The sequence below is a fragment of the Myxocyprinus asiaticus genome, chromosome 18 (genome assembly GCF_019703515.2).
Source record: "Myxocyprinus asiaticus isolate MX2 ecotype Aquarium Trade chromosome 18, UBuf_Myxa_2, whole genome shotgun sequence".
Classification (NCBI taxonomy): Eukaryota; Metazoa; Chordata; class Actinopteri; order Cypriniformes; family Catostomidae; genus Myxocyprinus; species Myxocyprinus asiaticus.
In genome coordinates, this window is record NC_059361.1 from 11,394,938 (window position 1) to 11,467,026 (window position 72,089).

Consider the following 72,089-nt stretch of genomic DNA (forward strand, 5'->3'; position numbering starts at 1 on the left):
TAGGGGCATTTAAAAAGCGATCTCTCCCAAGCTGAGCGGGCAGAGAGGCAGGGGAGGATGCAGGGCATAAGCATGATACGCATCTTCCATGAAGTCATAAGCCATTACAGCTCATTCTCGGCTAACTGGACACAACTATTCAAAGAGGCTGAGAGTGCCAGCGGCTGGCGTGATTAAGGTTTCATCCCACAAATATACAAGTGCATTTAATGATCTTACATCACTTCATTCCACATGAATTATGAATGTGATGAGTTGAAAAGAAAATATTGCTTGAGAGAATGGGGGAGAGCAGAGGAGGGGGAAACTGGGACAGAGGTTGTAGCCACTGGCAAATAAATGTGGCGATACTGGTGTTGTTCCCCTAGGTTAACAAAGACAGTGAGTGCAGCAAGAAGAACTGAGGCGAGTGGCGTCACATTCTTGAGCTAGTGGCCTAGATTTTGGAATCTCCACCGCTTTGCTTTGGTTCTTTAAAGGTTCACCTATGCCAAGCTCGCTCAAAGCGATAAACCCCCATGTCACGTTCCTCTGTTCCGCTAAAATAGTGCTGGCCAGCTAAAAACGCTCTAATATGATAGAGACACGGATGCCAGAGTGCATGTCTTAATCATGTTAAGTGTAACAGTTGACATTTCAGTCCGCCTAGGGCTGGCTTGGACACATTTTAATCAAAAATTCAATACGCTTAAGTGCCCCCTTAATATAAACAAACTAGAACTATTCTGTGCTCGGTCGCATTCATCACTTACAGTGAATGAAACACCTTCTAAGCTAAGTAGGAATGTGTTCAACAGCTCAGATACTGATACTCTGTTAACTAAAAGCCAGATTCTGATGTTGACGACTCACCAAGGAGTCTATGATGATTTGATTCCTCTAAATAAAGTCACTATTTGAACTAGAACTCAAATCAACATACACTCCACTGTCAGTCATCAACATGGGAATCTGGCTTTAATTTAAAAGATTAAAATTGTATGTTACATATTTGATTCCACTACAATGTCAACTATCAGTTTCACATCAGGATATCAAGAATGATTTCTTCTCATTACAAATAAAATAAGACTAAAACAAGGCTCATTTTTTACTGACTTGAGAAAATGATGGCCTTATGGTATTTTGTAGCATTTGTGACATGTCGCAACAAGACAGGTCATGACACATCAATTAAATAAAGGCCTACCGACTTTAATGAAAACAGTAAACCTCATTTTGCCTCACCAAAGGCTACCACAGGGCACTTGTATGAGTACAATTTCAACACTTTTAATTTGTATTCCATAAAGGGATGTGCGAAGAAGTCATTGAGAGAATTAGCCTTAGCATTTCTCTACGGTTTCCAAACAAGTCGTGACTAAGGCAGATGAAATTTAGCTCTCTTCTGCGATGTGCTGCCTTTGTAGAGCACTTTTGATCCTGCACCACTGGCCAGCCCCATCCTGTGAATCTGCCTTTAATATTTCAGCACAGAGCTGCCTCAGGACTGAGGAACAAGGAAACTCAAAGAGGAAACTACAGAGAGCATCTGTCTTTTCTAGTATTTTGTTCTCTCTCCCTCACTCTCTCTCTCTTTCTTTTTTGTCTAAGTTTTGTAGAATACACCTCAACAGACTTTCAACAGAAGTATATTTTTGTGTTCTCAAATTGGATGGGAGTTTGTTGAACATCAAAGGGCAAACACTGCCATCTTCTGTTGGATGATGGAACTTCATCCCTCTGCACCACCAGTGGCAAGTAGGTATCCGCTGCAGGCCGGAGACCTCCAAACGGGGACGAAATCTCCAAAAGAGGGCGGAGTTACTCCCAAATGGGCGAGGTTACTCCAAAAAGGGGTTGAGCGAACTCCATCAAATAATTTATTATGTTTCCAGGAGTGTTGGTTATTCATGTTTTTGAGACGTTATTGACATTACAGCTGATTTTCTAGAAAGATGAATACATAATTCTAATTATAAGTAATGGCCAGCATCATCAAATCAATGGAAATCATGTTAAAATAAAAAAATTTGAATTATACAATTCTGAATCTATGTACTGATTATTCTGAATCTATGTACTGATTATCATTGTCCCATGTCTGCCAAACATGTTGAGTGGTCCAAACATCATCTGCACCCTGAAACTGAACTTTTGGTTTGAATGCACCCCTGCTCCCTTGCTTCCTATTTTGTGAACCTCCAGTGTGCTGTCTGTCTGCACTGGTCTCAGAAAAGTTTGAAATGCACCTTATTTTCATCCTAACTCCATATAAAGCCGCTGAAAGGGTGAGCAGCTTCAAATGGGGTCCACCTCACAGAAGACCTCTCCTGGACAACACACACAAACAGCTTGGTGACAAGGACGCGCCAGCGTTTCTACCGCCTACGATGCCTGGCCAGGTTCAAGGTCTCCCATAGGGTGCTGAGGGCTTTCTACACTGGGAATGTGGAGAATCTTCTCACAGGGAGCATCACTGCCTGGTTCGGAGGCACCACGGCCCAGGATCGAAAGGCGCTGTCCAGAGTGGTGAGGACAAGTGGTGAGGACAGCGGAGAAGGCCATCAGGACTTCCTGCATCACATACACCTACAGCCAGCGATGCAGAACAAGGGTCAGGAGAATTATCAAATACTTTCACCACCCCGGATACAGCTCCAATCAGGGAAGCACTACCAGATCCTGAGGACCAACACAGAGAGACTCAGGAGGAGTTTTTATCCTCAGGCAATCCGGCTTCTGAACAGGGACACTTGAGAGAGTCTGTATATTCCAGCTTCGCACAGACACAAAACAGCTTGCACCATAATTTTAATTAACTAAATATGTTGTACATTGTATAGTTCTGTATACTGTGTACATTTGTACAACTCTAACCTAACCCATTTTGCATATTGTCTACTACATTACCTTATATTTCTTATAGTCCATATATTTTATTATTATTATTATTATTATTATTATTATTATTATCATTAATTATTTTTTATCATTATGTGGGTGTACAGTATGTCCTTAGTTCGTTGTTGGTTCTGTTTGTTGTTGCAATGTGGGACGAGGAACTAAGGAAAAACATTTCACTACATTACATCATGTGTATGTAATATGTATGTGACAAATAATAAACCTTGAACTTTGAACCTTGAAAGCAACATTTTTCAGCTTTTGGATGAATACATTTATTCTCAATGTGAAAATGCAGAGAAAATATATACTGTAGGAATGCATTTACTAATGTTAATGAATAACACCTTATTGTATAGTGTTAACAAACAAAAATATAACTAAATTTAGATTAAAATGAAATGAAATGATTCACAGATTTGTTACTGTGAAAAGTTATTCAAAATACCAAATATTCTAAAATAAATTCCACAGCACTCATCTGAGTACTTCATGTTTTTCAGCACACCAGAGCATGAACAAATGAACAAAATATTTAAAGCAGCATATCAAACGAAACTAGAGACGCTACTCTTAACAACCAAACAGGTTTCAGTGAAAAAATGTTTATCCGGTTTCTTACCAGAGGCACTTTTGTTGGCGCTGTGCCCATACAAGCAGTTCACGGAAATCGACGCCATGGTGTTTGGCCACGTGACTCCGTGCATCAGAAGTTTAACCCTTAAATGACTCCTTAGAATGTCTTGAACAGTATGCAATGGGTTTAAATGAATTTAAATGATGCATTTCGTATAGCAAATCCAAAATAGTGAATTCTCGACTGAGGCCGCGGGGTCGCACGAGGTCAACCACTGGAGTCATATGGATTACTTTTATGCCGCTTTTATTTGCTTTTTGGAGCTTCAGATTTCTGGCCACCATTCACTTGCATTGTATGGACCTGCAGAGCAAAGATATTCTTCTAAAAATCTCTGTTTGTGTTCAGCAGAAGAAGAAAAAGTCATACACATCTGGGATGGCATGAGGGTAAGTAAATGATGAGAGAATTTTCATTTTTGGGTGAACTATCCCTTTAAACTATTTTGATTAAAATATAGTTTATGGATGAATGGTTTAACTTGTTTTTTTTTTAATTATTATTATAATTTTTATATTAATACAAATAACCTTTAGTTAAAGAAACTTTATTTTTATTTAACTAGAAATGTGTAAAAATGTAATATTTCTAAGCGTAAAACATTTTTAATCACAACTGATAGGAGCTAATTTTATCATTGACTTTGCTTTGTATGTGTAATAATAATAATAACATTTATTATTATTATTATTATTATTATTATTATTATCCATTATTTATGTTATATGTGAATGAATGAATGAATGAATGAATGAACATTACATTTTATATAGCGCTTTTCTGACACTACTCTCAAAGCGCTTCACATTGAGAACAGGGGACTCTCCTCAACCACCACCAGTGTGCAGCATCCACCTGGATGATGCGACAGCAGCCATAGTGCGCCAGTACGCTCACCACACACCAGCTATTGGTGGAGAGGAGAGAATAGAATTATAGAGCCAATTCATGGATATGGATTATTAGGAGGCCATGACTGATAAGGGCCAATGGGGGGGAATTTGGCCAGGACACCGAGGTTACACCCCTAGTCTTTAAGAGAAGTTCCCTGTGAATATGTGCATGAAAGGAGGTATTACATTTGTAAAAAGTGTGCATGAAGGTTATGAATCTTATGTTGAATGTTATCTATTAATTTTTTTGTACCCAATGTGCAAGCCAGTTCATGCTTTTCAAAAACCAATGTGCCAACAACCCCAGTCACACAAATCTTATTTCAAATACAACTGATACCCATCATTATTAACTAAAATGTATCTATTTAAAAAAAATATTTCACTGTATTGTTTCTATAACATTTTAGCAGAGGGGTTTAATTGTTTTGGCACAGAGACAATAAAAAGTTGTTTTTACCTTAAAACATTTTAAGCTTTAAATCCTCTGAGAGAATCAATAAGTGAAGGTCAAAATGATGAGCATTTACATGTAACACTTTTGTGAAATTAATTACAAAATTACCGGAAATTAACTCAAGTTGTAAACCAACCCCTGCCAACCAACCTGGTCTCCCCAAACCTAATTTCTTTTTGATTCCAGAGAGATTTTTGTTTTAAAATACAGTATTGCATATAAGTCTGGCTCTACTGTGCTATACTGAATGCATGTTTTTCTTTTACAGTATTTGGTCATCTTTTTTGTTTGTGTTTCCAAACAAATGAAGCTGTGCATCTCTAGTTGAAGCTTGGACCTTCAACCCGAGATGCAGCTGACAAAAGTTAACTGGGAGAAAAATGCCATGTAGAAAAAATAATGGAGCATAATACAAATATTTTGAGTGTATCTTAGAGTTTTATCATTATTTATTTATTTATTTATTTATTTTGTGGTCGTCTTATTAGTCTTTGAGATTGAACCACTCACTCAAAACTGATTTTTTTATAAACATATAGTATAAATTCAGATACATCATAGTTAGCCAAAAACAGATGAACGGAAAACTTTCTGGCAGATATGAATTTAGATGTTAGACCAATCGACACTTTCTAAAGGATACTAAAACTACCCTCTTTTATCTCTAACTTCTTTTTTAGTATGTTTATTTAGAAATTTTCCTTCTGGGGACCGTTAGTTGATCCCCACAATGATTTCAGAGGATACTGTCTCCGCTATGACAATATATATTTGGAATTGTGAAATAGCGCCTCTATGAGGTCATTATTGAAACTGTAAATTTCTGTCGTAAAGCTACTGTTCTTCACGACAGTCATTGTCCACAAATGTCAAGAGCGTATTTACAGAGTTTACATGATTAACTGTCTGGATTATCAATATTGTGCAAAATGGGAATAGCGGATGAGGCTGACCGGACTCTGTTTGTCGGGAACTTGGATCCTCAAGTAACAGAAGAGCTGATATTCGAGCTGTTTTTACAGGCAAGTGGTATTTGTTTTAAAGATTAGCTTGCTATTGCTAATTATGGACTGGCCACTATGGATCTCGAAAACGTCTATCTATATCGATTGGCACACCAGCATGCCCTTTTAGCTAGTAGGCGTGTATTAATTGATAGCTACGATGACATCGAAACTGTTTGTAAACATTGTCTGCAATGCTATAGGCCTGTCTCTCTCTGCTTATGTCAGTAATTTGCATTAGGTAGTTTTGAGTCTATAGCAACTTTAGCTTGGTATTAAGGTGTTTGGTGTTATGAGTGTGATCATTTGGCTTGTTGCACCGTTTTTGATGTGGTGTTTATCATATTAAATTATCGGCAAGACTTCAAGCTTCTGTGCCTAATCTGATTTACATTGTCATTATTGTAATAATGCACGTTTATTCATTATCATTAACAGGTCAATAATATGCTGCTGTCTCATCTCTATTTCCCTTTCTAACAGGCTGGGCCATTGCTTAAAGTCAAAATACCTAAAGACAATGATGGAAAGTCAAAACAGTTTGCTTTTGTGAATTTCAAGCATGAAGTCTCTGTGCCCTACGCCTTGAACTTGCTGAATGGAGTCCGGCTGTTTGGAAGGCAGCTCAACATAAAGTTCAGAGCCGGTAGGATTCTTTTACACCAGTTAGTGTTGATAAAAAACTAATAAACACTGTACTCTGTCATGTCTTTTGTCACTGTCCATCATTTCAGCATACGACTAGTCAGAAGCAAACAACCCCATAATTTCATGAATTAGGAAAACTCCAACAGTGGTCTTCAAAGAATTTGTTATCAGGAAACATGCAGGAGAGGAAATTGAGTGTGGTGGCACTGTACAGAGAATCTGAAAATGTTGAGTTATGTGGTGTTTCTGGAAAACAATATGTTTGGTAAAGGTATTTAGGATAGATGCAGAATTAATAATTATATGAATTTTGTGTCCTTAACAGGCAGCAGTCATATTAATCAAGAGGGTAAAAGTCCAGCAAACTCTCAAAATCCCACTCCAGCAAGTACACCGGGTTACCGTGGTGGAAGGTAATCTTTCTTAAAGTCCCTGTGAAGTGCCTTGACGAGCTCAGTTCGATTTGGTGTTTTGACGTATTTCCTACTGAAACAGGAAGTTGTGGGTGGGACATGTTGAACGCCTTGTCCCATTTTTAAAAACAGCCAATAGGCTTTAGTTTACAGCCACACACACACACACACACACACACACACACACACACCCCTTTCCACCAGGGGGGTGTGTGCAGATGAATGAGAAGCAAGCGAGTAAAAGATGATTATATCCATGTTTCAAGAAACCTCCTGATGCACAAAAAATAAGTAAACTCCAGCAATTTCTCCCATCCCGCTCCCTCGTTGGCGCTTCCCATTCAGACGTGATGGGAGCGCTTCAGATGGCTGAAAGGTGAAAACGATATAAGCGAATATTAAACATATTTAAGCTGTTCTTATGGGAAATTCTGTTTGTAACAACACTACTGCATGGATTGTGCTCCCTTCAAAGTGCCCTGAGAAGGCATGATCAGCGCCAGTTAGAACACAGCCAGGCATGCTGATCAGATGTAGGGGGAGGGTGCTTTCTTGTTCTAGAAAACATTTGATTGGACAAGGTTTCTCAACCTCTGTGATATCATAGGTGTGTCTGAGTGTTTTTAGCCAGAGGAGAGAGACTGCAGATTTAAAATCTTATATCTTCTGAAAACGTAAACTTTCAACATGTAGAAGTACGCTAGCATATAGATTACCTTAAAGCTGATAGTTATGCACTAAAACCAGCAAAACATTCATTTTGTTGTTTCACTGGCCCTGTTTATACCTGGTATTGATGGTGCATTCACGTCTTGTTGGAATTACCATGATTATGAAAGACAAAAAGATTAAGGAAAGACAATAAAACTACTAGTTTGTAGCCTAGTCTTTCTCACTTTAATAAAAATATAAAAATGGTCCATTCAGACTTTTTCTAAATTCTTTCAGGGGATACCCCTGAACCCCCATACAGTATCATTCCTCTGTCACAAGGGCTTCTATGCCCCCATACTTGCTATCTGAATTAAACAAAATATCAAAATAATTTTGAAGGAAATATTATATGCTGCCATTATGCTTCAAAACGAACAGATGATTTTTTTTAAAATTAATATCCAACTGCACTTGATTGAAAAACTCTATAAAATATTTTAATATTTTGGTAGAAGATCCCTCAGACACCACTGCTTTGGCTGTCTCTTGGCCTCCAGTGCAGTTTTGTATAGACTATTTTGACTGGTTAGGATTTTTTTTCTTCTTCTGCCAACTTGGAAATTAAAAAAAAAATGAGCAATGTGATTGTATATCATGATAAATATCTTTATCGAACGATATGAAAAAGAATATCATGATAATATTTTTGGCCATATCACACAGCCCTAGGTTCATGTCTTCTGAGATCTCCGAATTACATGTTGTAAACTCGGAATTCTATTAAAGTACTGACCTGACAGTCGTGACGTCATGTTAAAAGAACCATTATGGCAACGGCGTCATTAGTTAAAGTTAGGTACAAGAGTAGTAAAGGCAGGTACACATTTCACATTGATATGGCATTTTATTATGCCAGTGATAGCTGGAGCACTTTCTGTTCTTAAACATTTTGCAAGAACACACAGAGGAGAATTATGGGAATAGTTCATCCAAACATTGCAGTCTCTAAGCATGATCATGATTTCAAGCTCGATCACACATCCAATGCAAGACACATGTGCAAGAGTGCTAGATGGCATTAGGAAGAATAATCGTGCTTGAAATCATGATCTGCAATGAGACTGATTTATTGTGAGTTACATTTTGGTCTGTTCTAACCCAAAACCAATTGGATCACTTCAGAAGACATAGATTAAACCTCTGTAGTCTTATGAATCACTTGTATGCTGCCTGAATGTGCTTTTCGGAGTGTCAAAGTTTTGGTCAAATATTTTGTGTTCTGCAGAAGAAAGTCATACACATCTGGGATGGCATGAGGATGAGTAAATGAGAGAATTTTCATTTTTGTTGTGATATATTTTTTGGAGTTATCAACAACACAAAGTGCATAAAATGCATTTTGGGCAATCCAATTAAAACAGGACAACACTAAAGACAGGTGTAAATAGGGTCCAAATGATTTTGAGATTTATCCACTTCAGCCACTTTCGTTGGTGGTCGAAAGTGGTTGAAAATGCATGTGACCACATTGAGCTTGAACACGCCACCTACCATCGGTTCGGAAAGTTTTAACAAAGTAAATATATGATGTACATGCACAAGAACTTCATAGAACTTCTTCAGTATGCCTGCTATCAACATGCAGGGACTCAGATGAGAAGCATGCACATCTAAAGCTTATTTAAAACAGGTACTCCACTAAAATGACTGAATTCTGTTCTAAATTACATGTTTGTGCTTAGATTGAATGAAAATGTGCACTTTATTTTACATTATTGCACTTTATTGTCATGCAGTATTGCACTGACATAATGATTAATGTATGTCATCATGAAATCAAAGACCCTTTCTCTGAAATCTAAACACAAGTGGTCAAAAGAGACGCATATTATGACCAGGTGTAAAAGTGATGTCTCTCCTGTCCACTTGTGATAGGATTGCCCAAAATGCATCTTAATACTAGGGTGTAAGCTGGACTAGATGACATTGTCTTGCCTTCACGAGGTATCCACCTATTATGCATTTTAAACAGTATTGGAGGAATTCTCGTATATGCTGGGCTCCATCCGTTCCAGTCCATCAATTAAAAATGTATTAGTTTTGAAAAGAATTCTTACATAGCCACAATATATATATGCCTACAAAACTAATTTCAAGCATTTAAGCTTAAGCCTTTAGATTAAATGGTTTTTAAGATAATGAGAAGCATCTGTCAAGTATGTTCTTTCAACTGTTAGTGTTGGGTTTTCCAAAAATTAGATGGTTATTTTCTTTTAAAGTCATACCTGATTGGTTAAGTTGAAAACACTTGAGTAGGCAGTATCACCAAGTGTATAGTGTTGTCTCATCACAGAGTTTTAACCTAGCTTTACAGATCCTGTACTTTTCTCTACTTTCTATTGTGACCTGCAGAACCCCAGAGCAGATGGGCTCTCCATCTTTCTCCCCTCCCCAGCATCTGCAAAGGTTGTTCATTTCACCTGACAGTCTGCAGAGACAGGCAATGGTGAGAACACACCTCCTATCACTTCCATGTTCCATGTCCTGAAATTCCTTGTTAAACTAAACATAAAATGTATGGGCTTTTAAAGATGCAATCCGAGTTTGATGTTCCAGTGCCACATGAAGATCTGAAAACAAACACACGAATGATGTGTAATAAAGCTCTTGGAGTAATTATACACTTTTCTATTTGTTTTTAATAGATGAACAGTATGTTGCAGTTGCACCAGCCAAACGGAGCCTTCCAGCTGAGTATGCAACAACAGCAGCAGCAGCAGTTAAGGGGTGGTGGTGGAGTTGTAGACGGTAACCATTGGCAACAGGATTGGTCTGCCCAGCGTGGTCATCGCCACTCCCACCAGGACAATAGCAGCCATCATGGCAGAGATCAACGGCACAGCAACAGTGGGAGCAACCATGACCGCCATCGACGTGATAGCCAGCGGGGTGACTTCTTTCAACACGATGACCGTAGTGGAGGACGCAACAGAAATTACACTCCCGAAAGGCGGAGAGATTCCAGAGACGGCTCTAGAGACGGACGTTGGAAACGATTTTAAAAACGAACTTATGCATTTTAGATCTCTTTATTTTTATTTTATCAATTGTTTTTATTGACTTTTGTTTTTCCTCCAAGATTTTTAAATGACATATTTTGGTTTATTATATCTTACCTAACAGACCTTAGTTTAAAAAAAAAAAATCTTTTGCAGTACAACTATGGAAAGAAGAAAAAAAAACAGTTTAACACATTGAGGTTAAGCAATTTATATCTAGAAAAGAAATGCTTTGCAGAGATACAAAACAAATAAGAAATTGGCCATTTTGTGTGCTGGCCTTTTTAAAAATGTATATATTGATCTCAGGGGGACATTGTTTATATTTTTTATTTTTTTATTTTCAAGACTTTTTAAGCAATATTTCTTTAATAATAATACCAGAATGGATAAAGTATCCCAAAAGGGAACATTTTGTAATGTTTTAGGATTTCTCATAAAGAATAGAAAACTAATTTTCAGGTGCATTTTTGTCTTGATATATATATAATTCTGTTTGTTTTAAATTTTGCCTTTTTCTCTGATGAAGACGTTTTTATAAATCAAATTCCTTACAGTCTTGAAAAATCTTGGAACAATAACTAATTTTAATACTTTTGTAAATACAGCAGCATTTTTATTGGCAAGTGCAACGCCTTGTTACCTGTTAAAATATTTTCATAAAAGTCACACTTTACTGATCTCTTGCTGTCGTGAATTAATGTGTAATTATTTTGAAATGGTTTATACTCGTATACGTTCTGTATCGTGTGTTCTTGGTAACGCAACACTTATTTTGTCAATCTTAAATCCATCACTTTTGCTAAAAGTCTCATACAGAGATTTCAGTAATCAGTAGGCGGCGCCATGCTTCATAAATGCAAATATTAGCCTTCTGGAGAAACGTGTATACATTCAAACACGAGATGTGAAGTCTTTTAAATCAGTTATCTTCAAATAATGTTGTTACAAATGTGGTGACGGAAGTTTCGCATAAATTGCAATAATAGTAGTAACACAAATAGTTATCGTTACTACTGAGTAAATACTGGACCTCCTTCAAACAGTGCAAGAAGTTTTCAGAATATTTCTGCTAATATAATATTTTTGATGACAGTGGTTACTATTAAGCCACCACAGTTTTACAGTATAACTGGAGTAACTGGTATTTAGGCGGAAACTGTTTACCATGGTAAGTTTTTCTATAGGTATGGTCATAACTTGAATAGAGACCTTAGTAGCTGTGATACAATTAGGGGTCCCGAACTACTGTAACAGTTGCCTCCAGTGGTCGCGCTAACAACAACTACACAACAACGGGAATCATTTAATGTCCGAGCTAAGGCAATCTATGCTTCCGAAAGTGCTTTTGTTATGTATGAACCCGTACATCCCCCACAAAGCTTTTCGAAACAAAAGCGGAGATGCATTTTCATCCTGCGCACTGAGACGTGTGTCTCTCCATTAATCTGCGGAGGATCAGGTTCTCTAATGAAGCTGCTGTTGTACTGGGAATCGCGTTATTTAGGAGCTCAGCCTCGGCATCGCTGTTTAATTGATTGAGCTTCTTGGCGTCTTTCATCCGAAAGCCGGTGGCTTCATGCGCCTCTTGACCGTTTAGCTACTGTCTCTTGGATATATTTTAGGCGCAAGGTGTGTGGGGACGTATTTGTACAGTGTTTGTTTCTGTGTGTTTGTATTATATAGTAGATTTGTTTCTATGTATATGTGTACATTGTAGCCTATATAGGCTATATACTTTGTGTGTGTGTGTGTGTGTGTGTGTGTGTGTCTATATATATATATATATATATATATATATACAGGGTTGGGAGGGTTACTTTTGAAATGTATTCCACTACAGATTACAGAATACATGCTGTAAAATGTCATTTGTAATGTATTCCGTTAGATTACTCAAGGTCAGTAACATATTCTAAATACTTTGGATTACTTCTTCAGCACTGGTTGATTTTTTCACTTGTTTTGACTATAAAAACTCTGCCAGTACAGTAAGACAAAATACACGTTAAAAATACATTCTCTGAAAAACCTAAATATCTTATGCAGTGTTGTTTCTAAAACAAGATAAATCAAATTGTTCTTGTTTTAAGGATTTTTAGATATTTTTACAGGAAAACAATACAAAAATTATTATCAAGAATATAATTTTTGCCCTAATATCAAAGGTCTTACTAGAAAAAAAAGAAATTATGATCCAACGTGAATTTTCTTGATAATAATAATAATAATAATAATAATAATAATAATAATATATATATAGAAATAGCATTTTAGCTTAGCGTAAAGATAACAATTTACACAAGGTTTATTTCTATTTCTTCTGCTCCAAATTTACTTCAAACGTACTTCTCTGTTTGCTCGTGTGAATGTAACACATAATAAGAAAGTGTTTCACTGCTGTTCAGATGCACTTTGGATCACAGCATTTATATGTATACATTTTTCAAACATGAAAGGACTAAATATTAAATGAAACAAATCACAATAAAATGCAAAATAATCTCTTCAGTAATCAAAATACTTTTTGAATGTAACTGTATTCTAATTACCAATGAATAAATTGTAACTGTAGTGGAATACAGTTACTTATAATTTGTATTTTAAATACGAAGAAAAGATTAGAATAGAAGAACAGGGAGCCTTGCAACAGATGGCATGGCCCCCACAGAGCTCACCGCTGAACATCGAGTCAGTCTGGGATTACATGAAGAGACAGAAGCAATTAAGACAGCCTAAATAGATAGAAGAACTTCAGCAAATTCTTCAAGAAGCTTGGAACATCCTATCTGCCAACAACCAAGAAAAATTTCCCAGGTGTACCTAGGAGAATTGGTGCTGTTTTGAAGAAAAAGTTAGTCAAACCAAATATTGATTTAGCTTTTTTTCTTTTCTTTTTTTTTTTTTTTTTTTTTTAATGTTTACTGGACTTTGTATGATGTTAATTGATCATTTTCAAAAGTTCTCAAAGTTATAACCTACCTTTATAGGGTACAATGGGGCTAAAGGCACACCTTAAGAAAAATGTGCTTTAAAAAAAAATAAAAATAAAAAATGCCTCCTGGAGGGTTATGAGGGTTGTGATATCCTGTAAATATAAGGACAATTATAAACTTCTGCAGTTACATTTGAGACAGCAATATGCTTTTTATTTATTTATTATTATTATTATTATTATTATTATTATTATTATTATTTAAAGTAACAAATTAAGATAATGCTTATTCAAAATAACCACTTAAGAAAAGAGTTAACCATTTTCTCACATTTGGCATTTCTTAACATTTCAAGTATTCTATAAACAAACTAATCTCCATTGTGATTGGATCAGTCATTGTGAGCCCACTTTGAACAATCGTCATAACAAATCTATTATCCCCACTTAAGAAAAAAAAAATGTTTATGTCTCAAAATAAATGTGATAATTTCAGGGAATCTCATTAGCTACATACATTTGAAACATTTTTAAAAATAGTAAATATTCGATCAAATTACCTTAAAATCAAACCTTAGACATTGCATGCGATGACTTCATGGATCAAGAATATTTTGCAGTGCATAGTGACAAACAGGTGATAAGGAAAGTACTGTGGTGTTGCTGTTTAGTGTTTTGCGAGAAAATAAAATCAAAGGTGCCTTTTACCCCGGAGGGCCTTTAGCCCCGTTGTACCTTACAATCTATTAATTACAGTATTTGTTGGCCAGAACAATGTTTTGATATTTTACCTTTTTATACATTTGTATGGTATTCTACTATCTATCTATCTATCTATCTATCTATCTATCTATCTATCTATACAACTCAGCAGTTATCACTAGTCACTTCACTGTACTGACTGTTTATCTAGATAATCTGTCGTATATCCCCTTGTTTTAAGCAGCAGCAGCTCCGCGCAGTTGTTCTCATTTCTTCCCTTTGATCAAGTTCTCAAACTCAAAAAAAGCTCAAAGCTTTTCCAGTGGAGATCTGTATATTTCCTTTTCATAATCCCTCGCGCTTTGAACACGGCGGCTGTTATCTCGAATCATCTGCGAGTTATATTTACTCTCTCGTACATGGGAAAATGATAATAATTTCGACAGCGGACACAAGGCTCTGAAAATCAGAAACCCGACACTGTCCTCGTATGAGGAGATCAGTGCGCCCTGAACATCAAAGCTACGGTCCATCTGTAATAAGCATCATATTGTCAAACAAAACTGCTGCTGTCTGGGACAAACTGTCTTTCTCACTTGTTCTGTAACAGTACCAAAAGAAATGTCTGTCTGTCTGTTCACCTCCATCATTTCACACGGTTAATAGTGTCTGAACTTGCTGAAACTGATATGAGAAACACTTCTGAAACACCTGGCCGACTATTTTGCCTATATTAATTCTTGAAAGATTCTTACAGAATCAATGCAGAGAAAGTATGACTTTATTATACTTTTATATGCTTTTTTAATGCAGCTCAATTTTATTTATAAAACGATTTTTTAAAAAGCACATAAATGTTTCAGAAATGTCCCTGGATTATATTAGCTGCGATCTCAACAGTGCGTTGCAGAGATTCTGCACTCAGCATTTCGAGAATTTCTGATGTGAACATGAATCGAACAGGCTGCGCACCTAAATTGTAATTATTTTAGTTTACATCATTTTTGTCAGTTTTCATAAACTGCTCACGATACTTTCCATCCTTCACATTTAAATAATTGATATGCTACTGACTAACCTTTAGCTATTTCTTTGAAGTGCGTCTGCATGTATAAAGCAGTGATTATGAAAATTAAAATGTTGATTACCATTCCGTGATAAAGATTGAACTTGCTATGTAAAGTGTTTGCAATTTATTGTTAACGCCAAACTAAAAACACATATCTGAAGACTGGTCAATCACAGCGAGCTAAACAATTCCTATACAGAACCAGTTACATTACAAACAGGGGCAGACTATTTTATTTGTCGCAGTTATCACTAGTCATTAGCTAAAACTTTAAAATAATGAATGAACAAACATTTTATAGAAAATGCAGATATATCCCAATACACATGCCTATATATGAAATGCATAGTACATTTATGAATCAAAGAATAGGCTATAATCTGAATAGGCTATAATTAAATTATTTGAATGCTACATAATGACCTGTTTTATATATATATATATATATATATATATATATATATATATATATATATATATATATATATATATATATATATTAGTGTAGCCTAATAATGGTTGTTGATGACAAATATTAATAAACGTTATTATAAAATATTATTATTTATTATTCATTATTATTTTTCTATCTAGCCACACGCTTCAAGATATAGCCTAGTTTTTTAGTACGAAGCGCTTAACGTTGGGCTTCAAATTACAGGCTATATGAATGATGCCAATTGTCCTGGCAAGTGCAATAGCTGCTTTACATAATTGTTGAAAGTTTTAAGATGCAGAAGTTTTCATATTAACAGGAGTTTTCCAATAGCAGCAAAACAAGCATATTGTAGTAATACTAGCAATAAATTAAATGCTTTTGATAACAATAACATTTATTAGCCCACTCACATTTTACTCAATTTTTGAAATAAATAAAGAACGAGCCTGCTCCATTTTCTCTGCCTATGGCATGTAGCTACTGCAAAGATATCTATTTTAGGCGATCGTTAAATTTCATAATTGTTTCATAATTGATTTTATTTTATTTATTTATTTATTTATTTATTTATTTTTTTTTGTGTGTGTGTGTGTCGGTCTTATTGTACGTGGCATCATTATTCTTAAGCTGTTAAATTATAATAAGTAGACTTCCATTACGATTTTAGTGTCATTTTAGAGAGCTTAATTTATGTGCAGCTTTGTAATTGCATTTTCTACCTTTGCAAGTCAGCAACTGTGCTTGCATTTTTTCTTTCTTTTTTTCTTCTGGATAGTCTAATCACCTTTAGAACCATTTAATTTACTTTCATATTTACTTGTACTTCATTTTATTCATCAGGCTATTTTTTTGCCTGATCAATTAATAATAATAATAATAATAATAATAATAATAATAATAATACGACTACTACTAATACAGAATTTAAAAATGTAATTTGCAAAGACATTATTTAACAATAATGTTACATTTTAAATAAACGGTACAATTTGCTTAAAACTCAGAGTTTCCATGGAATAGTAATGAAAATTGGAGAGAGAGAGAGAGAGAGAGAGAGAGAGAGAGAGAGAGAGAGAGAGAGAGAGAGAGAGAGAGAGTGAAAACCGGTTCATGATTCTTGTGTAAAGGCGGTGGTGTGTGTGTGTGTAGGTTAGTACAGTTGGTTTATATAGTTGAGACTCGGGCTATAACGAGCGCGCACTCGTTATATTAATGAACGCGCGGAAGACACCGAAGATCCATTAGCGCGCGGACACTATCAGCGCAGCACAGCTGCACGAGTACTTGTATTCAGATGTCTTTTTGAACAGTTACTCATGTAAGAAGTTATACACGACTTTTAACAAGGCGAATATTACAACTTTTCAAGAACATCACACCAAGGCTGAAGTCGCATTTTGGGACACTATGCATTGTCAAGCAGAGTTGAGACACGCGAACACCGCGCAGCTGAAAGCAGCCCGAAGACGATACAAGACTTTCATGATCGACGAGATCCTATCCAATGAAACTTGTGATTACTTCGAGAAACTTTCTCTTTACTCGGTTTGTCCCTCTTTAATCGTCAGACCCAAACCTCTACATTCATGCTCAGGTAAGCGATCCAAACACATTTTCTCTCCATTCTTGACGTTTGTAATTTGAAATGTTGAAGTCAAATTTTTAATGGACGTTCGTTGATAGCTTTTTTTGCTCTCCCTCAAAATTATATAGGCTATAGGGACTATATATGCTGCAGTGTCAAAAATGTATACAAACTGACCGTCTTTTACGCAAGTTTGGAGAATTGTGAATTCAGCCTACAAGTTTGAACTGTTGCTTAAATTGCTATCAGTTTTACACGGTACCTAAATCAGATTGTTTTTACACACTTATATGCAAAAAAAAAAAAAAAAAAAAAAAAAAACTACTTATAATACTTAAAATACTTGCCATTTTCTTTCAAATTAAACAATAAGTCTAAGCAAAATCCATAAGTGAAAATGATCCTGTTGCACCTGTTACATTGATGTACTGTAGTCCAGTGTTGGGTGTAATGCATTACCAAGTAATTCATTACTGTAATTAAATTACTTTTTCATTGAAAAAAGTAAAGGATTACTCTTATTGTTTTAGTAATTTAATTACAGTTACTTCTGATGTAATTGTGTTAAATACTGTATAGGCTATATAACAAATCTATATAAAACAATAGTGAATTTAAAATCTAAATTTAACATCTAATGTTAAAATATAACTTTTATAATTTATTGCTGACCCCTTAAATTCTTCGGCCAGTTCATGAATAATTTATTTAATTTTATATGATTTATTTGAAATAATTAAAAGAACAGTTTCATGTCTATCCCAATATATTTCATCTGGTCGAGGTTGATAAGGGTTTTAGTAAGTAATTAATAATATGTAATGCAATTACTTTTCAGACAGAGTAATTAGTACAGTAATCTAATTACACTGTAGTTGATGTAATTAGTAGTTAGTAATTAATTACTATATTTATAGTAACTTACCCAACACTGCTGTAGTCCATGCTCACTTTGCACACTGGTCATGTTTAGATTAAGTCGTAGATCAGCATGTTTCGTGGGTTAGATTTTGAGGTGGACATTGTGTAATAAGCAGGGGCAGATTATGACTAGCAAGGGCCCCAGGGCCAAATCTACTTCTAGGGCAAACGTGCAATTATAGCAATAAATAGTATAATAAACGTTTTTGTTCGACAGCCCTTTCATACAAAGAATATAGCGTAACCATATAAAGCCTAACATAAGAAATAATGTCCAAAAATTATTATTATTATTTTTTTCAATAAAATAATGAAATTTTTAGCACATGTTGTTTGAATTCAATAAATACTAATGAAATATCGGTAACAGTATAAACGTTATTATTAATTTTACTTCCAAATCAGCAAAGATTTCGCATAAAAAAGATGAGTGCATCAAAACATGAATGTAGCTATTTTGGAAATTATGTTACAAGGTTTTCAACTTCCAAAAGAGCATGGAAACTTTCACCAGAAGACAGCAGACATCTCATACACATCGTAATGATATAGAGGCTTTAGAAAGTCATGATATGATACTTGTGGCATTATAAGGTTAAAGAGTTGCTAAAAAAATGTAATTAGTAAATTTACCTTTTGATCTTCTTTTTAGAATAGTCATTGTGGTTCTGATGACTTCTTTGTTTCCTGTAGACTTGTTTAAAGAAAAATCCACAGATGAACAACTCTGAAATATAACCACACCTCCCTGATGATTTACCATTGCACAATAAGATTACGCTCTTATCTATATAAAAAACAAAAACGTTTTTTTTTTCTCTTTGCCTAAATGACCTTGGGCATTTAGTTAAGTTAATTTAAACGGTCACATTTATAATAAGTTGGGTATCTGTGGTAAAAGACACTTCTCCTCTTACTTGCCCAGAGGACTGAACTCTTGGAAGCCACAGGACATTTATCTATTTACAGCACTGCTGACACACTCTTGACTGTGCAGTCAGGTATGACATCCTGAACCAACAGGTGCAATTTCGTTCCATCATAATGAGAAGCACTGTACGAATTTCACAAGTCATCGTAAATGTTTCTGGCATGTCATTTATCTGGGTAGTGAAGTGATACATCAGACAACATGGGATGTGTACTAAATGTGTGACCCACAAAATGAAAGTTAATTTGTTTCAGTTGATTCTGTCATCAACTACAGATGCAACATATTGACATAAAAAGTAGCAGACTGGTAGCAGCATTTGCATAATTTAATTTAAGGAGTTGACCGAGCGCATTTGTGAATTCTTACAGCAATTACTACTGGACTATCAATAGGCTTTAGCAGGGACTTTCTTGTGTGATTTCCCAAAGGGTAAATCAAATCCCAAATAGGTTATTATTCCAGTTGTCATTTCAAACATCTTTCCATATTGTACACACTTTTTCTTAATATAAATACTTTGTTTACAGAAAAGTAATGTTTAAGGGAATCCATACTGTGCCTACATACTAGTGCAGGCCAACCACGAATTTTGGGGTTGGTAAATATTTACTTGATTTGATGATTGATGTGAAAAAACAAAATAAAACATTACTCCTGACAGTTGCTTGTAAGACAAGCAAGTTTTTCAGGCTCGGAAGGCCTGATCTCACAGCAAATCTTGTATAGCTTTTTTCCTTCATGTATATTTCCTTCACCTAACCAATTTTTAAATTTAATTATGACAGTATATTTTCTTTATTATATATATATATATATATACATATATATATATATATATACACACTCATCAGCCACAACATTAAAACCACCTGCCTAATATTGTGTAGGTCCCCCTCATGCTGCCAAAACAGTGCCAGCCCGAAGAATGATATTCTTCTCACCACAATTGTACAGAGCGTTTATCTGAGTTACCATAGACTTTGTCAGTTCGGCCATTCTCTGTTGACCTCTCTTATCAACAAGGCGTTTCCATTCGCAGAACTGCCCCTCACTGGATGTTTTTTGTTTTTGGAGTAAATTCTAAAGACTCTTGAGTGTGAAAATCCCAGGAGATCAGCAGTTACAGAAATACTCAAACCAGCCCATCTGGCACCAACAATCATGCCACAGTCCAAATCACTGAGATCACATTTTTTCTCCATTCTGATGGTTGATGTGAAAATTAATTGAAGCTCCTGAGGATGTTCTGTGGATGGAAATGCCTTGTTGATGAGAGAGGTCAACAGAGAATGGCCGGACTGGTTTGAACTGACAAAGTCTATGGTAACTCAGATAAACTCTCTGTACAATTGTGGTGAGAAGAATGCTATTCTGAGATGCGGGTTGGCACTGTTTTGGCGGCACAAGGGGACCTACACAATGTTAGGCAAGTGGTTTTAATGTTGTGGCTGATCGGTGTATATATATACTCTATTTTCTTTTTTTTTCTGTTCTCATTCCTTATTATTACTATTTTCCACATGGCTAGAATAACAGTAATTAATCAAAAGTATGAAATAAAAGTTAAACAAATCAAATTCTTATTATAGCTCTGCACACTCTGGACATTCACTGGACAACAAACTTCCTAAGGTTTGGGATGCATTCAACAGTAGTAAGTTCCAGTGTATGCTGTGCACTTGTTGGCTCCGTTTTACTTCACTATCCAGTCCAACTTATGTATTTAAAATAAATAAATAAATGTAGGTTTGGTAAAGAAACAAAACTAATTTACAAAAGTCTACATAACTAATTTAGATCAAAAAGTTTTTAATATCAAGAGAAACATACATTCAGTCAAGTTTGTCCAAATTTTTGACAAGTGTATGTTTATAAAACTGACCAGTAATTATACTGACTTTTAAAAAAAAAAAAACGTATTAAGCAGACGGCTCTGTCCAAAGAAGGTTGCATGGTTTACCGGTACTAACCAAGTATCGCAATACCAAAACAATTAAGATATCATCTTGTTGCTGACTTCAGTACCATATTACAGTATGCAGCCATTTCAAAGTGATATAAGATGTGACAGTTTTGCAATGAAATCAATGACAATTTGAAAATAAAATTAAAAACCTCAGGATATGACCAAGTTTGAACAGTAAACAGCAGAAGGATGTAATTTAATTAAATAATATACAGACACATGCGCTGCACGCTACAGCATGAACAAGAGGTGCCACTCTGTCATCTGCTTCACACACACACACACACACACACACACACACACACACACACACACACGTTGGTGCGGCTATCCTTATGAGGACTCTCCATAGACATAATGATTTTTATACTGTACGATCTATAGATTCTATCCCCTAACCCTACCCTTAAACCTACCCCTCACAAAAAACCTCCTTCATTTTTACATTTTCAAAAAAACATAGTTTAATATATGTTTTTTACACTATTTGAATTATGGGGACACTAGAAATGTCCTCATAAACCACATTTATAGTATAATACCCTTGTAATAACCAGTTTGTAAACTAAAAAAATGTCCTCATAAACCACACACACACACACACACACTACTGGTGCTTAATTTACATGCAGTGTGTTTAGAGTATAAACACTTAAATGAACTCCTCTGGTGCAGCTCAGAGATTTTAGCTGGAGAGTTGCAATGGGATTATCCCAGCATTAATGGGAAGCTTGATATAACTAACCTAACAAAAACAGGAAGAATTCAAAGGTCTGTCAAAATAAAAGTCCCACTTAAATGAAAGCTCTATTCAACTGGATGCGTGAAATTGAAGACAGAAAAATATAACAACTGTAAAAAAATATAATACTCAAAAAGTAGCAATAATAATCATAATAACAATTATATAATATTAAATGATTGTATTATTATTATTATTATTATTATTATTATTATTATTATCTGTAAGCAATATCACAAACACAAGTGTATTATCAGCATGTTGTGATTCAGCCAAAGCAGCCTTGTGCCACAGGAAAACAGATATTTTTACATTAATACTGTGAAGCTCTGTTGTGCAGCATTTTAACCAAAAATAATTATATATATATATTTTTTTTTGTAAAAAAATAAATAAAATAAAAAATAAAAATATATATATACACACACACACACACACACACGCGCGCGTGTGCACACACTGGCAGCCAAAAGTTTGGAATAATGTACAGATTTTGCTGTTTCGAAGGAAATTGGTAAAAAGTCATTTTTGATCAAACCTAGACAGGCCCCATTTCAAGCAGCCATCACTCCAACACCTTATCCTTGAGTAATCATGCTAAATTGCTAATTTGGTACTAGAAAATAGACACCTCACATGTCCTCAGCTGACAGCTTCATTGAATTCTACCCGCTCAACACCAGTTTCATGTACAACAATAAAGAGAAGACTCAGGGGTGCAGGCCTTTTGGGAAGAATTGCAAAGAAAAAGCCACTTTTGAAATAAAAAAACAAAAAGAAAAGGTTAGAGTGGGCAAAGAAACACAGACATTGGACAACAGATAATTGGAAAAGAGTGTTATGGATCTTAAACCCATTGAGCTTTTGTGTGATCAGCTAGACTATAAGGTGCGTTAGAAGTGCCCGACAAGACAGCCACATCTATGGCAAGTGCTACAGGAAGCGTGGAGTGAAATGTCACCTGAGTATCTGGACAAACTGACAGCTAGAATGCCAAGGATCTGCAAAGCTGTCATTGCTGTATGTGGAGGATTTTTTGATGAGAACTCTTTGAAGAAGTTTTAAGAAGTTCTGAACATTTTTTTCAAATTGTAATTGTAATTTTTCAAGTTATTAATGTCCACTGAGCAGGCTAGATACTGAGCCATTGGGAGCAGAAAAATACTGTCAAAAGACCTGCGTAACAAGATAATGGAACTTTAAAGATGGAAAAGGATATAAAAAGATATCCAAAGCCTAGAAAATGCCAGTCAGTACTGTTCAATCACTTATTAAGAAGTGGAAAATTCAGGGATCTCTTGATACCAAGCCAAGGTCAGGTAGACCAAGAAAGATTTCAGCCACAACTGCCAGAAGAATTGTTCGGGATACAAAGGAAAACCCACAGGTAACCTCAGGAGAAATACAGGCTGCTCTGTAAAAAGACGGTGTGGTTGTTTCAAGGAGCACAATACGTTGATACTTGAACAAAAATGAGCTGCATGTTCGAGTTGCGAGAAAGAAGCCTTTACTGTGCCAATGCCACAAATGACAACACCTTGACACACCTCACAGCTTCTGGCACACTGTAATTTGGAGTGATGAGACCAAAAAAGAGCTTTATGGTCACAACCATAAGCGCTATGTTTGGAGGGGTGTCAACAAGGCCTATAGTGAAAAGAATACCATCCCCGCTGTGAAGCATGGTGGTGACTCACTGATGTTTTGGTGGTGTGTGAGCTCTAAAGGCGCAGGGAATCTTGTGGCAAGATGAATGCAGCATGTTATCAGAAAATACTGGCAGACAGTTTGCATTCTTCTGCACGAAAGCTGCACATGGGATGCTCTTGGACTTTCCAGCATGACAATGACCCTAAGCACAAGGCCAAGTTGACCCTCCAGTGGTTACAGCAGAAAAAGTTGAAGGTTCTGGAGTGGCCATCACAGTCTCCTGACCTTAATATCATCGAGCCACTCTGGGGAGATCTCAAACGTGCGGTTCATACAAGACGACCAAAGACTTTGCATGACCTGGAGGCATTTCATACATTGTTGCCATGTTTTGTTTTATGATTGTGCCATTCTGTTATAACCTACTGTTGAATATGAATCCCATAAGAAATAAAAGAAATGTGTGTTGCCTGATCATTCATGTTTTCTTTAAAAATTGTATATTACCAATTCTCCAAGGGTATGCAAACTTTTGAGCACAACTGTATATATATATATAATTATTATTATTATTATTATATTTTTATTTGATTAAAGCTGTATGTATCAATTTGATTAAACACCATTTGAGCATAACATTTAATTAAAACATTTAACATGGAACCCAGAAAAAATGATAAAGAAAATGCAGAATTTGTATCGGTGAGACTTTATGCAGTTCATTTAATCAAGTAATTTTCTGTGTAATTTCATAAAAAATCTGAGGCTTTTTATATGTTGATTATAGTATCGATTTAGTATCGATACCGAGGTACCAGGGCTGGTATCAGACTGAAGTAAAAATGTTGGTATCGGAGCAACCCTAATCCAACGCAGTTTGCAAATTAGGAATATGCACACAATTTATTCATCAAATATTTCAGTGCAAATTCTCTAGTCTTGATGTCTGTTGATGGACATAATGTCCAGCCATAAGAGCGTCTCTGCTCTCTCATACCTGCTGTGCAGTTTCTGAAATCAAAAGATGCTTCCTTTTAATGGACAGGACCATATGATAATAAAATGGCTTAAAAAACAGCAGTTCACTCACTTACTTTCTTTGATTCTTCAGACAAAACCCCTAACACACACACACACACACACACACACACACACACACACACACACACTAATGTATACGTGCAATGACACAAACATATACATATGTCCGTATGAACACAGAAACTGCATGCGTGAACATGCACACACATTCACACACACACACACACTTCCTTCTGTTCTCTATCTGTACGTCCAGCTGTGAGGTAGAAGGCATGAATTTTGGCAGGCCAGGGTGAGGGGATAGAGTATCCATCCCAAATATCAGAACCCTGTGCACACTGTGCCTTTTCAAGTCAGAGGGGTGTGAGATATTCTATATGCCAGCACTTCAATGGATGGCACTGCTTAATATAGAATGTATCTGGCATTAAGGCTGGCACACACTGAAAGGCCAATGGCCTCTGGACTCTCCCACATAAGAGTGGAGTGTCTGTCTTCACATCTCTGAATGCTCATCATCACTGTCACCACTAAGGGCCGCTGTAAGACACTTCACAGTACAACAGGAGAGTCTGCGCTTCATAATTGTAAAATAATGAAGTGGCTTTGCAATATTAAACAATGATATATCTTTAAACGTAACATGTTTTCGGAGGTGCATAAACACACGTTAGTGATGGCATTTTCTCCTTTAACATCTTCCTCCTCATCCAAACATAACTGAATTCAACCGTGACTTCCAACGAAAACAAGTTTGGCTTCAATTAACAAACTCATACTATCCGGTTACAGTTACGGACAGTCTCTTTTTAATATGGGACCAACATTTCTGTCAAGACCAAACATGGTATTTTAATCCTGTAATATGTGTTACGTTTGAATGCACTGACACACACAAAATGCAAAATTCTGGTCATTCACATATACAAGAGATTTTTAAGTTTAATATGGAAATGTATTAGGGATATCTATTGTAAGATCATATTATTCCTTCAGGCAAATATGAAAGCTAAAAGATTCACAGGGTGAATCATGTCTAAAAAAGAACTGACAAAAGAACTGGCTTGCAGCAAAGGCAATTTTGAAAAATAAACACTCTCCACTTGCAGAGGCTGAGCTCTGTCTTGTGTGTTTTTTTCACCAACTTGCTGGACAGGTTTAATAGCTATTGAGAGATAAAAACTCAAACGAGTGATTAAGCACCTCTTAACCTGTCACCATTTGGCCCAACCAAAACACTGTGTACCGTATTACTGAGAGTTCAAATGTTCATCAAGTGCCAAGTGAAATCATCTCAATAGAATACAATCAGTCAATGAACAGCAAAATAAGACAAGACTGAAAGAGAGCAATCAAGGGCTTAACATTTGCTACTGTTTCTTTTTTTTTCTCTCTCTCTCTTCTTTTTGCCCATCGATTGGAAAGCAAAAGGTTCACTCCTCTGTTGTGACTAATGAAAACTTGACACTTCATTCACATCGCATGAATGACAAGTCAAGATGCTTGAACTCAAAGCAACAGTTTTCCTGACAAAGGGCATGTCAAAACAAGGAAATTCAACACCAAACTGCTTTGGACAATTTTAGATGCAATTAAATGTATTGTTTTTATTATAACATGATTGAGACACCCCTTTTCTCAAAGCACGAGCAAGGACTGTAGTAATACAGAATCATAATATTCAGGCCTTAGAAAATTATCATTGACTCATTTAAGAAAGTTTGTTACTAAAAAGCATAGAACTTGGATAAATTCAAGCAATTATGGCTTTTAAAATGATCAGCTTGTTGTCAGTGACTTGTTGTTCTACTGCAAATCTGCTGTGGGGAGAGAGTTAGAGTGTATGAGCAGTAATTTACAGTAGTGTAGATCTCGACTTATAATATGATTCATTTATATGTCTTCAAAGAGAGATTAAAAGACTGATAGATAATGATGAGACTGTTGGGATATACACCGATCAGCCACTGCCTAATATTGTATAGGTCCCCCTCGTTCCACCAAAACAGCTGCCTGATATTCTTCTCACCACAATTGTACATTACATTATCTGAGTTACCGTAGGCTTTGTCAGTTCGAACCAATCTGGCCATTCTCTGTTGACCTCTTTCATCAACAAGGCATTTCTGTCCACAGGACTGACCCTAACTGGATGTTTTTTGTTTTTGTCACCATTTGGAGTAAATTCTAGAGACTGTTGTGTGTGAAAATCCCAGGACATCAGCATTTACAGAAATACTCAAACCAGCCCATCTGGCACCAACAATCATCCATGTGATTATCTAATCAGCCAGTCGTGTGGCAGCAGTGCAGTGCATAAAATCATGCAGATACGGGTCAGGAGCTTCAGTCAATGTTCACATCAACCATCAGAATGGGGAAACAAAATGTGATCTCAGTGATTTTGACCGTGGCATGATTGTTGATGCCAGAAAGGCTGGTTTGAGTATTTCTGTAACTGCTGATCTCTTGGAATTTTCACACACAACAGTCTCTAGAATTTTACTCTAGAATGGTGCCAAAAAAAAAAAAAAACATCCCATGTATATCCAGAATATCATCTCAGAATGCTATTCTGAGATGCGGGTTGGTGCTGTTTTGGCGGCATGACGGGGACCTACACAATAATTTTGTGGCTTATCGATGTACATTGAAGAAAGAACAGTTGAAAAAGGGAGGACAAGAAGGAAAGGCAGTGAGAGAGAGATGAGCCGGTAGGGATGTTTCATGCCTGGACATGCTGCATTGATGCCAATGAGCTCATTCTGACTTGTATTCAAATATGTGCACATGCATGTTTGTGCATTTTTGTGTGTTTGTGTGTATTGAAGAAGCCTCAAGTTCATCTTTCGCTCCACTATCTTTCTATCTTGCGCTCCAAATTTCCATCTCATCCCCAAGTGTACAAATGATATCCTTAATGCTTTTAAGATCACCTATCTATTGATGTCAGTATTTCCTTCCGGTCATATTCAATAAGGAAATTGTTTTTGATAAAATACTTGGCTTTACCACAGTCATTTTTTCCCATCTGATCTACAAGCAATCAAATGATCAGATAAGACAAGCATTAACCAGGATTAAATATGCTTGCATGACATAGTTTACTTGTCCCTACTTTTGGCCCTGTGCGTTCTATCTTTCTCTCTCTCTCTCTCTCTAAATGCTCAACTTCTCACTTAACTCAGTAAATCACGGGATCAAAATAATTTTGCTTGACGACATACGTTTTTTTCTCCTGGAGGTATTATTTCCGCACTCTCAGCTCAGACAGGTCCCGTGTGGCATTTTATGGACTCTGGCGTCTCGCTGATGTCTGAAAAAAAAAAAAAAGGTCAGGAGACACACAGAGAGAGAAAAGGTGAGAGGCTTTAGAGAGGTAGACATGTTAAAACTGTTAGGGAGGGGGTACAGTTGCCCCAGTTAAAATTACAACTCGGAGTGTATTGCATCTGTGATTACCCGGCAGAGTTCAAAGGGGAAGAGTAAAACACCAGTTGCGTCATTACAGCAGACCTAAAGTTCAGGGACCTTACATCACAAAGGGCAAAACTCTTAACACTTCCACCATTAGTGAGGGCGGGGCAAGACCATTACACGGCGTTAGTTCACTTGGACATGACGGCTTCTTGCTTAAGCTATTAAAAATAAGGGTTATTGCTGTCTCAATTTAGCAGCTTGTAAAATTGATTTTACAGTGATGTATGACATTTAATAGACCTAATAAGAGTAGAGCTTATCCCAAAAATTCACAGCATCAACACTGAAGCCTCACTGAATCATAAGTGATTTCCGCCATCAAAATGAATCATGTGTAGTTGACATGAAATACTGGTGGAAAGTTGAGTTGTCCTGTGATGTGACATGATATACTCCATCTTAAACTATTTTAAACAGCATTTTGCTCATTATTTTAGAATAAAACACAATTTTTATTTTATCTGCCATTTAAAATTTTGAATGGTTTTCAATACAAAATGACCTGAAGGTCAAAAGGAGGGTGCAGCTTCTTAAGAAAATAGGAGGGTTAAGTATCAGTTGTTGAAAAAAAAAATCAACAACAACTAAATATTTAAGATTGGGGGTCTCGAATGTAAAAGTTTAACACTCCCTTATCTTAGGGTCATTTTTGACCCTGGACAGGTAAAGAATCCATTATAAATACGGCATAGTTTTTGGTACTGGAACCACATGTTGTGACTTTGTCAAGACCATCAAAACAAACAAAAAAAAATATTTATTTTTGTACATAATTGTTTAAGAGAAATAATTTAAAACAAATTGTTACTTCAGTTGTCTTAACGGGTCAATTTAGACTCATATGGGAAGAACCAGTTGTGACCTTTCACCTTTAAACTTTCTGGATGTAATACAGCTTTAAACAGTTTTTTGTACTTTTATGAATCAAATTTGACCTAAAAATATTTTACATTTTTACAAATTTAGCTCCTTGCCTCATATTGTTCTCTAGCTTTCCCCATGTACTGCATCTTTCCCACAAATTGCATACTCTCAAACAGGGTTTTTGCACACATACACATGTCCACACACACAAACACAGAGAGAGAGAGAGAGAGAGAGAGAGAGAGAGAGAGAGAGAGAGAGAGAGAGAGAGAGAGAGAGAGAGAGAGAGAGAGAGTATTTTCACAGTTTTGAACAGGTAATATGTTAGTAAATACGTTTACTTGTATTTTAAATGATAGGGTACAATGAGGCGAAAGGCCCACCACTGGTAAAAGACCTATTGCATGTTATTTTTTCCTAAAACATTAGATGGCAGAAATAATTATTACGGCACCTTCCTAAAACCCATGTAACACCGAAACAAGTTGTTTTACATTTGTGGGAACAAATGGATTTGTTGCAATGAATGTGCAAAGTGGGCCCATTTTTACTGCTGCAAGACAATAGAGATTCATTTGTGAAATTGGCATGTACTAAAACTGTAACTCTAAAATGTACACTGTTGACTGTCTAAGCAGAATAAATCAGAAATTGTTTTAATATAGTTAATATATTATAAAATGCCAAAAGTGATTGGAATACTGTATATGTAAATTGAGACATCCTTGTGCAATGTTTGCCAAGTTTTTAAACTTTTTTTAATCTTTAAAATGAATGTTACTATTATTATTAATATTAATATTTAGTATATAGCATAAAGAGTGTGCAGAGTTTTTTTTTTTTTTTTTTTTTTTTAATATGATGGTTTAGTATCAGTCATTGAAAAAGGAAAATTAGATAGATAGATAGATAGATAGATAGATAGATATTTAAGAATGGGATATTGAATGTCAGAGTTTAAGTATCAGTCACTGATAAGCCCAACTAAATCTTTTAGATTGGGGGGATTGAATGAAAAGTTTTAAGTATCAGTCATTAATAAACTCTACTAAATATTTAAGACTGGGGGATCGAATGTAAAAGTTTAGATATCATTCATTGATAAACCCAACTAAATATTGAAGACTTGGAAGGACCGAATGTAAAATGTTGAGTATCAGTCATTGTTAAACCCAACTACATTTTTACATTTTGGAATGAATATGACAGTTTACATATATATGTCACTGAAGAACCCATATTTGATGACCACTGCTCTGAATATTTTTGGAGGGATGGGGGGGCATGCCCCTCTTAAATTTAAAAGAAATGTTTACAGCACTGGTTACTGCATCTAAAATATAAATTTTCCTTTATACATTCATATAAATTAAAAAGAAATTGTAATGTTGTTAACATGTTATGCTTCAACCAACATTTTGTATGCTATCATTATTAACCAGGCCATTATCTTTGGTCATTTGTGTACTCTCCCAGGCTCTGGCCCTCTGAGAACATACCCTCTCCTCTCTGTGATTACACACCAACCTCCCAGCAGCCTACCACAGCTCTCTCAGGCCTCTCCACAAGGCAGGATCCCTCACCTGCCCCTCCTCTCCCCCCAGCACCCGCTCAGCTCAGAGCCCACGCCCAGCAAGACGCCTGTCAGCATCAGCAGTGAATCAGAGACAGAGCATTCTGCCCCACGGCTCAAGAAGCCCCGCCGCAGTCGTACCATCTTCACAGAGCAGCAGCTTTTGGGCCTGGAGAAGAAATTCCAGAAACAGAAATATCTGTCCACTCCAGACAGGTCAGTGGTTGTTCAGAAAAGTCATGTGACATTTTCAGGGTATTCCTCCAGTATTTGTACCTCACACATGGTTGGTCATTGTCATACTTAAAGGAATAGTTAACCCAAAAATTCTGTCAGAATTTACTCACTGTCATGTTGTTCCAAACCTGTAAGACTTTCTTATTTATCCTGAACACAAAAGGAGAAGTTTTATCTTCTCAAAACAATGGCAGTGGATAGTGACTCACTTTAAAGCTTAAAAAATGACCCAAATGCATCCTAAAAATAATCTATGCAGCTCATGCATAAAATTTCAAGTCTTCTGAAGGCATAAGATTGGTAAAACACAATTTAAAATTGTGTCATCTTTCAGCACTTTCATGAGTGCTGTGAGAGAAAGTCATTCACAGTGGCTTGTGTTGTCATGCGAGTACTTGGATTGTTTAGCACTAATAACAATGCAAGCTTTCTTGCAAATGTGTGAGTCAATTATGACAGATTTTATTTTATTTTATTTTTATTTTTTTTTTGGGGTGAACTATTCTTTTAACATCGAACTATTTAAGTTTGTCTATGGAAATATGCACCATGTTTTTTCAAGTCTGTTTAAGTCAAAACGAAAGGCTGGTCACAAACCATTTTACTTCTGTAATCTGATGTATTACGGCTGGATATTCCATGCAAAAAATTTAGGATGGGACCTGATTTTGGATCGTGAAAAGTGGGCATGAGTGTAAGGGTTGAAAAGTAAAGAGGGATTTGTGACATCGACCAAAAAGGAAAGTTGTTTCAGAGGGGGAGCAAATTTTTATATTTTGAAAAAAGATAGTAAAGACTTTTGTTTAATTTGGAAATAGATTGCATCAGTTATTTTACAGAAAAAGGTCATGATTTTTTTTTTTTATGTTGACTTTAAGAAAGCACAGTAATTATGAAAATTCAGAGTGCATATAATATAAACACATTTCACTTCAGGCCACATCCTAAAAGCGCTCTTATAGCCCAAGGGTTACATTGCACAGTGTTTTAGTTAAGACGACAGTAACATTTTAACCATGCTTTGAATTGCAAAACGAAGCCTTTAAAACACTTCCCCATTCAAGACAACAGGGACATATGCCAAGAACAGCAAACAAAAATGTATTACATTGATTTCATGCCAATCATTTAAAACACACGCAGGTGTATTTTAAAAAACTTTGGGGCTTTGTACAATGAGATGAGGTAATCCATGTGTTGTAGGCCTTCTCTCACGGGCCATTTTTTTGTGGCTGTATTTTCGGCCATAACATTTTCCATTTCATTTTCGGCCCCGCTTTTAGATTTGGCCAGAGTAGATATATTTCCATTGTGGCCCAAAGGGTGCATTTGGGTAGAAATCCCAGAAAATCAGTTCTATCCCACCTACAAGGATTCTGAGCGTGTCTGCCACAGAAAATAATTCTCTGAATTATTCAGAGCACAGCCTAATTACATATTCTGTCCTCCAAGAGCACATAAATTGTCAGACATAATTGTCTAAAAACTGTCAGTATCACCAGACATGCAAACTAACAACAATCACCAGGAAACTCTACCTCAAGCATTCAACTTTTATTCATTTTGATTTTACAGATAGCTTTCTTGCTTTTTCTAAGTGGAAACCTGTAGCGAGCTTGTTAATGTGACTCTATAAACATGTTACCTGACTAGTACTTTCAAATTTTAAGACCAAACTCCAGCTTTTGTGCATGTATGCACTCTCTTGTACAAAACGAGTTAAAATAAACATAGCCTATTTTTAATTGGGCTGCACCAATATTGACATTTTGAGAGATATAATATAATATAAATCTAGGCTGTTAAAAAACTGTGGTCCCAATATAATCTCCAATCTAGAATGTTCCATTCATGTAAAATTGGACATTTTAAATTCAACATTTTAATTTACAATAGAAAAGACTGATGATAGTTTTTTAAACTTAAAATAGAAAAAGAGTATATTTTTGAATTGGAAAAAATAAGCCCTCATATTATCTGCTTCAAATATTGCCAAATTAGTCCACCACAGTATATACTATATTGGACTGATTTGGCCGATATATATAGATGTGTGTGAGTGTATTATACATGGCTAATTTATTATAATAATATATTTTTTAATTAATTTTAAACCAGTATGCAACACAAACCCAAAGTTTACATGAAAATCTGACCCAAATGGGCCCACAATCCACGGCCCATCAGGCTCGGGTCAGGTAGCAAACCTCTAGTGGTTCAGGGCCCCTCAGTTCAGATCTAGGCCGAGTTCGGATGGCATACTATCATACTACTCTTACTAGTTCTGCCATAGACAGATATGGTAGAAGTAGTAAGGGTAGTATGGGTAGTATGCCATTCCAAACTCCGCTCTAGATCATGATTAACTTGCAAAAACTCACAATTCTTAGATCTTTTATCAGTCTATATGAACACACACATACACTAACACAAATACACACATACATGTGCAATAAGCCCTCAGGAATTAACAAATTAATTTATGGCTGAATGAAGAACAAAAGTGAGGGAAATTCTCAATCCTGTCAAGTTGGAGGAGTGGGCCTCAAACTGCCTCAGGTTTGTGTTTTATCAATCTTAAAGACGACCTGAAAGTCTTGTGCTGTTTTTGGCTTGTCCGCCTAGGCCACACAATCAGAGCATGAAAGCAATGAAAAACATGTCTCAATATAGACCATAATGATTTTTAACATAACGTTTAATGTTTTTTATTTTTTTTTAATGAGGCAGGTGATTATAATCTTCTTCATCATCATTATGAATAAATGTCACAACCAAAACTGAGTTTAGATTAGGGCTGTAGTTGTAAGGAACATGCCGACATTGGAATGCAGTGTGTGTGTGTGTGTGTGTGTGTGTGTGGTTTCCCTCTCACACACAAGCAAAAACACAGAGCTGCTTTTCTTACCTGCAATTACAGCATATAAAGCAGCCACAAATGATAGACAGCTAAATTTGGTAATGTTTTTGTAAAAAAACACTCATATTCTCCACCACTTATAGTTATTTAATGCATATGTTTTGCTTAAACATAATTCAATATGATTTGACATATGACATTTAGCAAATAAATAAATACAGTTAACATTTAACTCGGTTTGCAAAGACAGATCTAGTTTTATTTTTTGACTGCAATAGTTAAGCCTAAACAAAATCACTACATTTATTAAAAAAGTATATTTGTATTACCTTGTAAAGAGAAACAGAGTACCATGTAAACACCATGGAACAGTATATGAATAATGACTGGCAATCATTCAGGACCATGGTATATGTAAGTGGATAATGGACCATGGAAAATGTACAGTTAGCTGATTGTTGAGCCCGTTTACATGCACACCAATACACTGATTACTCTCTGAAATCACAGTTTTTAAAAAATCTGACAAGGCAAGAAATCCGCATTTACATAACATTTGAAATAATTGCGTTATTCTCTACTTTTGACGTCAAACCGTGAAGAGGCATGCACTCAACATGCGCGCACATTGGATGAGCTGGTAAGAACACCGTGTAAGGTGTTTACATTTTGTTTAACGCAAAATCTGCATAATGGGCAAATATTTACCCATGTCAGTCGGGTTATTCATAAGCTGTTTATGGCCTTTATGCCGATAAAGGAACGTGGTTTATTGCGTTTACATGGCCGCATACATTGTCGGCTTGTTAAGCATAAGCGGTGTAAGAATGTGCATGTAAACACGCTCATTATTGCAAAATAAATCCCAACAGGGTGATCAGGATGCTGTGTGAACCCTGAAGGAATTTACTGTTTGTTGTGATAATGACTGGCTAATTGTACATTATCCCGTGTATTACACACAGTACAAAATGTTTATTTGACAGTTTTTAATGAAATTATTTTTCTTTTATATAATAATTATTAAATATATTATTTATATTCTATATAAATGTATCATTTTAAAATATTTTTTTATATAATAAAAAAAAATATTAAAAAAGTATTATTTTCAGTTGAAATTATCTTATTACTGTATGTGAGAAGAAAAAGACCACAGAGTGATACGAGAGACATAAAACTAGTACTGTGTAGAAGATAGGTCAAATATAAATTTTAGCGGTCATTATTTAGAAATATTTCACAGCCGAATTCCACAATTGACCAATCAGAATACGGTATTCCAGAGAGTCATGTAATAAACCAATGTACCATGGTATTACCATCTGATTCTTTGCTACAGTAATTTTTTAAGTGTATTCACCCTCATACAATAGGAAATCTCTTGTCTCAAAGACAAAATAGACAGAGGATAAGGGAAGAAGTTTAAATAATAGACAGATAAATACTGTAGGAAGAGAGGGAATGAGAGAGAGGAAAAGAAGAAAGTCAAGCGATTAAGAGCACGAGTGTTAATCTGCTCATTTCCAGAAGATCACTGTACCTCACATCACTCTCAGTGAGGCTTGACAGAGAAGATGCGTAATCCCGTTTGGCTGGTGTGAGCGACTTTCAAAGTAGATGTAGCAGAATTCTATGCACTTGTTTGATAGATCGCTTTTTCTTTTTCTCAAATCCCATCTCACATGTCCCAGCCATGCCTATTACATTACAGCAGACCAATCGCTGCATTAGTCATGCGGTGCCTGCCTGAAGAGCCCCAAAAAGAACCTCTATTGACGTTGGGCAAGTCAGGAGCTCCATGACTGGATTACCTTCTCCTGTACAGATAAACTGTGATGGCATTCCACAGGAGGTCTGCAATTACATTCAGCCTGGGAAGACACTTCAGTTCAGAGCTTGGCAAAACCTTCTGCTATGTCATGCCAGCTTTGGGAATTTTGCAGTGATTAGATATACATCTGTACTCTAGATGGCCACCCACTGGCTTTAATGTGTAAGACAACAGGTGACATTGGAATTTCACTCAATTACTTCCAATTCTGAAGTTTCCTGTCCTTGCGGTACTTCTTGTGACGTTTTTATGGGTCTTTGATTCGCATTTGTTGTGAACTAATTTAGCATGAGCATGTGTTTTATTGTGTGTGTGCAGATTGGACCTGGCTCAGTCTTTGGGACTCACACAACTCCAGGTGAAGACATGGTACCAAAACAGACGCATGAAATGGAAGAAAATGGTGAGTAAAACTAGCGTATTGAACAATAAAGCATAGCAAGATTCAAATCAAAGGATATTCAACCTTTTTTAGAGTAGAAAGTCCTCGTGCTGTTGAGCCAGGTAAATTGTTGGAGGAAGCTCACTATGAATGAATTGCGACCGCTAATAGTATTTATTTGCCTGCACTGTCTGTGTTGTTTCAGCACCCGAATCACTAAAGGAATTAAGCAAATCAGGTAACGGCGCAAACGTGCCCACAAAATGCAATTTGCATGGATTGTACCCTATTCACGGAAATGCACCTAGACAATGGCTGAAAGACAGCTCTTACAAAAAGTACCTCACAGTACAAAAGTATTTTGGGACATATACCAATGTATTATGATTTATGTACCCAGTAGTACCATATTTGCTGGTCATGTACCATTTTTTTTATTTTATTTCTTTGGTCATATACCGTGCTAGTATAATTCTTTTTTTATTTTATTTATGTTTTTTTGGGGGGTCTGGACGTTGGGGGTTATGTACCTGGTAGTACCATATTTTCTGGTCATGTGCCATGGTAGTACCTTGATTTTTTGATGGGTTATGTACCCGGTAATGCCATATGTTTTGGACATGTACCATGGCAGTACTATGTTTTTTTTTTTTTAGTCATGTACCATGGTCGTACCATCATTTATTTATTTTTTATTTTATTTTTTTGTAGTACCATGTTTTTTTGGGACGTGAACCATGGTAGTACCCTTTATTCTTTTTTTTTTTTTTTGCTTTTTTTTTGGAAATGTGAGGGTACTTTTTTCTAATCAAATGATTATTAAAAATTTTAAATCTGAGACCCCAAGATTCTTATACACGTGATTAAAATAAATAAATAAATAAGTCTTTGATTTGGTATAGTCACTGTTCCCATGATCACTAAAAAAATGAAACTTCCTTTTAAATAAACCTCTGTTTATTCATAAAAGTGAATCCCAAATAGTCGATAACTTTGTGAATTTGGCACATTTCATAATTTGCATACAGGAGGCATGTTTGCCAAGAAAAGTCTTACACTGACTTAGGGAAGTGCTATTCCAGAACTTATACATAAGACGCAGGGTTTTGCACTGAAATACTGTACTAAAGTGGTGCAATACTTTAGTGAATTCACAATTTTTAAGAAAATTCTAATTCTAAAATGTAGAATTCTAAGTTACCTAATTAATGTTCATGAGCCAAACTAAAATATTTATAATGTGTATAATGTTTCATTCCTGTGCTTCTGAATTCACTCCTTAAAGTGTATAAGAATATTGTCCATCTTTTTGTATCAATTAAACATCTGTGTTGAAAATCCACCATAGCTTTCTGTGTGGAAACGGAAACTCTGGGACATATCATTAAAAATCCATTAGACAGTTTTAAGCTGCCCTCCTCTGCACTCAATGCAATCAGTGTGTATAGCAACTGTAACCCTGGGGTGCTCCCTGTGTGTATGAGACACATGAGAGATGATTTAAAGGACAGTACAGGTCTACATCAGTGAGGTCAACCTCTTAGGTAGAAACAAAAGATCCACAGCATGTTCACCTTTAAGATAAATGAGCATGAATGAACGCCATATATCTTCACATAATCACTGTAATAACTATCTTCACCTTTAACCAGGCCTACATTTTTCAAAGCTTACATATGTGTGTCCCCCTTCACTACCAGCCAAAAGTTTGGATACACCTAGTCATTCATTATTATCACAATTTACCACATTATATAATTGTAAATTCATTAAACTATAAAATAGCATGAATGGAAATATTATGTAGTAAATAAAACAAACAAACAAACAAATCAAAACCATCTTTATCCACTTGAGATGTTTTTTTTCATAGTTCCCATGTACTGTATGCTGGGCACTTATCCAGACTGATCACGCTGTGAATTTGGCAGCAGTAGGTCAAAAGTTTTGCTTCTGAAATTGGTCTGTGCTTACCGAAATTTGTACTACTGCCCCTATTGGTCAAAGCTGGAAATGTTGTTTAGGGCAAGTGTGAGCTCCATTTGCAGGGTGAAATGTCCATAGAGTGGCACCAATACCGAGATGTATCTTTAGTTGTAAATGATGTAATACAGTCAACAGGAATGCAAATTTTATTAACCATATGCCCTAACCCACACACCAACCCTAAACCTAACTGTCAGTGTAGTAAAATTGTAATTTAGAGTGAAAATGCAACCTCAGAATCGCTCTCACCATTGTTTACGTGAATACGATTAGTTCCTGGTTCCCATGGGACCAGAATCTGTCTCAGAGGTTGCTATCAGTAGCGTTGGAGGGAAATCTGTTCACACTTGAATTGATGCAAACATTTCTGATGGAAAATGGCAGATTTGACTGGTAGTATTTGTTTCTCTAGGTGTTAAAAGGAGGACACGAGGCTCCCACCAAGCCCAAAGGCAGGCCTAAGAAGAATTCCATCCCGACCACAGAGGAGATTGAGGCAGAGGAACGGCTTGCAGCGAAACTGGCAGAGGAGGAGAGGCTACAAATAAAGGGCCAGGATGAAGTGAAGCTCCAGGCGCATGGGGAGATCTTTCAATCTCAGCCTCAAGATCTGAGCACATCTGTTATGTCTACTGATCCCATCTGTCCCTCTGGTCCAGAGAATTCTGCTCGAGAACAAGTCCCTCCATCTCCATCAGAAGCAATGGCAATCAGCTAAACACAGCCACGCAAATGCACAACCAAAGACAGCTATTGAAAGACTTTTTCATAACTGATGCTCTGTTGAGCAGTTGAAAGGCTTCCAAAGCCTATTTTTGAGATGAATACCGTAGCCTCAAAAATTATTTGGATATTTAAGCCAGTGGTTTCCAACCTGGGGTTCACGCCCCCGGTAGGGGGGCGCCAGAGTTCACAATGGGGGCGCTGAACCACAAATGCTTTGATGTTGTCAAAGATCTAAAAATGCACTATCCCTGTAAGACAGCATGTCAGTCCTTGTCTAACTCAATGTGATATAAGCAAAATCTCAAAATAAATATTAAAAAACTGTCCAAAGACCTTGACACATGGCAACTGTTTCAAAACTTAAACGTCACTCTACCAACCAAAGCATCTTTGCACAACTGCATGAGGATGAAGCACACAAAGTGCTTGCAAGTTTCTTTTTCACTGATCTTAAAAATGTATGGACTTTCTGCAAATTCGTAACCACACACTGAAAAACTGCAAAACATCTTAAAACTGCATAACTTTTAAACGCTTTATAATGAGACCATCAATCAGCTCCAGGGTTCTGCATCGATAATCACCAAAACAATATATTATTTGTTTGGAGATACCACTTGGTTTGATATTTTGTTTTTCTAATGCAAAGACATGCATACATTTCTTAAGTGTGGCTTAGGTGTCCAAATACTTTTTACAGGCTAATATATATGGTGATGCAGTGATCAACGATGTAACATTGCTTTAACTGTTTCTGTTACACAGCTGCCTTTCTACAATGTAGTCGATATTTTATGAACATGTAAAGTATATTTTTTAACACTGGTAATATGTTGCCAGATACACTAACATAAAAATGAATCACACAGACCCACTGTCTCACACTAGTACGGCATGTTCTATACTGATAAACAGTAAGTGTTTGTTTTTCTGGATAAGTTCCTCTCATTCTCTGTAAATATTACCTGTGTAATTGCCACTGTAGTTTACGGTGCACCTGTGTACATTAGCTTGGGATTCTGTGCCAAAACACATATGTCTGAGAAGCTAAAATGCCCTTTGAGGTAATTTGTTCTTCTTCTGTTTTTTTTTTTTTTTTTTTTTTTTTTTTTTAAACATCTCTGAAACTGCTGCCATTAAAAGTTAATAAGATGGTTTAGTATGAATACCAGTGTAAACATGTACAGAGTTCTGGATTTTAAATGGAAACATGTGGCTCTTTTAAAGCAGGATTGCCCAGTTTGGGTAAAGATTAGCTTGCCATTTTAATGGACAAAGAATCTGTCAACGGAGTACCACAAAAGAAAATACATTTTAAGTAAACATTAATGGTAATATAGATTTAAGTAAAGCTTCTTAAGTGCCCTCTCTCAACCAAACAACAATGTCTTTTCTGTTTGCAGAGTGAAATAATTGCTTTTGTTATTTTTTATGTGTGGCATGCTTCAAAGTCATTGTATTTGAACTGAATCCTGGCTTCAAATCATATTTTGTATGCATAAACCCTTGCACGGCAGCTTAGTACACTCTGTATGGCTGAAACACATGATATATGCACTCTTAGATGTAGCATGCTAGCTATTGTATTTTTCTTCCTTTTTTATTACCTTTGGTAGAAAAAACAAGAGAAAAGAAATTGTTGAACCCTTTTCCCCCTGCAGTATGGTGCATAACACCACTAAGTGCAGGCTGGTTTTATTACTGTAAGAAAAACCACTTAATCTGTCAGAGATGCAAAGCAATTAATAAATCACACTCGCACTAGTAAAACCTAAAAAAAAAAAAAAAAAAAAAAAAAACAGCAAAAGATTAAAATCTGTGGGACATGTCGAAGCCCGCGGGAGCTCCACACATGCCTACAATCCAGCTGATTGCCGGCCTACAAATAAATCATCATCATAGACACAGACACTATTCTCCATGTCATAAGATTTGATAGTTTCCAACCGATATTGCCTTTTACAAATATTTTATAAAAAAAAAAAAAAAAGAATTGTCTGTGTTTGTCGAACAAATATTGCAAATATATATTTTTGGATATAAAACACTATTTTTCCTGGTGTACATACTGAATTTTCTTGGGTGAGTGATTAAATACAGTTATTTTGTATTATTTTGTTTCGTCGGAGAAGACTATACATATTTGTTGAGAATCCCTTTTTCACCCAAAAGTTCAGACATTTTTTTGTATGTGTGTGTGTTTGCATATTTAATAACATTTAATAAAGATGACATTCATTTTGAAAGAGATTTGCTACTGAAATTTTAGGAGACATAAAGACTCTGAAAGGGCCTTGTTTCAGACATTGCTTGAGGCAATATTTGCAGTCAATTAAAACTTCACTCTTATTTTAAATGCTTTAAAGGTTAGTGTGAAATACCTAAAGAACTGAGATCTGGGAATCCTAAAATGTTGAACCATATTTTCAAAAGATCTCAACACTCCACTCTCATATAGGTCACCGAGCGTATTAACCTCCCTCACAATCCACTCTGACAGCAGAAAGGGGACTTATTAATACATAATTTTGGGTTCATCCATATGCTCGAGGCAGCATTTAAACAAATGTCTGAATTAAACATTCTGGACACTTTTGTCCATACCATGTGCAAATGCGAGATAACGGGGTGTGACTTAACTTCTGCAGTTAGTTTAACAGAAAGGCTTTGCAATGGCAAAATAGGGGCAAGAACTTCTTGTTCACAACAAAACCAGGGAGGGGTTCTCTCAGGTAGAAGCGACCAATGAGCCAAATGTCTGAGACCGAATGCATAATAAAACAAAATCTTGGGTAGGCCAAGCCTACCTTTGTCAATTGAAATGTAATCTGGGACACTTACCATTCCAAATGAAGGACTTTGCTATGCTATCAAATTGCTTGAAATAAGAGAGGGGGACATCTATAAAGAGAGATTGTAGCAGGTAGTTGAATTTTGGGATACAAATAATTTTAATAGATAAATCATAGATAAATGTAATGAAGCCCACCTGCCCACATAACTCGAAAACCTTTTTATTAAGGGGTCAAAATTAACTCTAACTAAATCATACAAATTTGCTGGAAATAAAATACCCAAATACTTATTGCCCTGTTTAGGCCACTGGAAGGCGCCCGGCTGAAAAGCCGTTAATGGGCAGAATGCTGTCAGAGCCAAAGCTTCAGATTTAGACCAATTATCTCTGTCTCCCAAGAACTTAGAAAAGGAATTAATAATTCTGTGGAGGCAAGGCATAGATCTAGTGGAGTCGGAGACAAATAGTAAAATATAATCTGTGTAAAGCAAAAGCTTATGTGCCATACCTCCCGCCACCACCCCTGGAAAATCATCTTCCTTACTTATCGCGGCTGCTAATGGTTCCAGGGCAAGACAGAAAAATAATGGGGAAAGAGGGCAACCCTGTCGGGTGCCCCTGTCCAGAGTAAAATAATCTGAAATTAATCCATTTGTTTGTACCACTGCTACCAGGTGTCTATAAAGTAACTTTATCCATCCAATAAAAGTGTTCCCAAACCCGTATATTTCCAAAATCTTAAAAAAGATTATCCCATTCTACCTTATCAAACGCCTTTTCGGTGTCAAGTGAGATGGCAGCGACTGGAGTCTGATCATTTGCCACTGACCACATGATGAAATGCCTGATGTTATCAGAAGAGTTGCGGCCCACCTGATTTATATGTATAAATGTCATAACTTTACTTAATTGGTTAGCCAAAATTTTTGACAACATTTTAACGTCTAGCTGGATCAGGGAAATTGGATGGTAACTCTTACACTCGCTTGGATCTTTGTCCTTTTTAAGAATCAGACTGATCCGGGCTTGCATAATGGTTGGTGGAAGCCTTCCATTCTTTAATGATTCCGTAAAAACTTCTAACAAAAGTGTAGCCAGTTCTGTAGCGTAAGATCTAAAAAAGCTATCTAGCCCCGGAGCCTTGCCTGAAGGCAAGGCCTTAATTACCTCGCTAAGCTCCTCCAAGGTTATCTCAGAATCAAGATAATTTTTTTGCTCATTCGTCAGTTTAGGGAGATCTAATGGTTCCACAAAGTTTCTAATAGCTTCATCAGTAGACGAAGATGTGGAACTATAGAGATCAAAATAGAATTATTTTAAAGCATTATTAATATCAATGGCCGAAGTAAAAATTTCACCACCAGCAGATTTCACTGAGGGAATGGTAGAAAAAAAACTCTCTCTGTTTTATATATCTAGCCAGAGTTTTCCTGCTTTGTCCCCCGACTCAAAGTATGACTGTCTTGCCCTGAATAGCTAAAATTCCACCTTCCGCGACAAAATAGTATTATATCTGTATTTCAGTCACAATATTATATCACGAGGGGTGCCAGCGGCTTGCAACATCCCTTCAAGATCTATAAAGAAGCCCTGATCATCAGCGTTAGGTGCGTAAATATTAGCCAAAATCAACCTTTGCCCCTGAATTTCTGTTAAAACAATAATGACTCTTCCTAATTTATCATTAATCTGTTTGAGACATTTTAATTGTAGATGCTTACTTATCAATGTAATGACTCCCTTGCTCTTACATGAGCCAGCACTAAAGAAAACATGCCCAACCCATATCTTGCCAAATCTTTCAGCTTCCTGTGGGGAAAGATGCGTTTCTTGAAGAAACACAATATCATATTTCTTACGTTTAAGAAAAGAAATAACCTTCCTTCTTTTTATGGAGTGCCCCCCATCCCATTCACATTCCATGTAGAGAGAGACAATCCACTCATATTAACATTTGACACTTTGACATATTAGAAAAAAATGATTGTGTGTCAAAAATTAAGAAATAAAGACCACTTTCCAACATTAGTGCAACAATCAAACCCTGAATACCCCCGAACCAAACAAACAGAAAAAAGAAAAAAAACGTGCGCATTAACCCCGCACATGACAGCGCCAACTGGTGTTCATCCCTCTAAACTCAAGCCTATGAGAACCCCTGCGACAACGTCAGATTGCTCAAGTCCGCTGAACTTTTGTGAGACAGGATTACACAACAGAAAATAATCTATAAAACAAACTCCAGCCAATAGGCGGGATAAACACAAAGATGTGTAGATTCATCCACATAACTATTCCGAAGGTGTGTTTCTCCACAAAACAAACTCCAGCCGCTAGGCGGAACCAGCACAAAAAGAAACAAAAAAGGCGCCCAGTTTCCTAGGACAGTCAAGTGATTGTTCAATGAGTCAGGCCCACTCGGCTGTTACATGAGTGCAAAAAATGCTCTAATCACTCCAGTGTTTTGCAAGAAATATTCCACAGAACAAACTCCAACCAATAGGAGGCACAAGCACAAAGAACGTGCAGATTCATCCACAAACTGTCCCAAAGGAGTGTTTCTCCACAAAACATCCTCCAGCCGCTAGGCGGAACCAGCACAAAAAGAAACAAAGAAGGCGCCCAGATTCCTTGGACAGTCAAGTGAATGTTCAGTGAGTCAGGCTCACTTGGCTGCATAGAGAGCATCACACAATGACTTACTCATTCCATTGACTCTATGAAGGACATCACTTGCTGTGGGCATGTAAATATTTTAGTATCCTTAGTATCTATTCTCAAATATCAGTGCAAAAGCATCCTTCCGTTGATGTAAGAGTTTCTTGCATTCCTTGAATCGATCACGTTTCCCTCTTGTCAAATTCACAAAGTCTGGGAAAAATAAAATGTTGTGGTTCTTCCAAGAAAGCATTCTTTTACTCCTCGCCTCGCGCAACACAAGATCTTTATCAGATGATCTCTGAAATTTGGCCAGAATTGATCGGGGCATGTCTCCCTCCTCAAGGAACTCTGTGAGCTAACTCGATTTACAGCTTATAGCCTGTTATGTCGAGCAAATTTGGGAAAAGCTCGTCTAAGAATTTCACCATATCTCGGCCTTCCTCGTCCTCAGGAATTCCAACAATTCAGATGTTGTTTCGCCATTTACGATTCTCAAGGTCTTCCAACTTTTCCCAAACTCACTCCAAGTCCATCTTGGTCGCTAGCGGATTAGCAGCTAATTCCCTCTCCGATGACTCCAGATAATCGATCCGTTTTTCAACATCCGACACTCTTGTAACCGTCTCAGTGAATTTCGTCTCCATGGCAGTGATCAATCGATGTATTACAGCAAGATCCTCCAAGTCAGCAACGTCCTTCGCCAGCATTGCCAACATGTTCAACAGTTGATGCCGAATCTCTTCCATCGCACCCCAAACTGAGTCCCCGGTCTGGCGGCCCTGTCAGGGGCTTCAGCTTGAGCACGTAAGTGTCTTTTGATGTCCCAGAGCCCGAGGATTTTGAATTCTTTGACATATTGTCTTCCTAGAACAGTCAAGAAACAGAGTTTATCGAATCTCATCGGTTTATGACATAAAAAGTATCAATACTAGCAAAGTGCATATAGCTCGCCGCTCATACGTCTGATCCTCGCATGGTGCCACGCGACTCCCCCCTGAACTCAAAGTTAATAAAACATTCAATAAAAGTACTTTGGCTATTTAACCTGTTGCACATTCGAAAAGTAGAAATAAACAGTTCTGATCTATGTATACTTATTCAACTGTTAATTTTGGTCCCCTAATTTGGCATTCCAACCAAGTAAACCATTCATAAATCCATTTAGTCATACATTTCTACCATTGAATTAAAGATGTTGATTTACATTAGAATGGTTTTTATCATTAGCAATCATGCATCTGTCCTTGTTTATATATTTTTTTTTATCAACACTGAAAATAATTTAATATGAGATACCTTCCAATTGGCATGACTGTGAGTCTGTCATAATCAGTCAAAAATCTGACCCCCCTTCGTTGTACGTGTTCGTACCGCCCAACTAGTGTCACGCAGTCCCCCTTAAGCATAGGCTGTGTTCCACTTAACTTTTAACATCCACTCGCTAACTCCCTTAAGCACTTCCCCTCGGGTGAATTCCCACCGCCATTTTGGAAGTCCATTCCACTTCATTAAGTGAGCAATGGAACTTTTTACTGACAGACCCTCAACCCCTCGATTTTGATTGAGGGAGCGAGCCTGCTTTGATGTACGCTTCAGTGAGCTCCATATCCCACAATGCAACTGTGACAGCAACTGTATTTTCATTGTATTTTCCAATCTTTTTCCTGTATGTAAACACATAGAGGGTGTGCAATGGCTGAACCCATCCATGTAGCACATGATCATCGAGTGAAAATGTTCCGCTCTAAAAAACTTAAAAAACTTTCTATATTTTAGAAAACATGAAATACAGTATATCACATTAGTCACTTGTGGAGTCAGTGAAGATGTTAAAGGTGTCCATATACATTATCCATTGAGGAAAGCAGACAGGCATTTCAGATGAGCAGGTAAGAATTGTAATTTTCTGAAATGGTTAATGTTTTTTTCGGAAACATCAACCCTAATGCTTCATCTGAATGTTTGATATAATACACAGTGTATACATATTTAGGAGTATGCAAATGAATATAATTTTCTATTTTTCTGTGCATTAATTTGAACTGTTATTATGGACTGTATTATGTGTTGTAATGAAACATTAACCCGCCCCCCCCCCCCACACACACACACACACACATATTTTTTTTTAGTATTTAGAACAACAGCACCAAGATGCTGCCCAGTTTTAATTACTTCACTTCTCTGTGTTTATGGCATTCCAGACAGGCTGTAATTCTGCGTGTCGCAACGGTTAATCTAGCTTTGGCTTCATATGAAAATATTTTTTAAGTGGAGCAAAAATAGACAAAATTACTAGCCATATTGTGACTCGATTTTAAAATGTTTTGTTTATATAACAGTTATATAAATTCAGTCACACTCGCAATCATGCTGTTGTACTGAATATCAGAATATCAGCAAATAAGCACAAATTCAAAGGGAAGTTTTGATTTGTACTTGATGACTTCAGAAAAATGCAAAAATCATTGCAGCACAACTTTTTCTTTACTTTACAATTTGCTCTTAAATAAACAAGTATGACTTTTGCAGACTATTCTCTCACTCTGCACTTCCCTCATGTTGTCCTGTAGTGCACCTCACTCCTCAATGACCCGCTCAAACAGGTTTTTACCATAAAATGCATTGTTACCACACACCGATGACAGTAAATGTAATCATCTTGGGCTGTATGTGTGTTTGTGCATGTGTGAACAAATGCAAATGCGTCCGTCTATGTGTGTATATGCAGCAAATGGGTCAGGGTCAAAGGTAGCTTAAAACCCGAGGCAGTAAAAGAGGATTAAGGCTGAGATTTGTCAAAACGGGAAGCTGGAGTGGAAATGCCAATGTTAGAAGTGTCAATGCTTATCACTAAAGAGAACATTGTTCAGCTTTGTCAGGTCATAAAACATAGCTTGCAGTAGACGGTATGTTTGCCTGGGGCTTGTTAATCAGCTATAATGACTTTCTAACTCCTTTTCCTACAGTGCCTACAGTAAAATTTTAGTAAGTTATTTATAACAGTAAACCTTAATCTCTGCAGTCCATGAATTAAATCTTAAAAAAACAGATTTGTCTGGAAGTAACCCAAAACTACAGTAGGAGACAACAGCACAATTTTATAATATACTGCAATAAAAAAAAAGTCCATTTATAAAAAGTATAGAGCTGCTGGCAATACATATACTGTAAGCTTCTATGCAGCACCCCTATAGAATTCCTGGTATTCAGATGGCTGGAGTGATATCTTAAAGAGATATTAAAACAATCGTATACCCCAAAATTATAATTCCCTTATCATTGACTCACCCTCGTGATGTCTCAGACTCGTCAATGGGGTCCAAAACGTTCAAGTTCCAAAAGGACATAAAGGCAGCATAAAAGTAAACTATACAACTCAAGGGGTTTTTATCCATGTCTTCTGAAGAGATACAATTGATTTGGGTGAGAAACAGATCAAAATGTAAGTCCTTATTGAATGAAGTCCTTACTTAAATTAATTGATTTTATTTTAATTATTTATTAAAAGTAATATATTTTTATATTATTGAACTGTATTATAGGCTTGGACTTGATCATGGAGCTAACTGCATAATTGTAAGGTATACCATCATGGTTAAAATCCCATGGACTATCTGTGATGACTTTGTGTACAAAAGTCTGATACCATGGGGGAAATGCTTCTATTTTATATTCTTTTCTAATTTTTATAAAAAAATAAAAAAATAAATACAAAAAAAATTCAAAATGATCAACATAAGTTGGTTCAAATGAAATTATACAGTGTTCATGTTGCTTTGCATTTAAATGAGTAATTACTAAGTAATACTACTGTAATGAACTATATGATTATACAGTTTAATTAGTTTGTGGAGTTGCTTGCATTTACATATTGTTATAGATACTAAAGAAATTAATAATAGTAACAAGTAATATGTGCAACACAGACACTGTGAAAAAGTTAAATTAAAAAAAGTGCATGGATTCCATCATTACTATGACTCGAGCTGGCATGGACCTCAAAAGTTTGTACAACAGATGATCCATGTTATCCAGCATGATTTGAGAATCTTCCAAATATAGTATCTTGTGTGCTTCAACGGAAGCAAGGAAATGTGACTTTGTGTACAATGGGGTCAACTAAGTGTAAGTGAAAAAAATCACATATTTTCAATGTGGTCTCAGACCCACTGCATGCCTGTGCAAAGTGATCAGTTAATGTCTGTATCAGCGAAAACATAACTATAGCTATCACATGTGGTGAGGTTAATTCTCTTTTGGCTTGGTAGGTCAAAGCAGGCCTGGTGCATTTAGGTTAGCTGCTTTGTGGTATGGTCAGGTTATGCAGGTATGTTGCCCCCCCCCCCCCCCCCCCCCAACACACCTCTGTCTCATCACACAGTTAGCTTAGCTCAACCTCCAGCGATTAGCACACTGCAAGAAAAAATAAAAGCAACATCCGTATACTTGACCTTATCTGTGTTGTGACAGGAGAGGCGATTTCCACATAACAAGAGCAGAAACCACAACCTGTCCATGGGAAAGGATCCACCCTTCTACCGTACGAACAATGACTCTGTTGTCTTCACCTTCTGGATGAAAACCTGTCATTATCCAGGCCATGTACAAGAACTAGCAGCAAACACACTGTGCAGTATGTATAATTCATCATAATGAGTTCACTTTGACTGACAGAGAATGTTTCATAGTGATTACATATTTTAAAAGCAATGTTGTTACCCTCCTGTGTTTATGTTTATGTACATTATGTACAGATGCACTACAAAGATTAAGTAAAGGAGTCTTACAATTCAACAGAAACTTCTCTTGTATGGATAAACTGAATGCAATGTTCCAAACACATGGTGAAGCAAATATAGTTGTTGAGTTAATGTACAATAATTAGCTTTGTTGCGTTTTTTTTTCTTTTCTTTTTTTTTTTTGAGAATATATGTTGAGATTATATATTCATTTTAAGTTAAGAAAACTAATTTCAAACATGGGGAACCACTGTTCACAACTGAATCAAGTTTAGCCAAAGAGCAATGTTTTTTTTTTTTTTTTTTTTTTTAGTTTTTTGAGTGGTAAGTATTGTTATGGGTGGTCCCACTTTTCCCTTGGCCCACTGAGTAGGTTATACTAAAGAAGACCTTAGTGGCACAATGTCATATGCATCTTATTATTGGCAAGCCTTAAAATGCAACACCCAGTTTTATTCAATATGTAAAACGAAATTCCTGTTCTGACTCTCGATCCACCAAGAGCTCCTTGGCCTAAAAAAAAAAGGTTGAACTTGAAGTACTAAATTATTAAATATTTTCTCAGAGCATAAAGTAAACAGGAAACCTTGCAAGTAGGTTCCAAGAAACAGGTGACATAATAAATCATGTCTACAGGTGTCAGTGTTATTTACAGCAGGATGAAATGTTGCTTCAGCCTGTTGCCATAATACACTGCCTCATAAAGATACAGATCTTAAAGTCTAAATAAATATTGAGGAACTCAAGTCAAATATATAGTTAATTTCTAATTTAATGTTATTCTTTCATCCTTAATATGAAAGTTCTTTACTATGAAACAATTATCTTGATGTGTCTCTTAGAAAATGAAGATTTTTTTTATGTTATTTTATTTATAATGCACATAAAATGTATTATTAAACAATAAATAAACACCCCTCACACACCTAAATGGTTGCAGGTATAGGTGCACTGGACACAATGAATAATTTCTTCTCTCTTCTTTCTATTTCAGTGCAACATTTGCCTTTATAAACACAGCTCGCAACCCATTTTACTTCCATAATCTGACATATTTACGAGAAAAAAAAAAAAAAATGTGGAGCATGTATCCACTGGGAATTTATTGGATTGTGAAAAGTGGATGGTACATAGAGTACCACAATGGAGCCAAAAAGAAAAGTAATTTTTAGTTTTATTTGGAATAACAAGCACCAACTTGTTCAACAAGACCAAGAACATGCATTAAAAAAGCAAATGGGGTCAATTTTGATTTCATGTTGTCTTTAAGTATTGGAAAAAATTGATTGACATAATCTATGGATGAGGACCAATCAATTCAATGGTCTCTACATTCTCTCGGTCAATTTAACAATTAACTGCTTCTAAGATCTATCCATCTTTTTTAACTCACACCTTAATTAATTAATGGTGGTTAATGTTGTTCCATGCAGGCAGCTGGCTAGTTCTGTTTCAAATACTTGGAAAATGTATTTACAGTAGTAATTTCCCTTCAGCATTCCACCCCCGCTCGCTCAAGTGAATAAACTGGTCAACAATCTGTCCAGCATCTGCGAGATGGCGCTGCCGCCTACTCACACATCAAACTGTTACTGCCTCACACAGACATTCACAAATACGCACACATCTCTTGTGTCATAACCTTTTTCCTTATTTTGAGGGATCTTCACCTCAAGGGCTTCCTTTGTATGCCAACTGTAGGAAATCTGTTCTTAATGTGTATCTTTATCTAAACGCTCTCAAATGAACAACCAGTCAGTAATCACACTGATTTTAGTGTTTAGTTATGATTTACAACATAACACAGCAACAGTTCTTGGTTTATTTAGAGTCAGAAAATAATGAGTTTTAGTTCAGCAAGTGTCAGTCAGATGTTTAAGGAATAGTTCATGAGCTTGTTATCACAAAAGCACAATGAATGTCAGGGCCATTTCTGATATATATATATATATATATATATATAAGACCTTGATTTGCAAGCCTAAGCAGCCCTGATGGACGTCAAGGTTTTCACAAAAAAAAAAAACAAAAAAAAAGACTTACATGTCAGGTAGCTTCTCACCAAGGCATTGGATACCTTAATGGACTATCTTTATGATACTTTTATGAACTTTTTTAAGTTTAAAAGTGAGAACACAATATTCATTAAAACAGTCCCTTATGTGTTCATTTTCATGAGGTTGAGTAAATAATGACAGAATTATCCCTTTTGGGTGAATTATTCCTTTAATTGAGTAACTATGATTCAGAACTAATGATTCAGTGAGTGAGTGAGCTGTTCTAGACCTTCTGTGATTCATCTGTGAGTCATTTTGTCCATTCATTAAAAAGAACTGCTCATAAGAGAAATTTGTCTGTGAATCAGACTATACTGGTTGCGCTGTGTGTTTGTTGTTGTGCACAACAAGTGAAAACAACCCAACAGCAAGATGTGTTTTCAATTTATTTATTTCATTGTACTATTTTGTGGCACCTCATCACATTCAACTCAGACTGCAAGCACGAAGCTTTGCTAGAGCATTATTTATTTTGCCATGGCACTGTGGATTCAGCAGCGCAGAGAACAGAGTATTTTAGTACAGTGTTATGTCCACATTGGTGGAATAATGCAAAAGTTTAATAACCGTTAATAATAATGAATAAGAACCAGTTCTCAATTTCAAACCCTACTGTCTGCCAAGGCTGAGCACTCTAAGATGAACCACCAGCTCCAGTCTCCTACCGTTAACATCCAAAGCCTCGTCCTCTGCCTGAGAGATCCGCCGAGAGATGAGTCAGACATGGCACAGATAGCATGGGGTCTGTGGGACATGTGATCACCCTGTTCTGCTGCCCAAACGCTCCATTTAGAGTATGTGATGGAGATTGGTAGACAGTGAAGATGGAATGGGAAGGCAGAGCGGTCACTGTCACCCAGCTGGTCAAGCTATAAGTCATCACTGGGCACAGCTGCACCCAGACTCTCCCAGAAGCCACCAGCGCAGCCAGGTCTGATCTGGGCTGCTGGTCTGCTCCATGGCTGTCGTGTTGTGTTTTCTCTCATCATGATCTAAGGCTTTGACACAGGTTGAGCCAAGAAAGACTTTCATGCAAATTATTTGTGCTGGGATTCATGCGTGTTGTAAGTCAATGCCAACTGAAAAGCACAGACAAATGCACACACTCACATTCTGTATACACTACCAGTCAAAAGTTTGTACACACTTGAAGTTTCTTATGATCTTAACCTCCTGAGACCTGAGCGTGACTGCTGTGTGCATTTTCCATTTCCTTTTTTGATTTGTAACTAGTAGCACCTAATAAACATGCAAATAAATAAATAAATAAATAAATAAACAAACAAGCAAAAAATTCTAGACCAAATAGTTTTCAAAAAATTGATGGCAACATAAGTGGACAGCGGGACTAAGTTGTGAAATTGTAAATAATACCAAGCTATGAATTTTTTTAATTATTATTATTTTTTTTATCAAATTGTTTAATATGTTTCCAGGAGTGTTGGTTATTCATGTTTTTGAGACGTTTCAGACATTACATCTGAAATTAGCTTAATTAATTCTGATTAAATGTAATGGCCAGCATCATCCTATCAATGCCAATAAAATAAAATTATACATTACAAATTCTGAATCTATGTACTGATTATTCTGAATCTATGTACTGATTATTCTGAATCTATGTACTGATTATTCTGAATCTATGTACTGATTACCATTGTCCCATGTCTGCCAAACATGTTGAGTGGTCCAAACATCAACTGCAGCCTGAAAATGAACTTTTGATAGAAAGTTTGGATTGAATGCTCTTGCATAGAGAGCTATAAAATACTCCCTTTCTCCCTTTTTAGTGAATGACTTAACCTCCAGTGTGCTGTCTGTCTGCACTGGTCTCAGAACAGTTTGAAATGCACCTTATTTTCATCCTAACTCCATAATAAAGTCTCTGAAAGCAAACATTTTTAGCTTTTGGATGAAACCATTGATTTTCAATGTGATGATGCAAAGTAAATATAGGATTTCTAAGGAAAAAATGCGCTAAAGTACACTTAAGTGTACATTGTGTTTAGCAGCGTGGCATTTCGCGATAAATCAAAAAAAAAAGAAAAAAAAAAAAAGAAAATGGCATATCAGATGAAACTAGAGACTAGAGATAAAAAAAAATAAAAAAAAATAGGGTTTTTACCAGATGTAGTTATGTTGGTGTTTCTGCCAAAGACAAACTCTGCTGTGGTCGGCACCATGTTGTTTTGTCACATGATTTCGTGCATCAAAAGTTTAACCCTTTACTGACACCACAGAGTCTTCTGAACTGATGCGTTGCATACAGTGAAGCCAAAATACAATGTCCACGTATGTTTACATGGGGTCGCACAAGGTTAAAACCTTTGGACCTAAAGGTAAATGCTTGAAATTAGTTTTTTTGACAGATATGAATTCTGCCTGTGTATTAAATTCTTTGCAAAAACTAGAATACCTCATGAAGTGTGTAGAGCTGTTATCTAGACAAAGGGCACCTAATTTGAAGAAGCTAAACTATAATATAGTATGGATTTGTTTTATATATATATATATAATTTTATTTATTTATGTATTTATTTTTAATTTGTTTTGGTCAATACATAAGTCTAATACTTCCACTTGTGTTATTTAATAGTTTTAATAACTTTACTATTATTCTAAAAAGTGGAAAATAGTAATAGTAAAAAATAAGAAGGTGTGTCCAAACGATTGACTTGGTTATGGTTGATTTCCTCTACTAGGAGTTAAACACTTTGGTGCCAGATCTCAACCGTTGGTTTCTTATAATGATAAAGAACAACTCTACATGCACTTCATGAAACATGTTTGCTACATGCTTGTAATCTGCATTTTACACTGCGACTTGGATTTATAAGAGAAGTTGCTTTCAGAGCCAAGTAAATGTCAAAGAGAGCAGGAAGGACTGCCATGCTGCAGACTGTGTAATGCAAGATCAACTGCTTTTGGAGATTGCTGTGCAATTACGTATTTGTTGACAGGCCACTGCAATTGCAAATGTGTTTTATGGAAATTCTATTCTTCAACAGTGCATGAGCATGGTTATGCTGGAAGACTTCACTTCAAACTAACTGTTTTGAAATTCTGTCCCACTAAGCCAGAAGCTGAAGCTAAAGATTACATTTGGGTGTACAATGGATTCCCTGCACAATAATGGATGATGTACAGTCACACTAGCAGCTGTTTGAAACCAACGTCATTTAATCTAAACTGATTTTCCTCTTTGAGAAAAAAATAAATAAAAAATGCAAACTTTGCAAAGAGTGAGGGGGAAATTCCCCAAGAATGAAATGCACCAGCAGATATAGTGTTTATTTCCACAAACTATGTGCATTGTTTTATAAATGTGCATTACCCACGAAATTATGAAAATCAGGCAAAAACGCCCAAAAATATACAACCTGATTATAATGTCCTTCTCCATAGTTTGATTAGCATTTAATAATCCAGTCAAAATGTTTATAATTTTACTATCTGCTTTTCATGGGCAGTAATAGTGTGGAGCATATTGCACCAGACAAATAGTGTTTACTTTTGTGTATAAAACTAAATCTATATATATATAAGCAATAAAAAAAACAGATAGAAAAAAATAGAACAGCGGCAAGATGATCACACAGGAAATCGACATGTTAGTTCCGTATTTTTTTCCACTGTTAGGAACTAGGGTTAGGTTTAATTAGGGTTAGGGTAAAGGCCTTCACAAAAAGTTTGCCATGGAATCACAATACAAAAGACAAGCAAGTTATCTAAAAAAGAAAATAAAAAAAATGGATTTTGCTGCAACAGCAATGACCAGTTTATTGTTGATTTCGCCGATTGTTTCCCAGTGTGAAAGGCTTTATAGGAATCAGTTGTTTCAATTAAAAGTCTTCCTTTCGGTCAGAAATTTTGGTGAAAATTCGCTTTTGGTGTGAAAAGGCCTTTAGAAGTATATTATTGTAATATACCACTATTGCTTCTACTACTAGGAAATTTAAACAGTCATGGTGCAGTGTTGTTTCAGTGTATTTAGCATTTGGTTAAACTATAGTCTGTAATTACTTAATAAAATGCAGTGTTTTCTGTTGAAATGCACATGAAACACTATTGAGTGAATTCACTCCAGAATGTTACATGAGTGTGTTCCCTATTTGTCACTCACTTGACGTTGTGTCGATGTAGTGACACTAGGGGTCACTCTTGGGAGTCCGAGACACCTCTGGTCTTTGATAAAAGGCCAATGAAAATTGGTGAGTGGTATGCAGCAACTCATTCAGATTTTCTCTCTGGAGCCAAACGGTCATGCTCACTGAGCTGAATTCCCACGACTGTTCATTCACCTCTGCTGGATCTGACGGCGCATTTCAGCGGCTTCTCCCTCCTTTGCACTGGTGCACTGCAGAGAATGCCCCTGGGCGCATCGGCAGAAATAATAGTATATTTCTCTAAAAGAGTATATTTCTCTAAAAGAGTGTCACACATAGAACGTCTTTTTAAAGATGCGTCTTTTTAAAGATGCCTTTCCTTGTGTGTTATTCCTGGTTGCGCTCGTTATCTCTCACCTTCTGATGGTCACGATCACTGTCTTTCTTGTCTGGGCACTGCTCAAGCGGAGACAGCATTCGTGGATGGGTCATATACTCATTGCGAGGACATGTCCATGGCAACGGTGCAGTCGCGGCTTGCCTTCGTAAGAAAGCAAGCCACCCCTGAGGCTCCCCGCCTCGGTCCTTTTACCCACGGGTATGAGGCCAGCGCGGCTAGCACTGGGGGCGATTTTGGGACCCCAATGGGACCGCCTCCACCATGGATATTCCCCCGTGGACCTCCCATTCCCCAGCACGCTCGTCTGCCCCGATCGGGCTTCCAGATGAGTCCACCGGCTCGTCTCACGGTGAATTCGACCTCTTATTCAGAGCCCGCGAAAGTGATGAGCTCTCGAGTGCAACATCGGTGAGCGGGCTCGTCCAGTCGGACGCAGAAGCCTCAGCTGGGCTCCTCCCTTCGGGTGCGGTCGCCCAGTCACAGGCTGATGCGGAGATGATGACATGCTTTCCTGGGCAGCCGCGAGCATCGGGCTAGAGTGGAACCCTCCGCTCTTCCCTGAACCCTCGCGGCTTGATGATTGGTTCCTGGGCTTGTGACGCCACTCAAAGCCATGCCCCGCCCCCATTCCATTCTTCCCGGAAGTGCATGAAGAGCTGACAATGTCGTGGGAGGCACTTTTTACTGCCCGGTCCCGATCTTTTCAGCTTCCCTGCCCTCACTACCCTCGATGGTGGGGCGGCCAAGGGCTATTCGGCAACCCCCGATGGATAAAGGCACTCGCGGTGCACCTATGCCCGCAGAGCACCACCACCTGCCGTGGCTGACCAAAGCCCCCGTCCAAGGCCTGTAGGTTTACGTCGTCTCTGACGGCCAAGGCCTACAGTGCTGCTGGACAAGCTGCCTCTGCCCTGCACGCCATGGCTCTCCTGCAAGTCCGCCAAGGCACTAAAGGAACTGCACGAGGGTAGTTCCGCCCCGGGATTGATGCAGGAACTGCGCTTGGTGACCGACCTCACTTTCCGAGTGACGGAGGTCTCAGCGCGGTCTTTCGGGCAGACGATATCCACATTAGTGGTCCAGGAGCGCCACCTCTGGTCTTCCGCCCCTGAGTGCTCAGCTGTGGCACAAATCCGCCCCCGATGTGACAGTCTCCATGGGTCACGAGAACAGGCCTCTTCCTCTCCCGTCCCAGGCTGTTCCGGGGGTGGTCACAAGGAGCCAGGTAAGTGCTTCGATGTCCCTAGACTCAGCACAGCCATGACATGGTGTGGCACCTCGAGCTTAGCCCTGCCATGAGGCCCCACCTGCCGGTACATCCGACGACGTTATCCCTTTGGTTCCCCTTGCGCGGAACTTGGATGCGTGGCTTGCGCTTTCCAATCCGTCATGATGTCTGGTCCAGACCGTCTGACTCGGCAAGCAATTCAGTTTGCCAGGCATCCGCCCAGGTTCAGCTGTATCCACTTCACCTTGGTGAAGGACGAAAACGCTGCTACCTTGTGCACGGAGATCGCTACCCTCCTGTGGAAGGGTGCGATAGAACCTGTCCCTCCAGCTGAGATGAAGAAGGGGTTTTACAGCCCCTACTTCATCGTACCGAAAAAGTGGTGGGTTGCAGCCAATCTTGGACCTGCGAGTACTGAACCGGGCTTTACACAGACTCCCGTTCAAGATGCTGATGCAAAAACTCATTCTGGCGAAAGTCTGGCATCAAGATTGGTTCACACCTGAAGGACGCGTACTTCCACGTCTCGATTCTACTTAGACACAGGCCCTTCCTGCAGTTTGCATTCGAGGGTCAGGTGTATCAGTACAAGGTCCTCCCTTTCGGCCTGTCCTTGTCTCCTCACGTCTTCACGAAAGTCGCAGAGGCAGCCCTTGCCCCGTTAAGCGAAGTGGGCATTCCCATTCTCAACTATCACGATGATTAGCTAATCCTAGCTCACTCTCGGGACTTAGTGCTCTCACACTTCAGCAGACTAGGGCTTCGGGTCAGCTGGGAAAAGAGCAAGCTCCTCCCGGTTTAGAGCATCTCTTTCCTCGGTTTGGAGTTGGACTCAGTCTCTTTGACAGCACACCTCACGAACGAGCATGCCCAGTTGGTGTTGGCCTGTTTGAAGGCGTTCAAACAGAAAACAGCGGTTCCACTGAAACTCTTTCAGAGGCTCCTGGGGCATATGGCATCCTCAGCGGTGGCCACCCCACTCGGGTTGATGCATATGAGACCACTTCAGCACAGGCTTCAGACTCGAGTCCCGAGATGGGCATGGTGCCGTGGGACACATCGCGTGGTCATCATGCTGGTCTGTCACCATCTTTTCAGCCCTTGGACCGACCTCTCGTTTCTACAGGCAGGTGTTCCCCTAGAGCACGTCTCCAGGTGTGTCGTGGTCATGACAGACGCCTCTAAAATGGGCTGGGGCACTGTTTGCAACGGGCACGCAGCCGCCAGCTTGTGGACGGGCCCGCGACTGCATTGGCACATCAACTGCCTCGAGTTGTTGACAATTCTGCTCGCCCTGCGGAGGTTTCGGCCGTTGATCCAGGGCAAGCTTGTGTTAGTTCGGACAGACAACACGGCATGGTAGTATGTCACAACTCGCCCCCGTCTCCTCCTCTGGAGTCAGCAGCACTTCAAGTCGCTGCGAGCCACTCACATCCCTGGTGACCTAAACACGACAGCGGATGCGCTGTCACAGCAGGTTACCCTCAGGGGAGAGTGGAGACTCCACCCTCAGGTGGTCCAGCTGATTTGGAGTCGATTCAGACAGGCACAGGTGGACCTGTTCGCCTCCCAAGAATCCTCCCACTGCCCGCTCTGGTACGCCCTGACCGAGGCACCCCTCGGCATAGATGCGCTGGCACACAGCTGGCCCCCTGGCCTGCGCAAATATGTGTTTCCCCCATTGAGCCTACTTGCACAGACTCTGTGCAAGGTCAGGGAGGATGAGGAGCAGGTCATCCTTGTAGCACCCTACTGGCCCACCCAGATGTGTTTCTCGAACCTCACGCTCCTCGCGACAGCCCAATGGTGAATTCCCCTGAGGAAGGACCTTCTTTCTCAGGGACAGGGCACCATCTAGCACCCGCGACCAGACCTCTGGAATCTCCATGTCTGGCCCCTGGACGGGACGCAGAAGACCTAAGCGGTCTACCACCCGCGGTGGTAGACACGATCACTTAGGCTAGGGCCCCCTCTACAAGGCACCTGTATGCCTTTTAGTGGCGTCTGTTCACTAAGTGGTGTTCTTCCTGACAGGAAGACCCCCAGAGATGTGCAGTCGGATCAGTGCTTTCCTTCCTGCAGGAGAAGTTGGAAGGGTGGCTGTCCCCTTCCACCTTGAAGGTGTACGTTGCTGCTATAGCAGCACACCACGACACAGTGGACGGTAAGTCCTTAGGGAAGCACAACCTGATCATCAGGTTCCTGAGAGGTGCCAGGAGGCTGAATCCCTCCAGACCGCGCCTCGTTCCCTCATGGGACCTATCTGTATTTCTTCAGGGTCTACAGAGAGCCCCCTTTGAGCCTTTGCAGTCAGCTGAGTTTAAGGCACTCTCTTTGAAGACTGCCCTCCTGACTGTGCTCACTTCCATCAAGAGGGTAGGAGAACTGCAAGCGTTCTCTGTCAGCGAAACGTGCCTGGAGTTCGGTCCGGGCTACTCTCATGTGATCCTGAGACCCCGACTGGGCTATGTGCCCAAGGTTCCCAAGACCCCTTTTAGGGACCAGGTGGTGAACCTGCGAGCGCTGCCCCAGGAGGAGGCAGACCCAGCCCTGTCATTGCTGTGTCCAGTGCGTGCTTTACGCATCTATTTGGATCGCACGCAGAGCTTTAGGATCTCTGAGCAGCTCTTAGACTGCTTTGGTGCACAGAGGAAAGGAAGCGCTGTCTCCAAGCAGAGGATTGCCCACTGGCTCATTGACGCCATAGCTATGGCATATCACGCCCAGGACGTGCCGCCCCCAGTAGGGCTATGAACCCATTCTACCAGGGGTATAGCGGTGTGGTCTCCGTTGTGTCCTCCCCTTGGGAGGGACACCCCCCGACTAGACCTGGCAGCCCAATCGGATAAGCCCCCTTCTTTCTTAGGGAGTGGAAAAAAGAGGGGGAAAAGAGGTCATGACTGGGTTAGCCTGTCTCTATATTTTGGGTAGTTGACTTGTCCCCAAAGGGCCGTTCGACACTCATAACTATGTTGGGGGAGGTTATGTGTCAGCATGGTGTGCTGGCTATGAGGCACACAGTGGTCTGCCCATCACACACCGCCAGTTCACGTAACACAGTTCAGCCAGTTGTGGCGTTTCACAGAGGGACCCCTAGTGTCACTACATCAATACAACGTTGAGTGAGTGACAGATAGGGAACGTCCTGGCGTAACCTCCGTTCCCTGATGGAGGGAACGAGATGTTGTGTCCCTCCTGCCACAATGCTGAACTACCCGCTGAAATGGCCGGACCTTGTCTTGGCTCCTCAGCATAAAACCTGAATGAGTGGTTGCATACCAGCTCCTTTTATACCCGTATTTCCGGGGGAGTGGCATGCAAATACCACTCACCAATTTTCATTGGCCTTTTATCAAAGACCAGAGGTGTCTCGGGCTCCCAAGAGTGACCCTTAGTGTCAGTACATCGACACAACATCTTGTTCCTTCCATCAGGGAACGGAGATTACGCAAGTAACCAGGACGTTCTCTATGCCAGTGATGTCCTCACCTTGCCTAATCCCCTTTCCACACTTTCCTGTGTGGACGGACCGGATCTTAGACCCTTCATCGCAAATTATCTGCACCACGGCCGAGGCTGTGGAGAAAATAATTAAAGTTAATAACGTCAGGCCATTTGTTTTTTTTTTTTCAGTTTTGTTGGTTATGAACAAACAGGCTGTGTGCATGATATTTTCCAGCAGGAAAGATAAAAAAAGAGGAAGCCCATATTTCTGAGTGGCAGTTGTTGAGAGGCTTCTCCCATCATCATTTAGTCTCATTTTAAAGAACAATGTCAGAGTCGTTTCTGCGGGCACCTGCTTCCTCCAACTGCCATACATGTTGGAGGTCAGAACAGGGTTGAGAGGGAGTCAGTGGGTGGGGTTAGTCAATTTGAGTGACAGCCTTTAATGCGTTATGTTAACACTGTATATATAGCGCGTGCAGGCCAGAGGGAAGAAATTGAGGAAAAGTTCAGAATTAGCTCCAAAATAAACAAAAAAGTCATTGTCTGTGAAATGATGACACAGAGTGCATGCACACACACGTCCACACACGTGTACATAAACTTTTCTAAAAGGCCAATTATGTTTGGATTACTAACCAAATACGTTTTTATAAATGGATACTTTTGAAAGAAAAACATGAGCCGTTCTTACCACGTCATCGTCCTGAGATGATTATCCATCTGATAACTGCAATTACCTGGTTCATATATTTTTAAGACACCCCTGGCTCCTGCAACAAGCACTATGACTCCATCAAAGAGAGGACAAATAGTGCAGAATTTTTTTTTCATGAGTCTATAGGTAGAATTAACTCACCCTGACACTTTTCCAGGTGAGCTGCACAAAAGGCTAAAAGCATTAAAACACAATTTCATTTTACAAGCATTAGCTCTGATTGGAAAGTTATTGCAAAGCTTTATGAAAGAGCAGCTGCTTTAGGTTAAATGACAAAAAACTGATATGTGTGTCTAGCCAACTTTCAATATTCCTTTTCCCCCTTTTTTCCCTTTACTTTTTACTGAAATCAAGAGGAACATAAGTTGTTTTGGCGATAAGTGTCAGGAGGATGGAAAAATGCTTAACAGAACTAGAAAAGGAAAGTTTGTTAAGACAACACAAGACCTGAAAGTTCAAAATAGTTGAAAATTGATAGTGATAGTGTAACAGGACAGATAATGAGATTAAGCGAGTAGTATTTGGCTTGTGTGATTCTGATGTGATTCCAATATGGCAGCCCCCATGAGGGGACCCTCTCCATATATAATAAAAAAGACTTGATCTCTTGTGAGTAATCATAATTATATACATATGATTCAAAATGTAAACTTTTTTAATAAGTAAAAAAATACTGAGTGCACATTTAATGTTTGTAAGAGTTAAACAAATAGCGTGATAACATTAAATTGACTACAATTTTATACTTAATATACACTAATAATCTTGAAACACCCTACTTTAAATCACTGAATTGACATATAGTGATAAAAAGCAGCAATACAATAAATATTTAACTTCAAAAACATGGCAAAAAGTCGCTTTAAGGCTGCACAGGGCTCAAGTGAATCAGTGAATCATTTATGTGAAGTAGTTCATTTACATCAACCAGCCAATAGAACCAACTCACTAAACTCACTAAAATAAATCTCCCAAGTGGATGAACGCTGTCTTTAGGTTGTAGTGAGCACAGGGAAAATGAAGGTATTCGAAAACGATGATGTATTTGTTGTCATGTGATGCAGTCATGTGATCCATTCAGCCCAAAACAATCAAGATAGTGGCCCATGTTGTAGAGGCATAGATGTGCCTGCTATCCATTTTGATAGTGTTCTTAAAGATAAGTGTTACTTTGTAAAACCTTCATTGCATTCCTTCAAAGGCAGTGGGAAGTTTACTCAAAATTGCTGTCTGACGATGGAACACGAGGACAATTGCATTTCATACCATACATGGAAATGATGTAGGCCTCGCTTTTTACATTTTTTTCGCATGCAAGTGCACAGTAAGGTGATTTAAGCAATTTTATATGTTTCAGTGTGGACGAGCAACTTTTGGAAAATGTTTGCGTGGACGGAGAATGTTTCGAAAATGAAAATACCATTTTTTAAATTCATCCGGATTAATGTGCACATAATGTACAGTCAGAATTTTTGTCTAAACACTGTGGTCATGATTTACTAACACCCCCCCTTATCTCAATAGCTAACACAGCAAGCTGAATTGACTCAGGTGACTTCTTGAGGAACTGTCAAAACAATCAGAATAAAGGTCCCATGAAGAACGATGCCAGCATTCCTTTCCATCACCCTGTCAAAAAGCGGTGTGTGTTGCTCCTGGTTGCTATAAACATTTAGGTAATTTGCCTTGCCTTTGCGATACTGTAATATTTCCTTCAAGATGTTATCTGTCAAAGATTGGCACGCTGCTACATATTCAGTGATCTGTTGTGCCTTCAGTCTTGACAAGGTGAGTGTTTCAGAGCCCGGAGGCCCATGCTGTATTCTGTGGCAGAAGAGGAGGCATCGAGCCAACCACAAGCGAGCATGATTTCATAAGCACTTAAGAATATAGGGGAGATGACAAAGATGAAATGTGAGAGTCTGGGTTTATGTCACTCGGAATCTGTTTGTCTTTGTGGGTGGGTGTGTCTTTGTGTGTTTTTGAAACTCAAGCATGTTTGCCATCTTTCACTGAAATGTAACACGAAGAGATCTTTCAAAATACACTGTGAGGCAAGGCCATATTGAGCTAAGCGAGGATGTGAAGTGTTAATGCAAATTAAGCTAATTCTTTTAACTGATCACCAATGATTATTAATTGGGGATAACAGGCAAGCCTTAAATCAAGCATTTGACCCAACAGACATCAAGGCTTAAGGAGTAAAAAAATCCCTAATGAGAAACATACGTGTCACGCTTCAGTCAAAGAGTCCAAATTAGCTGCAGGGTCATCTGTATATTAGCCACTTAACAGTTCACCGACAACATGCCAGATCTTCTCTCAGACGCATTAGTGCACTGCCAAGTTTATCTTTCTGACAGTGTGGGTGGTAATGATTTGATTTGGCCAGTGCAGACACATAAATTGTTTCCTAATTAGGCTATAAGCTGTCCACCCTGTTTTGTATTAACGATGAGTGACTTGTAGTCCAAAAATAAGATAAATGCAGGAAGTTTCCTCTACTTATGTGATAAACATCAGGAGATAATGTAGATAATGCTGTTATGGCTGTTACAGACAAAAACAAAAATGCAAGTAACCCCATCAACTGGTGTATTTAGGTGGTGGCCCACTAGATGACTAAAACAAAACTTGATAGTCGGGGTTATCACACCTACTGTTTTTCCTGAAAACATATTGACCTTTTAGGGTGAGCAATAGTTTCTATCTTTTTCGGACAGGGTAATTAATTTGCTGTCCAACTTGGGGGAGTCAGTCAGAAGGTGGGGTGATTTTTTGTGTCAGATAAATACTGCTCTGATTTACCAAATTCACATATTGTACAAATTGTCTTGGCTCCTCCACATTTTATGAAAATTGTGTTTCCACCATTTTCCTACGTCCCATGATGTTTAGCGAGAAAAATGGGCGTTTCTTCTGTTGTCAAGTTAACACAGCTGTTGTTGCGGCATACGTCCATACATTCTTTTGTTGTGGTGTTGGTATTTTGAGGAGAGCATGTATGATTTTGTATGGACATACACCAATCACTATATCAGTGTGTTACTGAACGATAATAAATTGCAAAAAAGTCATAAAGACAAAGAAAGCACAAACAAAACCGGTGCACTGTTTCTCCCAGATGCAGTTGAGATTTAATCTAAGCACAATGCAACATTTCGAGCAAAATTATTGATTGTTTTAGTGGAGTACCTGTGCTAGTTCAGCTTCAGATGTGTGTGCTTGTCATCTGGTCACCCTGCATGTTCAAATCAGACAAACACACTAAGGAAGAGTTGTGAAGTTCTCATAGTTTTCCGATCGGATGGTTGTTTCCTTTTAAATCTGCACATAAGTTTAAACATTTGTTCGGCGGGTGATTGACTGGTGAGAGGTGGTGCTTTGCTGCCGTCCGGGACGCAGACTACCTCTGTATGTGTTTTTTGTGATCCAATCACAAAACATTTTGCACCCTGTTTACAATTATATTTAGCATTGACCTTTGCGATCGGATCATCCGAAACGCGTCTTATTACTAGCCGTAAACAGGGTCTTAAAATGACTGCAGCCAGAGCTAGGGAATGCTGTAGAACGAATTCTGGTGGAAGTCCCACCCACATTTGTTTCTCCAGTAAGACCCCCAGGAAAAGGTTGATATACTATATTTCACAATTTCAGTTACCATAGAAATAACTAAAAATGGCTGGAGAGATAATATTTAAATGGTGTATGCTAAGCCTTAGATATGTTGTGGTTGAGTCACTTGGACTTACAGGTTCACTGTGGGTGAGTCACTTGGAGTTAGCACAAAGGCTAATTGTTCTGCATTGGCCTTGGAGGTGATTTATGTTAATTTAGAGTGTAAAGTTAAGACATGCTTAATTTTAGTCTTCTTGCATAGATGAGTCAAAACAAAGAGGCCCCACACAAAATCCTCACATTTATCAATATGTGACAGAAGTTTTATTATAAATCAAAAGAATGATTTCTGTGATGCTGTTACCCAAGGGGTGGGGAATCACCTTTAGCCTCCAAAGAATTTTGAATGTGTTCATACTTGCAACACTCCCATTCCCATTTACACACACACACACACACACACACACACACACACACACACACTGATTGATTAAGAATGGCTATAACCCATTCATCACAGTTTTGTTATTCACATTATAAAGTCAACATGAAAGCATATCACTGCATCATCACCGATCCTCCACCTGGTTGTCTAATGGTTAGACGGAGACCTGGAGAGGCCTTCAAGCCACAGTGTCTCGCACCCACTGAGAAATTTGGTGAAGGATCATGATCTGGGGGTGCTTCAGCAAGGCTGGAATCGGGCAGATTCATCTTTGTGAAGGATGCATGAAATCAAGCCATGTACAAGGTTATCCTGGAAGAAAACTTGCTTCTTTCTGCTCTGACAATGTTTCCCAACTCTGAGGATTGTTTTTTTCCAGCAGGACAATGCACCATGCCACACATCCAGGTCAATCAAGGTGTGGATGAAGGACCACTGGATCAAGACCCTGTCATGGCCAGCCCAATCTCCAGACCTGAACCCCATTGAAAACTTCTGGAATGTGATCAAGAGGAAGATGGTTGGCCACAAGCCATCAAACAAAGCTGAGCTGCTTGAATTTTTGTGCCAGGAGTGGCATAAATTCACCCAACAGCAATGTGAAAGACTGGTAGAGAGCATGCCAAGACACATGAATGATGTGATTTAAAAACAGGGTTATTCCACCAAATATTGATTTCTGAACTCTTCCTAAAGTTTAAAAAAAAAATCAAGGTCTGAAAACATCGCATCTTTTTTGTTATTTTGACCATTCTGCAAATAAATGCTCTAAATGACAATATTTTTATTTGGAATTTGGGAGAAATGTTGTCAGTACTTTATAGAATAAAACAAACATTTTCATTTTACTCAATAACATAGTAAATAGTAAATCCAGAGAAACTGATCATTTTGCAGTGTTTTTTTTTTTTTTACAACAAAAGTTGTACAAGTTTGGAACAACATGAGGGTGAGAAAATAATTTTATTTATTTGATGAACAATTCCTTTAAATCAGTCAAGTTACAGAGTGCATGAGGTGGTTAATTATAACACCTGACATATAGACTTTAACATGACTGAAAAATTATAACAGACAGCAATTAATTGGCTTGATGGAGGGATGAATCACTTTTGTAACATCCTTAGGCAAAACATGATCTAATTCTGCTCTTATCACTCATGGAGAGTGGCAAACAAGCTTTCATAGAAATTTCCAAACTGCTCTCTTAGAACTCTGCGCACAGTAACTGGCATGATCTGACTGTTGACTTTATTCATTTCATTAGAGTGTAATCTCAAAGACAGAAGACCCCACACACCTTTAAGGGGAAAAAAACTCAACCACTGATCCTCACAAGCTCTCGTTTGCTCTGTAGTTATTAGACTGAGGTGTATGTAACAAATTCTTCATTTTATTGAGGTGATAAATCTATCAACTGTCCCACACTATGATTTTCTTTCTTTTCTTTTCTTTTCTTTTGGAGCAGATGCATAAGTAAACAACTGGTTTCTTCTACTCTTCTTTCATAATTGCTTTTTTCCCCTGAGTATTTGTTATTGGAGGGGTAATGGGCAAGCCATGCTGCTTGTGTGTGTTAGTTAGTTGTCAAGATGTGCACACTTATCCGGGTGACAGTAATCCTAGCAAATCTGCTAGTGTGTGTTGAAAACTGCCTGCCGGATGAGTTTGTCATAGTTGTATCTGTGAATTTTTTACATATAGGTTGACAACATAGAGGTTTGACGGAGGCCCTTTACCGCCTTCTTCCTCAATAAAACAAATACAGACACAAACATTTTGTCAGAATTACACTGTAAAAAGAGGGTGTGTGCAGCTGTTACATTGTGGATTTATTTCTCATTCATTTAACCCTAAAATTGATTTTACTGTGGTTGTAACAAATAAATAATAATAATAATAAAAAAAATCACATTAAATCATGTTTTCAATGTGAATAAAACCAGTTAATTTAAATGTTACTATGTAACAAAGTTTAATGTTTAAAGAGTGTAGAAAAATATATTATATAAGTGGAAAATAAATAAAATAAAACCTGCTTAAAACTAGGGCTGTTAATAATTTTAATTGAATTCATTTAAATTGCTGATTAAGTAGTTGTATTAACTGCAAATAATGGCACATAATCAGTACTTGCTGAAAATAGCCCCCAAATTAAGATTCAAAAACAGATGAGTAAAACATTGAAAAGACATTATGGGCCTTATTTTAAGAGCGCAAGCGTTACGCGCAATGCAATGCCTCAATTCAGAAGCACAAAGTCAGTGGGCATGGCCATGAAGTTTTGGTATTTTCAGGAAAGCATGCACTAAGTCTAAGCACAAGTGGGTTTGGTGAAATCATGCGTGCAACGCGCAAGAGGCTGGACCAAGTGCAATTTAATTCTGAGGATCTTCTCCATTTATTCCAGCATCTGCATCCTATTATATAGTCCATTCCCTCAAGCACCAACAATTTAAACAAAGACAACACATAGCCTGCATTAGAAGTTGGTAGTGTAAATGGACTTTATGCAATGAATTAAAAATGGACTTATGTGTTCTTTATACGTTATTCTGTGCATTAACTGCGTCCTTGAAGAATGCCAGGCATATTTCAATGACAGTGGCACACACTCCTTTTATATGCATGGAAAATGTGATTATTGTCAGAATTTGGATGTATGCTCCTTTAAATTATAGATAATGTAAGTATTATTAATCATTTTCATCTACTGAAACTAAATGCTCTTCACTTCTACCAGTTGATTTTGATTTTGAAAAAATCAATTAATTTATTGAAACACAAACAAATTAAACCAAATATATTTCTAAATTCAAATTACACTTCAAACAAAACCAAATATAATCAAAATAACGAAGTGGTCAAAAAAATCATACCAAATCCAAACATTTACTCTTTTCCAACTTCTTGCACTGACCCCTTTTGCAGAGACGCACGGTCGTAGCACGTAGCCCTGACCTATGTTCACTCACGAAAATAGAGCCCTATAAGTGGTTTCAAAAGTCAAAATTTTGTTTATTTTGTCCATGTAATTGAAAATAAGCTAATGCTATTTTGCTATTGGGTTTGTCAGTCTGTCTGAGGCAGATTTTGAGGCCTGCTAGAATGCTCTTCTATATATGTGTCCGACAGTAATCTTTGGCCATTGCCTGGTATCTTGCTGTTTATGCGCCGCAATTTTAAGACTCTGATGGTAGGGAAATTCCGTAACACGGAATTAAATTACAGGTCAGGGGGCATGATTAAATGTGTGTGTGTGTTTTATCACATTATTGTTTCCTTGCTGAAATTAACATCTTAAACCAGCCTAAGCTGTTTTGCTGGTCTTCGGTTTAAGCTGGTCTCCCAGCTGGAGTCCTAACTTGACCAGCTGAAGAGTGCCCAAACACCTCTTAAACCAGACTAGACTGATCTGGCTGCGAGACCAGCTAAAACCAGCAAATCAGTTTAGTTTAAGATTTTTCAGCAGGGTTCATAATTAATTATACTAAATAAATGTATATAATTGACATTTTTAGGATAAAAATAATTTTTTGCATTGTATAGTGTCTGAATTTATTTTTTAAATATGAACACAGAGAAGACCAATGTGTCTTTTTGAACCATTCATTTTTTATTTCTTCTTATACAGAAGTGCTCAGTTACTTTCACTGGCCCACAGTAGTGACAGTACTGTTTTTTTTTTTCTCCCAGCATACATCAGAAAAACAGGAGAAAGTAAATGTGTGTGTCTGCGTTTAAATCGCGGCCAGTTTGTTCCTGCTATACTCCCACACAACCAGACAGGTTTCCACTAGCTCATCTGAAGAACTCAATCCCTCCCGAATTACAGGGAGATTTAACTAGATTATCCACAGGGTCCTCGCCCGCTGAGAAAACCAGGCCCGACGCAGTGACGCTGGGCCAGCACCTGTTCCTCTACAGCTGCTCTCTAGAGAGAGAGAGAGAGAGAGAGAGAGAGAGAGAGAGAGAGAGAGAGAGAGAGAGAGAGAGAGAGAGAGAGAGAGAGAGAGAGAGAGAGAGAGAGAGAGAGATTTGCTCTGTTCTAAATCCTTGTTAAATGCCAACAGAGGCAGCATTTTAAGGCATCAAAGGTGCACTCCCAACACAAAGGATGTTCCAAAATGTAAGCAACATAATTATGCTGCCTTAGGGCTGGGCGATAAAACAATATCAATATTGATATACATTTTTTTTTTTTTTTTTTAGCCTATGTTATACATCTAAACAATCTTGATCATCAGGTACATGTCACTAAAAACTCAAGCAGTTCAGCAAAGTTATACACACAACTAGCTAACTGAATCACTGTCAATGATTCAGTCACTGAAATCAGTCAGTTAGGAAGTATAACACCTGTTAGCAGGCAGCCCTGCTGTCATGGAAACTGGTAAAAAGGCCAGATCCGGCTCGGTAGCCACTAGCTAGCAGCTAGCTCTCCGGCTAATATGATATCTTTGTTTACTGAACAAGACAGCACTGACAACGCAATACAGTTATTGACTAAACACAATGTTTGTTCATGATCCATAGCACTGTCACACTGTTTCTTCTTCTTGTGATGTTTATTGGCGGTTGGCAGTCCAACTTATGGTGCATTATTGCCACCTAATGAGCTGGAGTGTGGAGCATTACAAGAAAGTCTTTCAGTGGAATCATGATGAAATTGGAGAAATGTAATCAAAAAGAGGTTACACACTTTATGTAAGTTTAAATCCTAAACTGAGTGTTCTTTAAAGGTGCACTGAGTATGTCAAAGTGGCTAACATTGGCTTACACTGACACCTAATGGCCTGGATGCTGCATCATTCAAACACAGTAGTTTTTAGTTACCAGTGCCATTGTAGAAATTCACTATGCACAGTAAACCAGGATTAATTTAATTAATTAATGAAAGTGTCCAATAACAGACCAGTTTCTGAATTTAAGCAAGTAGTGTTCAACTGGTCATGTGATGCTAACATGGCTTCCCCCATGAGATGCCCCTGCTCCATGTAGAAATAAAGAGCTTATATAGGTTACTGAAATGACTGATCGCTTCATCTCACATGAGTGGTCATGATTTTATACATATGTTTCAAAATAACTATTAATTCTTTAGAAGAATATTCTTTAGAAGAATAAAATACTGAGTGAACCTTTATGGTAGCTTACCCTCTGGAGTTCATTTGTAAACAAACAAGTTATGTTTAATTCATTCTTGAAGTCTAACAAGCATGTGGAATGCAGTTCCGCCCAATTAATGGTATGAAATGTATATTGTGATAAATATTGACACTGAACAAAAAAATACTGTGATAATTTTTTGGGGCTATGTCACCCATACCTATGCTGCCTCCTGCCAAATTCGAAGTGGCCATTCAGGAACAAATAAGTCATCTTGTAACTTGACATGGCATCTTAAAAGCATGCCACTCATTCACACAACAGGGATAGACCAAAGGCCTGTATCATGAAGGTCACTGAACAAACTCAGGATTTCAAGATTGGTTTCAGGTTGACAAATTCAAACCAATCCAATCAGGCTTAATTGGTACCATGATGCAGCTCATCAACTTTCTCTGTCAACTCAGGCTTCGATCCTGACTTTAAAATTAGATTATGGGCTTGTGCACATGAATGAGTGACGTTTGCAGCGCACAACCAATTGTGTGAGAGAATGCTGTTCACTTCTTGCAAGCGACGGATTTACATCTCTGCTGAAAGCTGATTATTATGAAAATAAGAATTTAAATTTATTTAAACTGTGTACAAAACATTGTTTTAAATATATATATATATATATATATATATATATATATATATAAATTAAATGCATTTACACTGCTCAAGAGGTCAGCATGAAATCATAAAGACTTAAAACACATGATTTACACAGTACAAGGGATATCTGTAAAATTATGAAGCAAATAAAGACATTTACACAACAAGAAGAAACAGTGGCTGCTACAAGAGCTCAAGAGGGCTTCTGCAAACAAATTCTTAATGTGAAATATATATATATAAAACAGCTGATATATCAATGCGTAAGTGAATTCGTATAGGCCCACAACAAGAACACACAGGCTTATCAATTTTAAAAGCTTAAATTTATTTAAAATATAAAAGCTTTTGTATTTATTTGAATTGAAAACTTTATATATCATTCAAAACTATTACAAATAAATATAAGCTACTATGGATTACAAAACTATTAGAGACTATAAAGATGAATATTCTCCTTAAGCTTATTTTCTTTTATCAATATCTACTAGTTAGTATATCAAAAAGGTGTTTTTAGACAATGGAATAAACTACTTTGTAAATATATACGGGATAATAGGAAACCTAGAATTAGTCTTAAAATTCTTAAGTTGTCAAAAAGGCTTGGAGGACTAGAATTCCCAAATGTAATAAATTATTGATTTAGATGAACGAAGAATATAAAGTGAAATGGAGGGAGATGGAAAAGTATCAAATGGGGGAACCTATTAGTATATCCCTGTTCCTACCAAAAGCAACACATTTAAATCTATATATAATATTTGTATTAATAGTACTTTTTGGGTTTGTTTAAAAAAGAAAAAGAAAAGAAAAATAGTCAAATTAAGAAAGATATAGTTAATTTACAAGAAATTGCTAAAGATCCTGATTTCATGCCAAATAGATTAAATCATACATTTAGGTTTTGGGCAGATAGGGGTCTGAAAAGATATCACCAACTGTTCAGTGATAAAGGAATGGATACCTTTTCAAACCTAGCAAAATAGTATGAGCTTCCAAATTCACTTTATTTATTTTTTTTATTTATTATTATTTACAGGTAAGAAGATATTTATTAACAGAAGTTAAAGTAAAAGAAATAAAAAAGGAAATGCATCCATTAATAAATTATATAATTGTTACATACAATACAACTAATCCAATAAAATTTTTTGGGATTTTACAGAGTGCACTTGAAAGAGATATACAGGACACTGAATACAATTATATGTAGGGAGGAGGAATTAAAAATAAAAATTAATCAGCAAGATTGGGAAGAAATATCATATAATACATTCCATACTCAATTCAGTGTTTGGAGGGAATCTGCTTGGAAGATACAAATTAAATTTTGTATAACACCTGCTATTCAAAGTAAATACAATAGCATGGTAAAAGGGGATTGTTGGATAAACTGTGGGGGAAAAAAAGGCTCATTACAATCAAATTCTATATGAGTGCTCTAAATTGACAACTTATTGGAATGAAGTTATTAGACAGGTTAATTTCATATTTAACGGCACAATAGAAATACATCAAGAAAACCTTATT

At 37.6% G+C, this 72,089-nt stretch overlaps 2 protein-coding genes across 2 annotated transcripts; both read left to right on the forward strand.

The window, feature by feature from the left end:
* The first annotated feature begins 5,711 nt into the window (after positions 1-5,711).
* LOC127456191 (RNA-binding protein 7-like) lies at positions 5,712-11,325 on the forward strand. Its single transcript, XM_051724562.1, has 5 exons — positions 5,712-5,895; positions 6,361-6,523; positions 6,851-6,938; positions 10,005-10,098; positions 10,298-11,325. The coding sequence occupies exons 1-5, from the start codon at positions 5,803-5,805 to the stop codon at positions 10,652-10,654; spliced, it is 795 nt and encodes a 264-aa protein (XP_051580522.1). The 5' UTR covers positions 5,712-5,802; the 3' UTR covers positions 10,655-11,325.
* A 5,699-nt stretch (positions 11,326-17,024) lies between these two features.
* On the forward strand, positions 17,025-40,376 carry LOC127456190 (homeobox protein BarH-like 2). Its single transcript, XM_051724561.1, has 4 exons — positions 17,025-17,390; positions 30,456-30,768; positions 35,802-35,886; positions 38,264-40,376. Exons 1-4 carry the CDS (start codon positions 17,204-17,206, stop codon positions 38,567-38,569), a joined length of 891 nt encoding a protein of 296 aa, XP_051580521.1. The 5' UTR covers positions 17,025-17,203; the 3' UTR covers positions 38,570-40,376.
* Positions 40,377-72,089: the final 31,713 nt, after the last annotated feature.

Excerpts from the sequence above, each read along its gene's own strand:
- LOC127456191 (XM_051724562.1), top strand. The coding sequence starts at position 5,803 with ATGGGAATAGCGGATGAGGCTGACCGGACTCTGTTTGTCGGGAACTTG. Across the intron at positions 5,896-6,360 it reads TATTCGAGCTGTTTTTACAG|GCTGGGCCATTGCTTAAAGT; the intron begins GCAAGTGGTATT and ends CCTTTCTAACAG. Across the intron at positions 6,939-10,004 it reads CCGGGTTACCGTGGTGGAAG|AACCCCAGAGCAGATGGGCT; the intron begins GTAATCTTTCTT and ends TGTGACCTGCAG.
- LOC127456190 (XM_051724561.1), top strand. The coding sequence starts at position 17,204 with ATGCATTGTCAAGCAGAGTTGAGACACGCGAACACCGCGCAGCTGAAA. Across the intron at positions 17,391-30,455 it reads ACCTCTACATTCATGCTCAG|GCTCTGGCCCTCTGAGAACA; the intron begins GTAAGCGATCCA and ends GTACTCTCCCAG. Across the intron at positions 30,769-35,801 it reads TATCTGTCCACTCCAGACAG|ATTGGACCTGGCTCAGTCTT; the intron begins GTCAGTGGTTGT and ends GTGTGTGTGCAG.